General features: G+C 41.2%; 1 protein-coding gene and 2 long non-coding RNA genes across 4 annotated transcripts; 2 read left to right on the top strand and 1 right to left on the bottom strand.

Annotated features, from left to right (window-relative positions):
• Positions 1-4,953: 4,953 nt before the first annotated feature.
• On the top strand, positions 4,954-9,558 carry LOC140689421 (uncharacterized). Its single transcript, XR_012064352.1, has 2 exons — positions 4,954-5,554; positions 9,334-9,558. It is a non-coding gene; the product is annotated as an uncharacterized lncRNA (long non-coding RNA).
• Positions 9,559-44,941: 35,383 nt separating this feature from the next.
• LOC140689419 (uncharacterized) lies at positions 44,942-48,306 on the top strand. Its single transcript, XR_012064349.1, has 3 exons — positions 44,942-45,081; positions 45,315-45,670; positions 48,185-48,306. It is a non-coding gene; the product is annotated as an uncharacterized lncRNA (long non-coding RNA).
• A 10,826-nt stretch (positions 48,307-59,132) lies between these two features.
• YIPF5 (Yip1 domain family member 5) lies at positions 59,133-71,658 on the bottom strand. Of its 2 annotated transcripts, XM_072955729.1 has the most exons (7): positions 71,518-71,658; positions 71,279-71,404; positions 70,869-70,988; positions 64,561-64,733; positions 63,554-63,699; positions 61,369-61,550; positions 59,133-60,086 (listed from the first exon to the last, which is right to left on the bottom strand). In XM_072955729.1, the coding sequence occupies exons 3-7, from the start codon at positions 70,976-70,978 to the stop codon at positions 59,924-59,926; spliced, it is 774 nt and encodes a 257-aa protein (XP_072811830.1). In that variant the 5' UTR covers positions 70,979-70,988; positions 71,279-71,404; positions 71,518-71,658; the 3' UTR covers positions 59,133-59,923. The 2 variants fall into 2 exon arrangements, with proteins under 2 accessions (XP_072811830.1, XP_006204565.1); XM_006204503.4 differs by lacking the exon at positions 71,279-71,404.
• Positions 71,659-72,089: the final 431 nt, after the last annotated feature.

The following is a 72,089-nucleotide window of genomic DNA, read 5'->3' as shown; positions in this document are numbered from 1 at the left end:
TCGCAGCGCTACAGTTCTTGTGCTTATGTGTTTATTTCCTCGTTTATAACTCATCTTCCTCCGCTAGAATGGAAAGTCTCTCTGAGCTCAGACTGGTCATATCTCTGACATCTGACACATAATAGGTGCTTAATAATTATTTTTTAATAAAACTTCAGGTGTTAACTGGCCTATTATTAGAATAAAGGAGTTCAAAAAGGTGACCAGATACCATAGCAATAGGTAAACTTTAGTTGTATTTCTTTTCCCAATAGCAATTAGAAAACATAATAGATTTTTTAAACTGTCATTCACAATGGCAACATAACCTTATTAAGCTCCAATCAGTAAACCTAACAAGAAATACATAAGAATCTATTTCAAAAAAACTATAAGACCTTTTAAGAGGAAATCTAAGTAAGGAGACTAACATATTGTATTCTTGGATGGGATTGAAGAAATTAATTTCTCAAAATAAATTTACAAATTCATTCAGTCTCAATAATAATCTTAAAAGGATAGAAATTAAAACCTTAGTGAGTTGTTTCTAAAATTTATCTGGAGAAGAAAATAAGAATGTCTAAGAAAACTTTTTTAAAGCAAAGAATATTGAGGGAAGACTCACCTTTCCTGACATTTTTAAAAACTAGAATTCACTTAAAAATTAAAAGTGTTAAATTAGTATAGAAATAGCACGGGAATAGACAGAATCAATAGACCAGAATAGAAATCCATGTATATAAGAGAATTGAGATGAAAATAAATGTAATATTTCAAATCATGGGTAAGGAAATTCTGTTTAATAAATGGTGCTGGGAAAATAAGCTATTGATTTTTTAATAAAATAAAATTAAATCTCTACCAAGCATTATCCATAAACACAAATTATTTATGGATTCAAGAGCTGAGCATAAAATAAAAACTAGGGAACTATAAGTAAAATATATAGTGATATTATTAAAATTTAGAGGTTAGAAAGAGATAAAAATCCCAGAAACTACTGAATGGCCTGGTAATTTAAGTTCTCTTAATGAAAAATAAATCATAAGAAAAGTTTAAAAAGTGAAAAATCTTAAGAAATTATTTGCAAGATATATAATACACAAAGTATGAATATTCAGAATACATAAAGAATATAAATCAGTAAAGGACAGCACAGTAGAAAAACAGACGAAAATTATAACAGACAAGTCACAGAAGAACTACATCAAGCCAGTAAAAACATCAATAGATGCTGAATCTCACAAGAAATTATGGAAATGCAAATTTAAAACACTGATTTTTCTTTTTTTTTTTTTAAACCCATCACCATCCTGGCAAGAGATTTAAAAAAAGGGCTTGTGTAACTCAACACCAATGACATAAACAGTACAAAACGGGCAGAGGGACTAAATAGATATTTTCCCAAAGAAGACATACAAAGGTCCAACAGGTACATGAAAAGGTGCTTAACATTACTAATCACCAGGGAAATGCAAATCAAAACCACAATGCGCTGTCACCTCACACCTATTAGAAACACTATCCTGCAGAAGACAAGAGATAACAAGCATTGGTGACGATGTGGAGAAAAGGCGACCCTCCTGCACTGGCTGGTGGGAATGTAAATTGGTAGAGCTGTTATGCAGAAAAGTACGGAGGTACCTCAAAAAATTAAAACCAGAACTACCATGTGATCCAGTGATCCCACTTCTGGTAGTTCTAGCTGTAATTTATTGAGGAACTCCCATACTGTTTTCCACAGCTAGCGTAATTGCACATTCGCACTGAAAGAGGAGTTTCAGTTCTCAGTCCCAGCTGGGTGATGGGGGTCAGGTTAACCTCGGCTTATTCATATGTAGAAGGGGAAGAATAATCTGTCCCTTACATTTATTTTTGAGAATAAAATTAAAAGAAAAGAAAGTAAGATAAAATAATTGCAAGCTTGCTATGCAGCCTTGGCACATAGCGTGTTCTCCATAAATGGACAAATTATCGCGGATAATGATAGTCATGGTGTTGATGACGGTAGTGGTAACAATAATACCCACACCTCACACTTCTTTGGCCAAGGACTCTGCTAAGTCCTCTCCACATAGCATCTCTTTTTATCCTTGTAATCACCTGAGGTAGCATGTACTACAGTATAGAACATCTTCAGTTTATCAGTGAGATCAAGTTCAGTGACATCTGAGGTCATTATCAGCAATTAATAGACTCCAGGAGTGGAGCTGAAATTCGACTCCCAAGCGCCCACTCTTAAACATATTACTGGTTCTCCTTCCTTTGAACCAGGAGCCAGAGCCTCACTTAAGTACCCAGAGATGCAAACGACCCAGACACATTCTGAATATTGTCTCTTGAGGTGTGCTTCGTGGATTGCTTGCAGCAGATTTACCTTCAGAACTAGAACTTGAGAATGCAGCCCTGAATCGCTGTTCTTTCTTTAAAAAAACGTAATCCCCAGATGACTCTGATGTACTTTGACTTTTGAGAACCACAGATTAATCAGTCAAATGATATGGCAGGAATAGGGAATGTATGTGCCTTGGCCACATCTCATCCTCACATGCTTTTTCTTGCTATCAGCCTAACTATCCAATTTCAGGTGTTTTTATTTATTTGTTTGTTTATTTTTTCTTTCTTTCTCTTCCACTGCCAAGCATCAATCATGACTTTCTACCATCCTTCGCACCTATCCAGGACCCATTCCTCTGACGACCCGGGGTTCCTCTTGTCCCTGACCCCTCTATTCCACTGGAAATTCAGTCAGACTGAATTTCGTTTTCCCTTAGTCTAGGTCATTAAAGAAACCACAGAGGGGCCAGGTCCTCTGGATGAATTATATAACCCTGTAGGCACATTGGTTCTGAGGAGTATGCAGGCCGGCCCTGGGCCAAAGAAGAGGGCTGCGCGTCTCTGCCTCTGCCTTGCAGGCTCCCTCTCTCCCACCCTCCTCCCTCCCCTCCTCTTCCTCCTCCTGCTTCTTCTCTCAGTGAAAAGATGGAGAGTACATGTCTTACCTGCTTCCCTTCTCTGGCCATATCCTTCCAATCCCTGGCATCTCAGAGTTTCTAGGCCAGTATACATTCATTGCTAAAAGTTTTCTCATCCCGCTAGCTCAGGGGAAAGCAGAACCCTGAAAGTCCACCTCACAGCCTACACACATGGAGCTCAAACGCTTCCTCTGTGGGAGACACGTATGTTCTTCTGCGTGCTTTACTCGAGCTGGAGCAGTTCAGGATGGTCTATATGTTTGGAAGCGCCAATGAAACAGACCATCTAGAATTTACAGCAGTGTCCCTCTTCCATGGCTGAACTGGCCTGTCAGGGGCAACAGCAAGATTATTTTGGCAGCTGCCCCTGTCCCCAGAGAATTAGAACAAGAGGGAGAAGCTAAACCTGTCTGCGATGCACCCGGCTTAGACACAAAGGAAACGCAGGACAAAGCCCGCCCAGCGCCACTCTCTCAGGCTCGGTCACGCTCTGGCCCCAGCTTAGAGCTGTACTTGAGGGTTGTTGATTTCACTTACATTCTTCCTTTCCAAACATGCATAAAGCAGGGTCAGCAGGCAATGGGAGTCCTTCCCCCCTTTCCCCTCCAAAGTTTCCTGTCTGTGGGCGCCCCGCAGATTTGCAGCAGCAATGCACCAATAACTTACTTCTAACAAAAAAGCCAACAGCTTGCCTGATGGCAGTGCAGCTCGGATGGGAACTCCCCGACTAGTCAAGGAGGGAATGTGGATATTGTAAACATTTATTCATCAGGCAGTAGGCCTCTTTAATCCCCTGCCCTGCCAAACCTTCATGCTGGCCTCTGACCAACCGGCCAGGACTTCAAAAGGAGCGTGCTGGGGGAATCCTGGGGACATTGGAGGGTGCAGACTCTCGCCCTTGGCTGGACAGGCTGGCTGCCACGGTGGTGTGGAGAAGCTTGAGTTCATGCTTAAGGGGTTTGGAGTGAGCCCCTGGACCCCAAACCAGGCTGCAGTCCTCTTCCAGGGCAGATAGAAAGAAGGCACAACCTCCATGGGGGAGGCGGCTGGAGGGTAGGGTTGCCAGATTTAGCAAATAAAAATACAGAACACACAGTTAAATCTGAATTACAAATCAATGATTTTTTTTTAGTATGTGTCCCGTGCAACATTTGAGACATACTAAAATGGTTTATCAGAAATTCGTTTCACTGAGTGTCCTGTATTGTATCTGACCCACTCTCTTGGGGGGTCTTTGATGTATCGTGGGCCTCTTCTGGCTCATGTCTTTCAGGGATCAGTGTTCCTCCTTGCAGCCTGACCTGTAATGATAGATCCCTTCTCTCCCTCTCTTTCCTCCCGGGGGTATGCAGGTGCATAGATGCAGTGAACGCTTTCATGTCACTTTCTGGCAGTGAACCCTCAGCGTGAAGCCAGATTCTCCCAGTGGGCAGGTGCCTCTGTGGGAAAGGAAGAGGTAATTCTGAAGTTATGTTAACTCCTTGGAGCCCCCAGGATTCCATTCAGGAAGAGATCTCCTGAAGACAGGAACGCGAAGCAGCAAAGCTTCATCCAAGGGCCTCCTTTCAGCAACGTGGATGTCTCTGTGGACAAACTCTCCACTTAGCTCATCACTGAGCAACTGGGAATGGCTGTTTTGTTTTATGCACAAAGCAGATCAGCACTGATGGCCAAACCCGCCATTGGTGTTGCCGGATTGCCAGAAACAACACTCGTGTGCCTGACGGTGGTCTCACACGTTGGCCTGGGAATGGGGCTGAAAATACCCTGTTCTTCAGGCTCAGGCCTCTCATTTTAGGATGATTGTAAGTCGTGTTGCACAGAATCCTCCGTGAAGGCTGAGCAGCCTAGATCCTGAGCCCTTCCAGTCCCATGCCAGCCAGAGTGGTTTCATTCTTAACAGTTTAATAGCTAGGATTTTCCCTAATTCTGTGTTTGAGAGGAAGGTGCTGTTAGCAAAAAGCAAGTCTGAAAATAACTGATCTAGGATAAACTCTAATTCCTTGGGTAATACCTCTGCTTGAAAAGAGTGTCCACATTTCATCAATGCTTTTCTGAAAGGCTTCACATGGCACTCCAGGCATGCCATGCATTGGCACCATGGCCCTCGGTTCCCAGCATCCCTGTGCCTCCTTCCATTTATAACAGATAGTTCCCTAAATAGCCCACACTCCTTCACGCCTCTGCTTCTCTATTTTGAAAATCTCTTCTCATCTTCCCCAACCTGATTCAAGTTGGTCCCCCATGGAGAAGTCTCCAGCTTCCTCCTCCTTCTTCCAGAGTTGGAAATAGCTCTCCTTCGTCTGCCCTTCCAGACAGGTTTGTCTGCATCCATGCTTTGAACACATGCTTCATTCATTATTCGTCGAGGCAACTCTCACCCTCGATTTTAGCTCTTGGAGACTAGGAAACTGGTCTGGGTCCCTCCCCAAAGCCAGGGCAGGACCGCACGTGCAGCAGTCCTTGAGGGACCGTCTCCTCGCCTGGACTGCTCCTTTTCCCATCGTCCGCGCCAAAGTCCTCCTCACCTTCAGGACCAGGATGGAAAATGGCTTCCTCCTCGATGCCTTCCCCGACTCTGTGCCCTCACCAAACACGCTGTAAGTGCTTTTACTATATTATTGCATTCCACTTACAATCATTTATTTAGATGCACATCTTGCTCCCACAAAGACAGAGCTTGAGGGCAAAAACTGTCCTATTCATCTTTGTAAGAGAGCTCAGTGTCTCGTATTGAATTGGTACACAAACAATGAGTATTGAATGAATGAATGACAATTGAATCCAAGATCAAACGGACAAAGTTCGATCTACTGCTGTTTCTTATACATTAACAGTACAGTTAGGGAAGCTGTATCGTAGAGGAGATTAAGAACATGGGCTCTGGACTCTGATTGAGTTTGATCCCCAACTTCTCCACTTACTAGATAGGTAACTTACCAGAAGTGAATTCACCATTTGGTGCTCCACTTTTCTCCTGTGTAAAATGAGAGCAATTATTCCATTCTCTTCATAGGATGGTTATACGAGGCTCAGATTAAACAAGGTCAAGTCATTCTGACACTGTTAACTATCAGGGCAATGATGGTGATTACTATAGTTAATCCAATTAAGATGCATTACACTTCCATCATCGGCATGATGTTTTAGCAACATGCATCCATTTCCAGCCCTTCTACGATGTACACAGTTAGCACAGTACTGCTTGCCATTAAGTGTGTCAGGGTAAGAGCCCAGCTCCCCGCTGAAACACAAACAAGTGGCCAGCCCAATCCACAAGCACAAGATGAAAACATCCTTCCTCCCTGACTCCATCACAACCCCATCGCTGTGGACAGGTACCGACTGCCCCTCGGAGGCAGCCCTCCATGCCCTGAGTGGCCCCGGCCCTGTGGCAGATACTTCACGTCTGAGGCATCACGTCTGGTTAGAGGGGTTCTTATAGAGTCGCGCCTCACCTCCCACACCTCACACAGAGCCAGAGTTGTGAAGGCCCTGTCTCAGTAACCAGCCCTGGAATCAGCGACAGCGGGGGCTGCTGTAGCTCAGACCCATCTCTCTCCACTGGGGTGCCGTTTTGCCTTTTTATAGCGATAACTTTGTCTGATGGCTGAAGTGCCTTAGCTCTGTGGGTTCTTATACAGCGGGCCTCCTGTGTTCATAGGTTTCACACTCATAGAGTCATCCAACTAAGCAGATGGAAAATACTGGGGAAAAAATTACAGACGTGCAAAAAACAAAACTTGAATTTGCCATATGCCAGCCACTATTTACATAGCATTTACATGGTCTTAGGCGTAGTCTAGAGATGATTTAAGTCTACAAGAGGCTGTGTATAGATAATATGCAAATACTATGCCATCTTACGTAAGGGACTTGAGCGTCAATGGATATTTGGTATCCAAGGGAGTCCTGGAACCAATCCCCCACTGATACCAAGGGACAACGGTAATCACTTGAGCTTCTGTAGCTCTTGGACCCTTTAGGCATAAAGTTCTGCTCCTTAATAGCTTGGTTCCTGGCCAGTACTTGTGTCTATGAGGCATGGAAATGGGCCTGTGGAAGGAAATTCATCGCTCTGGCTGCCAACCGTTTTCTCTCCAAGGCACATTCAAGGGCTTGTGAGAGTGCAGTCTGGGCTGGGGTGGATGGAGGCAAGAGAAGACAGGAGAAACCACAGCCTTCCTGGCAAGTCCTGTTCATTTTTCCTGAAGTTTTTTTTTTTTTAAATCTCTATTAGGGATCATTTATGTTTTAAAGTCATTCCCCTTCAAATCCTTTTCTTCCAAGTAGGTTTTTGGTTGCCAGTAGAAGGTGGACAGTAATGGGCAGAGAGAGATTGACAGAGGAGCATCTGATAATGTAAAAATACATCACTTTTCAAATCAGCCAGAGTGAAATTTGAGGAAGACCCGGACTTGAGGTTGAGCTGGGTTAAAAGACACAAGTCGGGATAATTGTAGACCTACTTCCTCCAAGTTCTTAATAAGGGTTACAGCGAAAGACTCAGCAAATACATCAATAAAACAGGTGGAAGTCCTCATGACTTGGGGACTGGCCTCCATTGTTTGAATCATTGTTATGAAGGGAATGTAAAGACAGGTTACTACACCCTGCGCCAAATATCCACTGGACTGCAGGCTCCATGAGGAAAACGGGGACTTCACTAGTCTTTTTCATCTCATATTCTCAAGGCCTAACATAGTACCTGGCGTTTAATAGATGCTCATTAAAAATTTATGGAATGGAAGAATGATATTATTCTTTAAATGACTGGGTATAAGAGGAATTAAAAAATAAAATGTAAAGTTCTGTTTTTAATTGCTCCTCGGGTAGCAATTTCAGAAAGTCTACTTTTTCCTTCAATTGTCAAGTTCATGTGCTCCCAGATTTCACAATGCCTGGAGGTGAATTTGTTCATTCATTTATGTATTCAACAAATTACATCCAGCTAATAAGGGGGCCAAAAAAGATGAAACAGACAATGCTCTCAGGCACCTGACAATCTGGTGAATCACTGCAACCTGTACACGATCCGGGAGCTTTCAGAAAGCATTTGGTAAAGGTAACAGGTATTTTTATTTAGAAATATGTAACAGAGCCTCTTAGACCTGAACTTCATTCTCTCCAAAAGAAGAAAAAGCAAAATTTCTTCAAAGCATTTATAATCCAACAGAGAACCTTGGTTCTCAAAAATAAACCAGAAGCTCACGTGCTACAAAACAACTCAATTTCCTTTTCTATCGGCATTCCTCCTGCCCTCCCCCACACCACCACCACCAAATGGCAAAACTTCCCAGGGCCTTCTCTTCTTCAAATCTAGCATATTTCTAACTACTGTTTTTATCATAGGCAGAGGCAGCAAATTCCAACTCAGTGTGTCTGAGAAATAAATAACAAACTTTCCAAATGACTGACCAGTGATAGACACGGATAGCCTTTCTTATGAGAAACGTTACAAGTCCTACCTGGATGCTGCTGGGTGGACCTAGGACCCATCCTGCTTCCCCTGCCCCTTCTTCATCATAAGCCTCAGGAGTCCAGTGAGGAGGCAGGACTGCCTGTCCGCCCGTAGATAGATGCTGGTTAGCTCCAAAAACAGCTGCCTCCAAAAAAAAAAAAAAAAAAAAAGTGAGAACCAACTGGGTCTCTGACAAGAATGTCAGAGAAGCAGAAGCCTGACCAGGCACTGGCTCACTGGAGACGGCACTGTGTGGGCTCTGTCATTTCTGAGTGCCCCAAACCAATGGTTTTGACTTCGTCGACCATTCAGTACCATGTCTATCTCCCTTTCCGCTTTCTTTTCGGCAAAGTGAGAGGGGAGTTTTCTAAGTTACCTCTGAGGCCACCAGATAAAGCTCCAGATGACCATTTCCCTCAGAATATACCTGCATGTATTTTGCTGTCATTTAATGAAATTTTACAGAAATGCATTAAAACAAAGCTATTTAGAGAAATTTAGAAGTTTAGTTCTATAGCAACTCTGGTTGCTCTAACAGTACCACGATATCAAAGATTTGGGCTAGTAGTTCTAAGCAGTGCCCTTTAAAGGGTATTTTGGAAATTTCTAGGGGTGTCTCGGTTACACAATGTTGGAGGGCACTTTTTTCATTCGGGGAAGCTAGGGGTTCCAGACATCCTGCTGAGTTTGACAATTCAGCATAAGGGAGAACTGTCATGAAATTTGCAAGATTTTTCATCTTCTAAAAGGACCATCTTGTAGCTGAGAAACTTATTTACAGTTACCTTAATATAGAATCTTTGTTTTTACATAAATCTAAATTTTTTTTTTATTTTTTGGTACAGTTTTAATATGAAGCAATTTTCTCGCAATGCAAATTGAGGGAAGGGCTTTTATTTTCTTTTTCACTTTCTCTAGAACATTACCAAGAGCTATTCACCATTTCAGAAAAATCACAGCCTTCAGCAACCGCTTATGGTATTTGAGCGACCAACATAACTTCCCTGTCGCATAAGGAATGACTCAACATACAGAGGCAAGCATACGACTGCTTCCTGCTGTCTTCACGTGAAGATTGGACCAAGCATTTTGCATATTAAGATACATAGTGTTTCATAGTAAAGTACATTTATTTATTTCTTCCTTATATTGTAGATGACATTTTAATTTGTTGCGATTGTTAATATTATGTGTATAAATAAGTTATACTATCTATGAATCTCAGTTCAGGATAGAAAAGGAACAGAACCACAAAGTACTTACTACAAATACATGTGTTAGGTAATATGTTATATTCTTACTCCTTTTAAAAATCTGCTGAAAGTAGAATGTAACACACAAAGCAAACACTTGGAATCCTCACCACCACCACCACCACCCCCCCCCCCCACCGACCCAAGTACCACAGCAAATTCTGCAGTCCTCCTACAGCCACCAATATGCAAGCAGCACCAAATACCGCCCTCTGCTACAAACGCAAAAAAGACAGAATTCTTTATCTAAACGAGCATTTCAGTGAATTCCAACATTTGTACTGAATTAAGCTATTAGACTCTATTAGACTGTATCTCTGGTTAATTCTATATACTGTAAGAGAAGGAATTTTTTTTCCATATAAAAAGGATTTTACATTTTTTTAATAAAAATTGCATGTGCTGTCATAAAATGCAGCTGGAGTTTATTTGCATAATATCAGGTTTCTCAAAGTTTAGCGCAGTAATTAGATACTGCTGTCATGATGAGAGTTTGGAGCTGGGCCGGGCGGGTTTCTGCAAAGCTGTTGCCATCTCAAACTTCACCCACTCCTTTGGAAGCTCCCCATATTTCATTTGGTGCCAGCATAAAAAAAAAAAAAAACTATGGAAAAATATCATCATCATCCAGACTCAGAGAAAAGAGATTTGCACTGGTATGTTGAAATAATACAGATATTCATCTGTTTGGGAGAGTTGAGCTGTTTTGCCTGGAGACCCGTTTCTTCTTCCCCCTCCCACCAATTTACTTAGTGATGCTGAGACGACCCCTCAATTTTCTGAGTTTAAAATTAGTACCTTTTGGAGATGATCTTATCATCTTCACGTACAGAAAACTCTTATGACTGGAGAGGTTTAATAGTGAAGTGCTGACCCGTGACGTTCCTCAGGCCAGTTAGACACCAGTACACAGAGGTCATCAAAGTTTTTCTTTTACTATGAAGGACCAGGTTGTAGGTCTTTTCAGCTTTACAGGCCACAGGACTTCTGTCTGCAATTGTTCAATTTTGCTGCTGTAGTGTAAATGCCACCATAACAATTCATCAATGAATGAGCAGGACTATATATCTAATATATTTTTTTTTCAAAAATAGGTGGCAGGCTGGGTTTGGTCTGTGGGCTGTAGTTTCTGACCATGACAACAGACGATAAGAATATCATTTATTAATTTATTTGTTTATTCCTTTGAAGAATATTTACCTATTTACCAAGGGTTACTATGTGTATCCGACACTGTTCAAGGTCCTCGAGACAGAGCAGCAAATCCGGCAGGTAAGGGCCCTGGGGTCTGAAACTTATTTTCTTGACAAAAGACAAACTGTAAATAAACAAACAAGTACTTTGGATAATCGTAGGTGCCTTGACTATATTAAAGCTGAATGTGTGATGGGGACTATCTGGGGCCCACAGGAAAACGTGCACGGCATTTGGGACATGAGCCCAAGGAGGTGACTTGGCAGACAGGCTGTGTGTCTGTGAACTGACGCCTTGTATAACATTAACTTTAACCCTCGTTACAACACCACAAGTTGTATTATTATACTTTTTGTTTTTAATAGAAAAGCAAAATTTTTTCAGAGGCTCTGAGAAGAGTCTCACATGCTCACACACTTGACACCAAAGATGCAGATATTTGGAAACATTTGTGTTTTCATAGATAGAAATCCTCACTTTCTGTAGAAATTGCCATCTTGTTGACACACTCCAAATGGTCCCTGGACCAAATGATTTGGATTGTTGTTTTAATTTTCAACTTTACTTGGTAAAAGGGAGCCTGACTTAACCAAAGGTTGGGGTCCTAGAGTCATCCCTGCTGCTAACTTGTCCTGCGAGCATGGACAAGTGACCTGATTCTCTGTGTGCTGGTGTCTAACTGGCCTGAGGAACGCCACAGGTCAGCACTTCACTATCAAACCTCTCCAGTCATAAGAGTTTTCTGTTCATGAAGCCTCTTCTCCGTCCCCCTCGGTGAGGACTCTCAGACAACAGGCACCAATGATGAGATGGAGTTCTGTTCAGGCATACCACAGGCTACTCCCATTTTCCAAACCCTAGAACCATTTAGAGAAGGCCCAATTTTAACTGAAAATCTAGCAAGGCCCAAATAAGTTTTAAAAAAAATCTATAAAATCCATAGTATTTTAAAACCAAGATAGGACAAGAACACCAATGCCTTTGGAAAATGTCACCAGTTCTAAAATAGCTCATGAGCAAAGACAAATCCTCTCTCTCGGTAAATGAGGCAGCTGCTGCGACCTGATCACACATTAGCTGGAAACACCGGGAAACAGCTGTCGCAAGGACACTGGTGACCAACGCATGGGTCGTCAACCTCACATGCTGCAGTTGTAGCTGCCTCTCCGGTGTTGCCCACTGTCAGGGTCTATAAGCGTTTTTGGGTTGCCTCCTTGGGTTCCCTGATTCTGACACGGGAGCCTGAGGTCTGCAGCTGATTCTGAGGCTCTCTTTCCACACTCATCCCCATCCTGTTGGCCTTTTCTTAAGTGATCTGTGTGGGCCGGCAGTGGGGACCACTCCAGCACAGAGCACAGCAGTCCCAGGTCTTGCCTCACTTCATTTTTAAGTGAAGCTTGCATCCCAGGGACCGGAGATGCGATTAACCAAAGGACTACAGCTGCAGCCTGAAAAGCTAGTTTTTATGGTTGTTCCAAACATGTGCATGGGAGTCGTTTGGAATTCATTCCTCTGACTTCAGTTCAAAAGCATCACCTAGTGGTCTTCAGCACATATGGATGGTGAGCGGGGATGAAGGTCTCATCTGTATCTACAAAGCACAAGTCAGACAGATCTACAGAGTCAGATTCTCCGCTCAGACTGCCTTCCTTGAGGTGGTTAACCATGTAATGACCAAACCCACATTTCATTGTGTTCTCTATAAACCAAACCTCACTCCACAGCAAAAAGTTCCAGGTATCTGGGTTTCTGTGACTCACTATAATTTTCCATCAGGCTATCAGTAATTGCACATTCAACCAGATTGACTGGCAGGCAACAGAGGTCACACATTTTGTGGGAGAGACCACAGGGCGTGCTGGAGACTGTGACAAAGTGGAAAGCTCAGGTTGCGTACAGGAGGCAGCTTCTACTTTGTTCTACCAGATTGTTGCCATGTGGTGATGTAAGCCCCGTGCTGTAAGATCTGCTCACTCTTCAAAGGAAGCCCACAATCTGGATTTTGATGTGAATTCCCTCAGTTTTGAATGGTTCACAATTAATTTGATTTTGGTTTAAACTCATGAGCCAGACACATCTGTGGGTTTGAACGTGGCTAGTGGCATACGGACCACAAGTTTCTAACCTCTGGAATTGATGAAACTCCTTTCTACAACAACCTGTGATTTTGAAGATTTTGCCACACCTTAAAAATGCTGCCAAATTTAAAATTCCACCCCTGCCACGCACCCTTCTTTTTAAATATGTTATTTAATGAGAGCAGGCATTTAGGGAAGTGCATATATCATAAGAGCACAGGTTCACAAACTAAAAAACACTCAGTTCTGGAAATAGAACATTCTGGAAATAGGCAATCTCAAAGCCCCCTTCCAATTGCTACCTACCCCCACAAGATTAATCTCTATTGTATATACCTTTTTTCTGAGTCAAATTAATGACTTAAACGAATACTGGCCGTGCATGAACTAGTTACAGTAATGCAAACCGTGGACTGCTAAAAGGCAAAGTATATGTAATCGCCATGCTAGGAACCTTGTTCTGATATTTCAAAGTATCGGCAGAGTTTAATATAACAGCCTCAACAAAGTTTGCCATTCACCTTGCCCCTACAAGCAAAGGCAAGGGGGAAACTGTGAATTCATAGCGTTTTTGTTACCTTATCCAGGTCATTTGAGCCAAATCCTTCCCTAAACACACGCGTAGTTAAAATCCAAATCCACGTGGAGTTCCCCAGTCTCTCTGAATGGAGTATTGAGACGCTATCACCATTTCTTTTCATGAAATCGGCACATGAAATACAGGACTTTGCTTCGACGCATGTATTTATCTCACCAAGTTTACGACAGACCGTCAACAAGCCCCGCTGTGCTTTGCCTTCTCAATATGTTTCTCTTTCCTCCCTTCAGCAGTCAGCCCGCAGTTTAAGTGTTCTGGGCCTCACATCCTTTGTTTTGAAAGCAACCTGAGTCTGGCATCAATTTTTTTCAAGTGAGAAATAAATAGTCTGTGAAGCATGTTATGGCATAGTTGGCACAAGATGCTAAAACAGAAAGACAGGGGTTTGTGGGCTTCGTGTCAAAGCACACGCCAGCACTTGGCGAAAGCAGTCCTGGTGAGCTTACCATCGATTGTGATCGCTTCCAGATTGATGCGACCGCTGTGCATCTGCGTCGGGGGCTGCCCGCTGCAATTCAGAGCTGCCCCTCACCCACGCCCGGCTGGGCTGCGGGGCAGAGAGGCCACCCCGTTACGCCCCGACCCCCGCCGCGCAGCGCCCCCGTCCCGCTGTCTGCACGGATCTCTCTGTGACTGCGTTACTGACCGTTTCACAAAATGCCCCTTCAAATCCCACTTCGTGAATAACCTAAGGAACGCAATTCAAGCAACACAGATGGCTTTTCACCCATCCTATGTAAAGTTTGTTTGCAATTTTCACCGCTTGACGAATAAGACCCATGCTTGAGGAGAGTGAGGAAATGGAAATTCTTAGGCAATGCTGGAGGCAGCCTAAACCCACACAGACGTTCTGGAAGGTAACACATACCCATCTGGTAGGCAGGATTTGGGTCTCCGTGGCTTTTCTCCTAACACGACGAAAGGGACTTTGCAAAGGAATTAAAGCTAGGCCTTAGCATAGGGAAATTATTCTGCGTTATCAGACTGGCCGGTCTGAAGATCAGAAGAGGAGGCAGAGAGGGGCGGGCAGTGCCAGCAGGCTTTGATGCCGCCGCTGGTTCTGAGATAGAGCAGGTTCCGAGCGAGGACTGGCGAGTGAGCTCTAGGAGCTATGGGAGGCCTCAGCCCACAGCCCTCAGAGACAGGGGGACCTCGTCCTGCAGCTGTAAGGACCTGAGTTCTGTCAACAGCACGAGGGGGCATGGAGACATTCTCCCCTCCAGTCTCGGAGAGGAACGTGGCCTGCCGACACCTGGTTCTGGCCTTTTGAGACTCAAAGCAGAGAAATCAGCCAAACCCACCGGATTTTTTCCTTACGTACAGAGCTCTGAAATAATAAGTGAGTAGTGTTTTAATTCACTAGATTTGTCTTACTTTGTTACGGCAGTGCGTTAGTCAGGTGCTCAGGAGAAACAGAACCAACAGGACACAGATATATTCAAGAGGAGATTTCCCACAGGACTTGGTTCACGTGTTATGAAGGTGGAGAAGGTCCACAATCTGCCACATGCAACCTGGAGACCCAAGAGACTTACCGGCGTAATCCAGGCAAGGTCTGGGACCCCGAGGACCGAGGGGCTTCTGGTGGCAGTTTCTGAGTCCAAGGCTGGAGAACCACCGATGTCCTAAGGCAGGAAAAGACAGATGCCCCAGCTGAAAGAAGAAGGACAGGTTCTGGTTCAAGATGGTGACAAAAGAACGACCAGGCCTCCCTTCCTCCCACAGACACAGCAATCTGCAGCTACAGCAAAGCAAACAGGAGAAGCAGGGGCACAGTCTTGCCATGAACCCCATCTTGGGCACAGCCACCCACAACTGGGAGGGAGTTTAAAACCCAGAGCTTCTCCCTGAGGAGCAAAACTCCACATCTGGCACCCCAACTTTTCAGATCTGTTCCTGAGAAACAATCCCCCCCCCAAATAGCTAGCTTTCAAAATCAATGGGGCACGTGGCCCCGAGACCACAAGGCTATGCCGATCTGAGAAACAGCTCTTAAAGGACTCATACTCGATTGAGGGCTCTGTGAAGAGGCAGCCTATGGAGAGGAGCCCAGACTTTATGTGCAAGAGGCTCATTTGCTAATCTTAAGATGTCGGCCTGAGGGGCAGGAATCTAATTCAGCACACATCTAGGTGGCCTGCTGGCTGGCAGGCACCACCTTCAAACTCCAGCCAAGAGAGGCATCTTTCCTTTCTTTTTTTTCTTTTCCCCTAATGTTAGCTTTTTTAATTTTTTTTTTCTTTTTTTCCTGTGGACACTGTCTGTATGTTCTCCTTCTGACTCATTCTAGCAGGCAGGTGCCATCTTTGAGCTCTAGCTGGCAGAGATCCATTTTTTCTTTCTTTTTCTGTTTTCTTTTTTTGTTTTTCTCTATATGGGTGCTTTGTCTTCTATATGTGTGGATGTATTGAAGTGTATGCGATACCATGTTGATATGATGTTCTGTCTGGGTTCTGGCTGAGGCCCCAAAGGCCAAGAATAAATCCCTGCATACTAAGTGCTCTGCAGGATTGGCAAAGGAGGTCACTGAAAATTAATACTGAAAATTTCATCCCCCAGGGTATGAAAGATATGAAGTGGAAAAGATACAGGGAACATGGCGCTTTGGGTCTCTTCTCTTGACTATTCGTGGAAGGAGAAGTGGGGGTGGGGAAGCTGACATTCATCTTACAGCCAGCGAAAGAGGGGGGCTTTAAGAGGACCACGCAGAGAACTTGTTACCTTCACTGGAGTTTGGAGGTACCACATGGGTTGGGGTGTGACACATTTTTTAGAAACTCATTGTTTCATTCATTCAACCAAAACTGACTGAGCTGACTAGCAAATACTATGCACTGTGCTGAGTGCTGGATTCTAGTCCTCATGTTTTTTTGTTAAGCCTTTAAATAATCTAATACATTGGAATAAAGGAACAAAAAGGCATTTTAAGTGGAGATTTATTGTTTGCCTTCCTGAAATCCATTTCTGCTTCTTTTGGATAAAGCCCCTAGTTTGAATTAGGAGATTTCCCCTGCTGCTACCTCCTGGGACACGCACTTGACTGCTCCTTCAACCCAAGCCAATCAGTGTCTCTTATTCCCATGATCATTGTGATTGATTCAGGAGTGAGCACATGTACCTGACAGACCAATGAGATGCAGTAAAATTTTGGCTGGAAATCTCTGAGTAGAGATAGTTTCACTTTTTCACTAGACATGGACTTGGGAGTAAGCAGTAACTGGAGCAGTTGCAGCCATTTTGCCACTATGAGGAACCTAAGAATTGAGTCATTGCTTGAACCCAGGATGAAGCCATCATGGCTTCATTACTTATGTATTACTTATGTTTATAAACTGATAATTATCCTTTTGCTTAAGTCATTGAATTCATGGGCTACCACTTGCAATAAAAAATGCCCTCATACTGACACCATCCTGTACTACTTCCTGTTTTCAAATCAAAAATGTTGAAAGCTTGAATTTAAATTCTCAAAATAGAATTTGAAATGTAAAGAGGAAAGATAATATGATCATCTAATAAATTTAATCCTGTACATACATTTGATTTCACATATGTTAAAAATGAGTTTATATCTTCAAATGTGCCTCAGCTAGAATTTTAAATCAAAACACCCTTAGGACAAGGAAAGTATGATAAGCCAATTAAGAATGGTGAGCATGCTTTCCATTCTCTTTGAAGAACCGTCTTGTTTAGTTTCCAGTTACACACCTAATCTGAGAATAGGGATCTAAGAGAAAATGCTTGAAGGGTAATAAGAAAAAAGTCAGCAATTATTCTGACACCTAAATATCTGTCAGATGCCTCTAATCGGATGAAGGAACTTTGATTTTAGCTACCAATTTCCTTTTTTGCATTGTCTTCAGAGTCTATGCCTTCAACATCACACTAGAACACATCTTGTCATATACTTAACATCTGGAATGAGGAAAGATTACCCAAAGGACTCTTGGCTGCCTTTCTTCTCCCCTGGAGGAGTTAGGTTGGCAGGCATCACCCATCTGTGTGACAGTTCACCAGCTCAACACATCTGAGAATAAATGAGTGAAGTCCCTTAATTTTTGCAGGCTAACCTCAGGGTTACATTACTTGATGCCAAAACATCCAGATTAAGATGAACATATTAAGTCAGCCATCCAGATATTCTCAAGTCTATAGATGTTAGACATCTTAAAAGCATAGCTTGTGATGGCATTAATTGGGCAATATAAAAATCCCCATTCCACTCGGTCATGAAGCTTTTATTGTCATCTACTTTTGTGTCAGCCTCATAGGATGGAAAGAGTCATGCCACTGTTCCTGGCCCTCATGAAGTTTACCATCTTACTGGCATACAAGATAATCAGCGAACTGCAAGAAAATATAATGAATGATGTATCAAATTTGTATACTTTCATTGCAAGGAATTTAAAAGTCAATTAGTAGTTGCTGGGGTCTGGGTTAGGTGTAGGGAGTCAAGGAAGAGGAATGACTACCAATACGGAGTTCCATTTTGGAGTGGTGAAAATGTCTACAGGTAGACTGTGGTGATGGTTGCACAACTCCGTGAGTTTTCAAAAAGCCCCTGAAGTGAACATTTAAAGTGGATACGTTTTATGATTTGTGAACTACCGTTCAGTAAAATTTTTAAAAAACGATGAGCTCTGTGTGTGTGTGTGTGTGTGAGACTAGTCATATCAGCATGTAGAGATAAGCACGACAGTACAGACTCTTCTCTAGGTATGATGCAAAGCATGCACTTTAATGTTCGTATTATTCTGTCATATGCATATCACCTAATTGATTTCACTATTCTTTCCTTAAAGGAGAAAACTTGTAAGTTAGGATAAAAGTCTGACTCATGTCTAAGACTTTAGAAAATTCATTGTAGGAAAAAAGAAAAACACAAGCATTCATCGACTTATTTTTAAAACTACTGTTGTCAAAAGAATTTCACGTTACCTTGTAAATGAAACTCTTTCGTGCTTCATGCTATATTTAGAGTGCTAGTTACCATAACAACAAGATGTAATTCATCATATAGAAACCCAACCCAAAGGGCATTCTGTATCAGAAATCTTTACATGATGTTACAAATATGAAAGGCAGTTCTAGAGATGATTAGGTCCAATCTTCTGCCTCTGAGAAAGATTGCCTTCAAACTTTCAAAAAGATGGACTACAAGCTTATTTTAGAAAAATAAAGTAAAATAAACAAGGCTTGAGGAATCAAAACCCTACTATTTCATTTCAAAATTTGGTTCAGGCTTCTGCAACCAAGGTGGAAATGACCTAACTTCTGGCATCCTCTGTGCAGTACAATCCTAAATTACCCCTTCCTTGATTTGATCTTCCCCTCCATAGGCCAACAGAGTGACCCCAATAGCCTTTCACAACTCCAGCCCTCATCAAACATGGCTGGGCTTGATTCCCCAACCCCAAAATATATTAGCAAGGTGCTTCTTTGGCTGCAAAGGGAGATTTTTCTTCTACAATATTTGCTTTTCTCCTTATAATTCATACCAGTGATATTTAACCTTTTGGCCCAGCCATTTCTTTGAGAATTTGATGAAACCCAGACCCTCTTTCCAGAAAAATGCGCATAATACATACGATTTTATTCGAATTTTAGGGGTTTCTTGGGTCCTCTGAAGCCTATCCATATTCTTTTAAGATAAAGATTCTGGGATTATAGACTAATAGATTTTCTCTTTCCATTTCACTCATTCATTCATTTACTCACTCATTCATTCAGTGAAATACGTATCTCATGATATGCCAAACACTTCCCTAAGTCCTTTGCAGTCATGTGAACTTCTGCTGCACCCAGGTGACTTTGTGGGGAACCCCAGGCTCGAGGGGAGTGAATCTCATTCTGTGCACTGGGAGAGATTCTCCTTGCTCTGCAGAAAGGTGAGTTACCTTGCTTGGTGCCCTTCTGTAACATCATTTTCCTCTGGATGGATAGTCCCATGGAGCTTGGTGAGAGCCTTTTCCCCTAGAAACACATGATTCCAGGTCAGAAGGTTTAAACTTGGCCCTGGCAGTACCACATTTCAGCCACATGGACTTGGGTGAGTCACCTTATCTAACTCTTTTTTATTTTTTTTTTAATTTTTTAGTTGGGGAGGGTAGTTAGGTACTTATTTTATTTATTTTTAGAGGAGGTGCTGGGGATTGAACCCAGGATCTTGTGCATGCTAAGCATGCGCTCTACCACTTGAGCTATACCCTCCCCCTCCCTGTCACTAACTCTTAATTTCCTCTCTGTGAGACAGAGCTAATAATGGCTGCCTCACATCACCTCTCTCTGGGAATGTGAGTAGAAAAGTAACAGAACAAGAAGATGGATACGAAAGCATTTTGTAAACTATAAAACAAATCATCATCATCGTTATTAAATGTCATTGTTATGCACTTGTTGCTGAAGATCAGACCCGTATCTTCACTTTTGGCTCTAGAGGGTGACAGGTGCAAGATACCACTCCTAATCTGAGCTCCAGTCTCCTCTTCTTTGAATTCAAATTGAAGTTGCTGAGACAGAGCAGGCAACACATTTCCAAAACTGCGGGACCTTTCATGAGGCAAATGTCAGCCTCTTATTTGCAGCTAGAGTACAGTAAATTGGAGTGAATTACATGCACACACCAACATTCCCCCCACAGAAACATAGATAACTTCTAGGCATTTTGAAAAGTGAAAGTACATTTTAATTGCTTTTCTCGAGAGTATCTTGAAAGACTTTTGCCAATGGAATTCGGATTCTTTAGGTGGCAAGTCCACACAAACCAACTCTACTTGCTTAAACTTCTAGATGAGGAATTTGGTTTCAAGATCCAGCAGGGTCTGGTGGATCCCGAGAGCTGGCCTGAATTGCCCGGAGGTCAGGAGCGGCTGAGGCTGTGAGCTAGAACCCTGAGAACTCCACCTCGCTATGTGGTGTGCTCACGTGGCTCCTGCCTCTTGCTCATCAGATCTCCTTCCTTAGAACCCTGGTCCCAAGGCAGGCAGAATGTGCTGTACCCAACTCCTGACTTGATGTGTCTGCACTCAGCATCCTGACACACTTAACCCAGCTGTCTATCTTGATCCCACATCCCCAAAGGGATCTGATGAGCCCCAGTTATATCAAGGGCCTGTTGGAATTTGAGAGGGTCCTATCACTGAACACCCACTTTCCAACCCACATTTTAAAACACTGGAGAAAAGAATAGGGAGATGGGGAAGTAACATATCGACTTTATCAATAAAGATGGTTTCAGCGTGTTGCAGCAATGGGGGCTTCCAAATGAGGACAGGTGCCTTTATCCAAGTGGCAGGGAACAGGGTACAACACATGCTCCCAATGGGCAGAGAGCACTCAGAAGCAGCAGGAGGGAGGGGCTGAGCCGAGCAAGCCAGGTCTTCCTCCTGAACTCACCAGTCAGGTGGCTGGCTCCTCCTCCCCCAGGGGAAGGGGTGGAAGAGGCTGGAAGTGTAGCAGAGGCAGAGTCCCCTCCACCTGGATGAAAGTCTCAGGCCTAGGGGAGAAATGCTCCCCCCTTTCCGGGCCAACCCTCATCTGATCACTCACAGCTGTGAGTACAGGGTAGCGTCATGGGGACAGACGTGGCTCCAGGTGGCTGCCCTTTATATAGGGGAACAATTAGGGGAATGACTGTGGCCTGGGTGTGAACATCACATGCATGCGAGAGTCATGCCTCCTGCCAGGTGAACGGAGAATCCCTCGAGGGTGGTGACTTGGCCTTGGGTCCACCACTGTCAGCAAAGCAGGAGGGAACTTGGCAGCCACTGAACTACTCTCCCCAGAAGGGGGACCCTTCTCTCTTCCCTCCGTAGTGTGGCGGGAGGGGTTTTCCGTGCCCTTCAACGTCTCTGTCCTTTCTACTCTTCAACCCTATGAGAAGGAGTTTTTTGCTTTGTTAGCCTAAGATGCCCTGGAAAAGACTCATGAGATGGTGGTTTCCCGATGGGGTCATGACCTGCAAATAGGCCTGCATCTCTTGGTCCTTGTAGACGTTAAGGACCCAAGTCAGGATGAGATTGGGGCCTTGCCTCCTCCTTCCTCCTAGGACTCGCCACCAGGAGGCCTCCCCCTCTGGGTGTGCGTAGGCCTTATCTCTGGACAATACATCTCCACATCGGGCCCATCACATGCCACTTGTAGCACTCTGCCTATGTTGTTGTGCAAACTGGACTGCAAAGGCTAGTCTTTCCACATCTGGCTCTTACTCACTGGGTTAGGACGAGGCTCCTCCCGGGTCCTACAAGGCCCGGAGTGACCCAGCCCTTGCCTCCCCTCCGGCCCATCCTGTGTTATTCTGCCCACTCAGATCTCTGTGCTCAGGTCTTCTCTCCAATCCCGAGATGCTCGGCCCCTGCCCGCCTCAGAGCCCTGTGCGTGCTCATCCCTGCATCTGGCCCACTCCTTCCCCTCCTCTTTCCTCATTTAACTGACTCCTAGCTCTCCTTTACCTCTCATCACCAGTGTTTATTCAACAGGAAAGCCCACCTTGATTCCCAGACCAGACCAGGTATGTGTCATCAGAACTCCCATTGCTCCTTCCACAGCGCTTACCAGCTTACCACTATATACATAGCTCTGTGATTATTTTGTGAATGTTCATCTCCTGACTAGAGAGGAGTCCATGAGGACAGGTTCTTAACTGCTTAGCTTACTACACTATCCTCAATGCCAGACCCTCAATTAACTTAGCGTGGTGTTTTAATGTTCTGGCTTTGGAGTGGCACTGCCTAAGTTCAAATCCCACCTCTACTATGTAACAGATGAGTAGCTATTCTCATCTGTAAAATGGGTACAATAAAATTTCATATCTCATAGGATATTGTGAGGAATAAGTTTGCTCACACACAAGCAAATTGCTTAGCACAGCATCTGACAAACAACATTAAGTCAATAAATATTAACAATAAACAAAGTGTAAAAAAATCCCAGATGAAATTTTTCAGAGAGAGACGATGGCCCATTTTGAATCCAAAGAAAGGAGCGACAACTTGCTCCACTGTGAGCCGAGATTATTTCTTCTGATCTGAATACAGCAAACTCTCAGTGTTTATCAAATTTCCAATAATGAGTTACAGTGCTTAGTCTCCTAGCAACCCCGCCCGCATCCGCACAGAGTGCACAAACAGTGCGCTCGCAGGAAGGTCTTCAGTGATGGGGGAAACGAGCCCACCCATGTCTGTACACATGATAGATTCTGGGGTCAGACCATAGTGTAGTTTTGTGTAGCAAGTGGCAAGTGGCAGCTATGATTCAGGTGCCTCTAAAAAGGAACTAGGCAAAGATGAGCTTGTAAGCCGGTAGTCACCGTTTTCCTAATGGAAAGGCAATTTCAAAACAATTTGTCACTCAAGATTCACTTTCTTATCATACATATTCCTCCAGCACACTTCTTCAGAAAGCAACGTGGATTCATTGAGAAATACAACGGGTTTATTGTCAGCCTGGGTTCTCATTCATTCAACTGGTTTGTCTTCTTCTTTGTGGTCCCACCTGGGCCATGGGAGAAACTAGAATTGCTGTCTTCTTGTTACCTGATAGACTCTCCAAACTTCTTTTCAATATATGTTTTTTTTTTCTTAACTAAGTGACAACCATGTGACTAGCCATGACAAGCTTCCTGTTCTAAAGGAATTTAACATAGAGTTAGCCTTGAGTTGGAATAATTTCTGGCACTTGTGGGACCTTGCAAGGCCACTGGAGAACCTAAGAAGTGGATGAATCTGTGTCTGAGTTGGAACTGGGATCACACACACAACTGAATGCTTCCTCTTCAATCTCCATTTCTGTTCTTTCTTCACAAACTTTGCTTTTCTTGCTGTCTGCAGGCTTTTTCACATACCAGAAGCATGTCTATTGCCATTCCCTAAGCTTTACGGCTAACAGCTTCACTTACCACCGGGAGAGAATGACTTTATCACCTAGAACTCGAGTCCAAAATGCCCAAAGACAGCTCTGATTGGCCAGTGCAGGTCACATGTCTCCCCTGGACCAATCAACTGTGACAGCTGAAATTGAACAGTGTGTAAGGATAGGGTATGGAAATGAGGGCAGACAAAACCATGTGTCTAGCCAATGTATACACATACCACCCTTCCTGCACGTTTCTGCCATGTCACCTCCACCCTCCATACAGTAGAGAGGAAACGCTGACAAAGCGAAGGGAGGAAAATCGGCTCCCGCATGGCTGCTATGAGGTACATCAAAGGCGTCTATATGAAGTGCCAGAGTTCTGAGCTGCTTTCCCCTGTGTAATTAAAGCCAGTTCATGGTAATACAGTCGCAACATTTGAAGAGCTCTGGCTGGTTCCTTCTTCTCCCCTCCCTTCTCTAAATCTCTGGAGGAAAAAGATATTGCTAACTGTAAGGAAATGAGGAAAAATTAAGTCTGCTGGAATCACAGACAGACAAGAGCTATATTTAAACAACTGCCGTCTTATTCCCCACAATCATTCCCTTTCAGGGTATTTTCCATTAAAAAAAAAAAGAGGGCTTTAGAGAAAAGTAAGGGCTTTAGGAAATGAATCTCAAATGATGGGATTTCAGCATCATCAATAGACAGGGTGGTAAAAGGCAGAACTCTCCCGCCACTCCTCAGATCCCAGCAGGACGGGAAACCTTAGGGGGTATAGCATCAGAACGAGAAGACCAGTGAGTATTTCACGGTAAATTTTTTTCTTTCTTTTTTTTTTTAATTGAGGTACCATCGGTTTATAATGTAACCAGGAAGAACAAATGTGACTCCACATTAGACCTGTTCTTTTAGCTCTAACCCTGCGCTCTGTTTCCTGTGCTTGGTCATGCTGGTTCTGCACCTTTTGTAGAAGAATGTCCCTGTAGTGTGAAGTATACAGGATAGCCCATCTTCGAGGCTCTGGTCTTAAAAGACCATTCTATTCATAGAGAGATTAAAAAAAAAATTGCAGAACAGAGAATAACTTTTGCCTCGTTGGAGGTTTGCAGGAATATCAGGGCCTGACCTAAGCGGACAGTTGCAAGAACAAGGGATTCTGACACCAAGAAGTTTGCAACCACCAACCACACCCCCTCCACTTTTTAGTATAAACGGAGCCTGAATTCTGACTTGGGGAAGATGGTTCTCTAGGACGTTAGTTCCCCATCTTCTCAGTCTGCTGGCTTTCCAAATAAAGTCGTTATTCCTTGCCCCAGTACCTCCTCTCCCAATTTATTGGCCTGTCATGCAGTGAACAGAATGAGTTTGGACTCAGTATCAATAACTTTATATAAATATCATGTGTACAAACTTATATAGTTGACCCTTGAACAACACAGGTTTGAACTGTGTGGGTCAAATTATATAAAATTTTTTTCCAGAAAATATACAGTACAATATGACACGATCCATGGCGGGTTGGCACCACTAACCCAGAGTTGTTCAAGGGTCAGCTGTATTTTGACTTCTGTATACACTACTTGTGCCCACTCCCCAAACTCTCATTTCCGTCTGTCACCATCCAGTTGGCCCCGTTTACCCATCTTGCCCTCTCCCCACCACAGCAACTATCTTTGAGGGGGCAGTACAAGGATTGTTACTCCATCTCCCAGTACAAAAATCTAACATGAAATACAAATTATAGCCCGCATTTTATACCCGAGTACATGTAAGTACTTCAGACTTTCGAGATGAAGGAAATTAATCAGGTTGACGTGTTTACTTTGCAGATGGGGGAGTCAATTTTTTTTTTTGAGTTTCTGTTTACTGTTGATTAAGAACTAGGCATTTTACAACTCTGTTAAGTGAGAGGTTAACTTCCAGAAAAATGAACAAGTACAATGATTTTCTCTTCCATCCGGTAGAAAAAAATATTATCCAGAAATGTATGGTTTTTATTATCCTAAAAGGCATCCGCAAGTTTTGTAACCAACTGAGCATCCTTATTCTCAGCCTCACTCATCATTTTCCGCCTTCTCTAGGATCCCAGTTTTTCCTGGCGTCCGTGGAACTTGCTTTGTCATTCTTGTTCTCTCATGGATACATTCAATGTATTCTTGTATTCTCTCCTGAGGACGTAAAACCTTGACAAGTGCTCACTGTTTGCATTAAAGTCATGTTTTAATATATTGACAATAATAACTTGGTTTCCTTCTGGGCTCCAATTTCCCAACCCTGGCTTCCTTTCCAAGTCCCTTGATAGCTTTTACAAAAGGTAGGTTCTGGGCCCCTCTCCAAAAATGCTGATTCTGTGAGATCTTGGGGAATGAGTATTTTCAAGTGTTCTTATGATTCTAATACATACCAAATCTGACTCGTGCCTTGATTAACACTAATAGTAATGAAACTAAAACTATTGAATTTGTTATGTGAGATCATAGTAACACCAACTATTGTGCATTTACTGATGATACAGCCCATTTACCACATTTACCAAATTCCTATCCAAACCCTAGAGATAAAGAAGTCCCCTGGAAAGCTACATTCATTTTCGAAGGCTACAGGACTAGGTACTTGGATACAAAAAGAATGCCTTATAAAGTAAAAACACCACTAGCTGACCTTCATCAAGCTCCTTCTCTTTGCCAAGGTCACTGCTATGGAATTTATACTTAGGTGCCCACCTCCTTGCCCCAGACTGAAATTCAGTGTTTTTGCATGATCCATCAATTAACTGATTCATCCAAACAGCATTTGTCAACCTTCTGCCATTTTCTAGTTACCGCCCTAGGGACACCAGGGAACATAAGCACCTTCTCTCTAAGAAATTTATTCTGCTTACAAGGCCAGAGAATTACTTTTTATTTAAAAATCAGCCCCTGGCCAGTTTGGGTATTTTTGTCTATACTCCCAACACTTGCCTAGGATTATGATCTCCTAAATTTGTGATCTTGGATGATAATGAATGTAGAGGGAACTGCTGAGAACTGGCTACCCCTAAATCTCCTGGAAACTGTGTTAAGAGGAATTATTTTAGGTGATACTAACTCTGCAGCCCCCCCCCCAACTTCTTCCTCTCAAATGGAGTCTGGTGGGGTTTTTGAAAGGTTCAGATTAAGTCTTTGGTCAATAAAGAAAGTGAAATGTTACAGGGGTCTGCAGATCCCACGAGTTCATGGGCAGAATCCAGGAGATCTTTGAACTTGGATGAGAAAAATTACATCTTTCTTTTCATTAACCTCTAACTAAAATGAATCTTTCTTAGTGAAACATTATGCTATACACCAGAAATTGACACAACACAGTTAACTTACTATACTTCAATTAAAAAAAATCTTTCTTTAATCATGCATGTAACAAAATAATAAGTAATGAGCCACAGTAGTATAAGTAATCTGTGACTTTGTCATCAGTACAAATCAGATACTTTCATATATTACTTGTAGGTATCTGTTAATATTGTTTATACTTATCACCACTTTGACATTATGTTTAATTGATTTGCTGCTAGATCTTGTCATTTAGTTGATGAGCAACAAATGGCATGATTCCTACATCATAAATTTGTTTTTTAGATATTTTGCTAACTTTATTTCCATATGATTAGTTCTTTGTAAGCCTATTATCTTTATGCATTTAAAAATATTATTCTAAGAAGAGAAGCCAAAGTTGTACCCCCACCCCGACACACACATTAAAAATCTCTATCACTTTCTTTGTGCACAGTCCCGTGATATAGGCGATGCAATGTAGAGAAATATGACACCTGACATCCAAGGAAGACAATACCCCAAAAATTATCATGATTATCTAAACTCATAACTGCCACCGAGTACAAACCCCAGTGTGCAAGAATTTTAACTATTTTTCCATAACGTAATTCTGTTATGAGCCTCTTTCCAGCAGGAGGCAGAAACCCAGTATCAGTCAATTCATGGTGTACCCCTGCTGCTTTCCTGGGGGAGGGGTAGTGTAGCGCCCAGGCTTCGGGGCAGGGTTATCTGCTCATGTTCTCCTCTGCTTTGACACCCTCAGCCCCACCGGATCTCAGTCCCTCAAGCCACAAGGAACTTCTGGATGGGGCTTGTTCCTGACCCAGGGCTCCTTTGATGTCCTGTCTATCTGATTGCTGAGCCCTGCCAGGGGCGCAGGAAACTTCCTCCCCTTTTCAAGCCATGCCTAGAAGCACTGTCCTTTTCCGTCCTAGTTCCTTCTTCCTGCAAGGGCCACATCGCTAATTCTACTCGGAGGTCTCATCCTTTCCCAGAGCAAAACCAGAATCAGGACACAGCCCCTCTCTTCCCTCTGATCTCCCAAACCTACCTGGGTGTTTATCATCCTACTGTCAAAATTTTATCCACCTGGGCATAGGTTGGTGGGGGTGGGAGCGAGGGGGAAGGGAGCTTAAAGGGCCATGTTTTCAGATATTTCCTTGATTCTAAGCTTCCTTACTTCACTCTCCTCCTCACCTACTCTTTTTTCTTTTCTTTTTTTCTTTCTTTCTTCCCCCCCCCCCCAATGTTTTCCACTATGGTCAAAGACTTTTTAAGTTTATTTCAAGGTTTGGTCAAATTTTCTCCCTTGGATGTTTCAAACAGCAATAACTCTCTCCCTCGACCCCTCAAAAATAAGAGTCTTAAACTTCCCCCACTGAATGTCTTTTCCTCAGATCTTACACTGTCAGTGAACAATTCCACCTCAGAAGCATCTCCCAAAGTTTAGAATATGTGGTCCCTCCTTAGGCCTCTTTCTCTTCAAAAGGCCAGTTGGGGTCACTGCTTAATACTGAATATTTTTCTTTTGAAGAGTTTCCAAACCCAGTTGGTTTTCTTTAAGATACTTTGTATTTATTAGCTGCAAATTTAATTCTAATTAAAACTTCCTAATGTGTTTCTTTTTTTTTTTTTCTCACCTACTCTTAATTCTAGTCTGGAAGGCTAGGAAGCTTTGCTCCTGCCTTCTCTGTGCCCAGTCCCCCCTCAGATCCTACACTGTGAAATGCAAAAGCATAGTTTAAAAAACTCAAAAGGCTTTGCTGTGGTCTCCTCCTCCCGGAGGCAATCTCTTAGCTTGGTGGCCCAAGTTAGGGAAGAATCAAGGAGTTCACGGGAAACGCTGGCAAAAACACAGCAGGAGGTTCAAATATTTTCCCACCACAGAAATATACAAACTGACATCTCAGATACATGAACGACACTTGAAAAACATTAACCCATCCATTCTCACTGCCGATGCGAAAGTCTCTTAGTGAGTAGAAGCTAAAAACACCGTGATAGACAGGGGTGCTGGGTGCTTAGAGAGGCTCCCCCACCAGCTGAAGGACTCACCTCTGTGCAGCGTGCTCTCGTGTGATGGGAGTCAAAATGGAGGTCCCACCTGTCATCGGGTACTAGGTGCTCTCTAAGCCCCAGGCCGTATGAGTTTGCCTCCCCTGTACAATACTTTGGGTAAACATCCATCTTAACTCGAGGAAACTTATACAGAGTAAGATGCTAAAGACTGAGCAGGGACTAGGAAGATTTTACTGCCAAGCAGAGTCTAGGCTCTGCAGGGATGAGGTTGGAGGGAGGGGAAAAGAAGTGGGTCTTCTACAGCAAAAGACAACAAACCTCCTCTGTTGGTGGAAGGAAGCCAAGTCCGTGTGGCGCCGACTGGTTTCTTCCACCTGGGCTGTGGGCCGGGGCCGCACTGGGCTGGCGGCCGAGGGGCAGCGTCTGTCTCAGGACCAGCACCCGGCCGCGTCTGCTGCAGACCTGCGGGGTGGGGTTAGCGTTATGGCTCCCAGCCAGGTAAGTGGCCAGGTCAAGGAGGCCGCAACCCTGGGGATTGAACCCGGGACCTCGTACATGCTAGCATTCGCTCTACCACTAAGCTATTACCCTCCCCCGGTAATCTTTTATTCTCACATGGCTGAGATTGCGGAGGGCAGAACCTACGTTTTCCTCACCTCCATGGCCCTGTACCCTGCACAGGGACCAGCCAGCAAACTGGACATGCTCAGCAGTAGCCGCTCCCCAGCGGTTTGCTGAGCGCCTCCTTTGTGTGAGGTTCTGGGCTTACACTTGAAATGCACGATTCTCTTTCATCCTCACATAGAACCTCTGAGGTCCAGAGAGCACCTCGGGTCACACACCTGGTAAGGGACAGGGCCAAGATTTGAGTCAGGAATGATTGACTTCCAAAGCCTGGCCCCTAACACCTACAACACTGCAGAAAAAGCCCAAGAAGCATTCTACGACTTCCGCGGGCATCAGGAGATGCTATAACCAGCAGAACCCTCTGGGGTCTTCCCTGGACAGACCCCCTCCCCAGCATCCCTGCTTTAGCTCTTGTCTGAAGTACCTAGATAATAGTATCTGATGCACATTTCCTGAGTTGTTTACAGATGCTAAAACCCCCACCAAATGGAAGGAATTAATTACTTGATGATCATGAGCACGTAGCCCCCAGACCTACTGGAGCCTGAGGATTGATGATGTTAACACCTGTGACACTGCCCTCTTGTTATTTGTCATCAACCAATCAGAGACTTATGCACGAGCTGATCAGGTACCCTGGGGTGCCCCTCCCTCACCTGGCCTTTGAAAACAGGAGAAGGTGGGGGGAGGGATAAATTAGGAATTTGGGATTAACAGATGCAAACTACTACATACAGAATCGATAAACAACAAGGTCCCACTGTATAGCACAGGGAGCTATATTCAATAGCTTGTAATAACCTATAATGAAAAAAGAATATGAAAAAGAATATATCTATATATGTATAACCAAATCACTATGCTGTACACCAGAAACTAACACAACGTTGTAAATCAAATTAAAAAAAAAAAAAGTAGACCCTCAATTTAAAAAAAAACCAATGCCTTCCTCAAACCCATCAGGGAATTCGGGCTTTTTGAGCATTAGCTGTCCTAAACTCCCTGTATGTACCTTACAATAAACGCTGCACTTTCCTTCAACACAACCTCGTGTCAGTAGGTTGGCTTTACTGTGCGCAGGTGAGCAGACCCACGTTTTGGTTCAGTAACAATGTTCTGGAGATGTCCAGGAGAGCTGTTCTCAGAGTTGGTGTGGACTGTAGGATTTGTGTTTCCATGGTTGCAGGGCCTGGCTGGATTTCTGAGCACAATAAAGCACAGAGGTGAGAGCCTGAGTTTTTTTGTCAGATGATAAATCCTGAGATAGTTTCATTTGTGTTCACCAGCCTCTTTTCCAGAGAGTCCAAAGAGAGTTCAATGTGATAGCCTATAATGAAAAAGAATATGAAAACGAATATATGTACGTATATGTATGACTGAGACATTACACTGTACACCAGAAACTGACACGCTGTGAACTGACTATACTTCATTTAAAAAAAAAAAGTCTGATAAAGAAAAAAAAATGCAGACTCACAGATGTAGAGAACAAACTAGTGGTTACTAGTGGGGAAAGGAAAAGGGGGAGGAGCAATGTGGGGTAGGGATTAGGAGGTACAAATTATGAGGTATAAAATAAGCTACAAGGATATATTATGCAACACGGGGGATATAGCCAATATTTTATAACCATAAATGGAGTATAGCCTTTAAAAATTGTGAATCACTATATTATACACCAGAAAATTATATACTATTGTACATCAACAATACTTCAATTAAACTTTTTTTAAATAATAAATTAAGCTGAATCACAAAAAAGAGAGAGAGCTCCATGTCCAGGAGCAAGAAAAGCCACACATACAGCAGCCCCAGCTAAACAGAACAGGAGCCCCAAGCTCATTCTGCACTTTCCTGAGGACGGTCCTAGATTCCCTCAGTCCTCCCTGTGAGGCGAGGGGATTGTGATTCTCACTGGAATTCTCCATCTCCAGACTGGCAACTAGTATGATTTTAAATCACACTTTTCAGGTTTCTGCTCCACAGAGTTTTCATTTTCGCAGTTCTGAGGCCGAGCCCAGGAGTCTATATTTTTAAAGCTCACGTCGTGATTCTAAGGCTTAGCCTGGTTTGTAAAACACTGGTCTGACATAGAAAACCAGCTTACGGTTACCAAGGGGGAAAGGGGAGGGTGGAGGGATAAACTGGGAGTTCGGGATTCACAGATACTAAATACTATATACAAAATAAACAAGTTTATACTGTATAGCACAGGGAACTATATTCAGTATCTTGTAGTAACTTATGGTGAAACAGAATATGAAAAGTATATATACATATGTTTGTATAACTAAATCACTAGGCTATATACTAGAAATTAACACATTATAAACTGACTATACTTCAATTAGAAAAACAAAATAAGGGAAGGGAAGGAGAGAAAAAGAAAGAGAAGACACTGGTCTGGGTGGCCTCCTTGGTTCCCTCCTCCTGACTGGATTACCCATTTCAGGGATCAAATCCCTGTGTATCATCAGATGGGTTGAGAATGCTATGGAATGTTGAAGAGGTATTTGATTGGGAATGGAGACTAGGAAAGGTATTTGGAGAATGTGACAATATTAATTTATCTGATGGGTAGTAAGAAAGGCAGTTACATTTCTAGTGGACATCCATTGCTTCACCCAGAATTCATTTCCCTTCTTCTGAAAATGATGCCTTGATATTCCTTGAAGAAACCCACTTCATTCCCAACTCTTCATCCATGTGTTTTGGATGGGGTTGAACTCGCCCTGCTCCTGATTTCAGAAGTAAGCAAGGGTTATGCTGGCTTGGCCAAACAGGGTAGGCACGGAACAGGCTAGGCAGAGAGACTCAGTCCAGCACTTTCGATGGCTTAGTTGCAAATCTGGGACACTATAACCTTGGAACTACTGGTAGCCCTCTTCTCTAACTGCAGGGAGGAAGTACAGTAGAGACAAATGAGGCTAAAACATGAGCCAGATATAAAGAAACCTCTAAAAACACATATAAAGTTTTAAATGATAATGAATTTTATCAAGATTGAGTATGTGTCAATGAATGACACCATGGACATATTGGACACATTTAAAAGAAGGGTGGCAGAATGTGAGAAGACATTTATAATGTCAGAGAGAGAGAGAGAAATATTTAGAATATGCAAGGAACTCCTAAAATTAATAAGAAAAAGATGGCAAATGGTAGTGAGATCCGAATAGGAAATTTACAGAAATGGAGAGCTAGGAGAAATTCAAATGAAAACAAAATTACATATAACTTCCTATCCATTAAGTTGGCAGAGATCAGCAAGCTGGATATTGCCAAGGGCTGGCAGGAATGAGGGCATGCGGTGACCCGCATGCATTTCTGGGGTGGGAGTACTGACCACTGCAACTTTTGGCAGAGAAATTTGTCCCAGTTTGGTACATTTAGTCTTACACAAACTCAGTGACTCAGAAATACTGTTCTAGTGTGTACATGCCAGTGGATTTCTCTCCCAGGCGCACAAAAGGACTTAGCTGAGGTTTGCTTAGAAATGTTGTCTGCAGCGGCAGGAAACGGGAGGTACCCATCACTGGGAGAAAGAAGGAGGGAAATGTGATAGTTCTGCACCGTAGACTGTCATGTGGCAGTCAGAAAAGAGACTAGAATGGTACATCAAGCAAAGTGAGAAAAGGAGAAAACAGAATAAGATAAATAATCAAGTACTATTAGTCCAAATTAAAAAATACCTGCACACAAAACAACATACTCAAATTAAAGTATACATATAAATATGTTAATTAATTGAATAAAATATTCAATATATTTAAATGGATGCCCAAAGTGGATGTTAAATAAAAGAGCAAACAAGAGAATATTGGATAATTTTGACAGGTGAAATGAAGGGAAAACCCACGGACAAACTCAAGCGCTGGAAGAAAGAATAACACAAGGGACCTCCTTCGCATCAGGTGTCTCAGGGAAGACTCGGAGGTAGTGACTGTGACCTCGGAATGGCATTTGGGTGGCTAGTTCTGGAAGAGCATCTGGACAGAAGAAAAGCTCCAAGGTAGGAAAGAGTTGGATGTTCAAGGCACTGAAGGAAGCCAAGAAGAACAAGTCCTTTCTCTCAAGAGCTTCTGAGTTGGGCACAGTTTGTGTGACGGTGGGCAACAGACCCAGAACAGCCAGAGCACAAGCTGGGAGGGGCCGAGAGTTTCTGAGCAGCCGCAGGCAGCAGGCTATTCCCTGAGTAACACTTAATACCGTGTAATTAGCCTCAGCTGTAAAATCCATTCTCTGAGGTTCGTACAGTCATCGTGAGGAGGAAGAGAAACACTTTCCACGTAACCCTCCTTTCAGTTTTGCAATAACCAGAGTGCACTTGGCAGAAAGAGGTCTGCAATTTTAATGGGAGGCCCCATGTGGAATTTATATGGTAAATTCCTGAGGCCCTGCTTTAAATCCTTCACAAATCAGTGGTGTGAACAGATGGCGGCTGGGTGGGTAAGTGGGTAAGAGAGCAAACCTCGGGATCTGATAAGCCTTGTCTTCTTCCTGGTGCAGCCTCAGTCTGGTGCCCGCCACTTGACGGACACTCAATCATATCTGTGGGATGGATAGATGAGTATTACACTTCCTTTAAAAACAAAGTTTTGAGTGAGAAGAGCATGATGCAATATGGCTGGTTACACCTCTGCTGTCTCTCTCTCATGCAGACACACACACACATCCCCCTGCAGAAGCCAAAGCCATAGAGAACAGCAAAGTAAACAGAGGAAATATACCAAAAATTGACAGTGATTTTATATATATATATAAAATATGGTATGTATATATACTAAGTGGTGGGTCTGTGGGTGAATTTAAACTATATTTTCCTTTCTAATTTCTAATTTTCCATATTTTCTAATATATCATATGACATACTTTTTTTTCTAATGTATATTTCTGTGGTTTCTAATTTTTTGCATTTTCATATAATTCTCTTTAACATAAACTTTTTTAAATTTAAAGAAGTCCTTTACAAAGGGAAGAAAAGAATGCTGTGAAAAAAATGCCCTGATACTTCCTTTTAGGGGATGAACCAGATTCATATGCTTTTGATGGCTAATATCATATATATACATATATGATATCACATATATATCATATATATATATGAACACAATGGTTTTATATATTATATACATATTGCATATATACAAATATAATGGTAATATAATAGAGATATAATGATGATACAGAGAAACAGATACAGATATCTCCTCATATGCTGAAAAGGCCTGCTGTTAGATCTGCAGAGATAGACCAGGGGCACAGCGAAATTGCCACGCAGAAGTGAACAAGTTGTATGAGTCTGCACCTGCATCTGGAGAGAGAAGAGAAAAGAAAGGGGGTGGGGGCAGGGAGGGCCTAAAGCAAGTGGAGCAGGCAAAACCCAAGGAGAAAAATGACCTCCGAGAAGATTCCCATGATGGGGATTTCAGACATTATTGAGGAAAGCAGTGTTTGGGTGTCCATGTTAACTGCTGGTAACGAAGCATTTCCTGTGGGCCAGCCCACGTGCCTGGGGCTCGGGCTCTCATAGTGAGAAAGATAAGACCTCTGTTTCTGTGCCTTTTATGTTCTAGCTAGTGTGCATAAAGCACTTACTATGTGCCAAGCACTGTTCTCAGTCCTTTACGTATGTTAACTCCTTTAATCTTCACAAAATCTTCTGAGTTCCTTATTTTGCTGATGCAAAACTTTTTTGAAAACGTTGCGTAACTGGCCTAAGACCCCTTAGCCAGCAACTGCTGCCGTTGGGATTAGCGCCCACGCAGTCTGCCCCTGGGGTCTGTAAACAGAGGCAGCGCAGGTCAGAGTGAACGGTAGGAAAGGCACGCGCGGAGTGTTTGGGTGACTGACTGGGCAGAATCCACTTCCGACAGACCGGCACTAGAAAGTCCTTCTCAGGAGGTGATATTTAAGTTGAAACCTAAATGGTGAAAAGCAGGCACGCCTATGTTGAGAAGACTTTGCCTTCGTTATTCCCATACACAACGAGCTGGCCATACACAGCGTCCTTGATAGTAATGTTGCCGAAACTTGGCCTCCGTACCCCGATTCCTGAATTGAGGCTGCAGGACAGAGTTTTAGATGAAGCAGAAAAGGCAGCTTTACTCCTTTGCCAGGCAGCAGAGGTCACAGTGGGCCTCTAAGACTGTGAGCCTGTTGAGGAGAGAAGGTAGAGGGTTTTCTGTAAAAGTTCAAGGGTTCAAGGGATGGTGCTGATTTCCATAGAGATCACATACAGGGTCACACATTGTTCCAAACTTGTTCTTGCTTCTACAGATGCAATGGTCCCCTTGCGCTGGGTATGAGGTTTTCCTGCAGCGTTGGGAAACTCCTAATATTCTTGCGCCTAGAACAAAGGTCATTTAGGAAGGGGGCCTGTGGTAAAGTGCTCTAGTGAGAAACTTGCGCAGTTTCAAGTGAGGCTGGTATATGCTTCTACCATTTCTGGCAGGCTGAGTCCTGGGACATCTTGCTACAGTATTTGCACAGGCTGGGATGTGCACCTTCACCTCCAACAACAGGATACAAAGATGATCCCTGCACACAGCACCAAGAGGGGGTTGATCAGGCCACCTAATAACGCCCCTCCTCTCCAGCCTGACCCTGGTCAGCAGAAGCGCGACAAAGACTCTTTAAACTATCACACAGCTAAGCAGTTACAAACACCACTACAAACACTGGGTGGTCACTGATGACAATATTCCCCAGTGTTAATCCAGTCCTTCCATTTGGTGGTGGTTTTTAGCATCTAAAAAACACATGAGATACTATTACCTGGGTACTTCAGGGAGGAGCTACAGCAGAGGATATGGGGGAGAGGTCTGTCCTGGGAAGGCCCCATAGGGTCCTGCTCACTTATAGTAATGGGGCTTTGAGTTTGTGGCAAAAGGGTCCTCCATAAAAAGGGTGACCAAATTTGCTAGGGGATGGAGAGGACACTGACCAGGGCTAGACACGAGACATGCTCATTTTCCTCAAAAGCATCCCAGAGGAGAGGAGCTCCCAAACCAGGAGACCAGGGCTGGTATCTACAAGGACAAAATAGACCAGGGCAAACCAGGCAGGGGACTCTGGAGTTACATGGTAGATGGAGGCAGGAGCTGAGAGAAAAAGGGAAGTTCCAATTCCTTCCTCCTCATCCTCCTCCAAGTAGCTTTTGCATACTATTCTCAGGTCAGTTTCCTAAGAGGCATTATTACACATTGGCACAGTATAAAGCGGCACAGAATTAACCAGGTTTTGCCATGTTCCAAATCCATGCTCCCACTATACAGTGCACTTTTGGAAAGCAAGAAAATGGGCCTATTTTTAACAGAGAAGCATGAGTAGTAACATTGCCTGTTCATGAATGGTTGTTGCTCAGTGGAAAATTATTCTAGCAAATTTTGTTATTCAAAAGTAATCAGAACTAAATAGCTGGGGAGGTGAAGCTTTGGCTGTTCAAAAGAGACCCACGCCAAACTACTGCCTTGGACTTTCCGCCTGCGAAAAAAGTCTTTTGGTGGAATCGATGCGTCTGCAGATGCATCTCCCTTGCCACCATCCACCCTGCTTCTGAATGAGAACTTAAGCTTGGTGAGCAACACTTGGTGAAATCTTCTACTGGCCTCTGCTGCTAGGGAGAAGATGTTCGTAGAGACCTCTGTGCTACAGAGCCCCCAGCCTCCATGATGCCTCTCCCCTTCCCCTTCCTTATTCCCTGCCTTCGAACATTCACAGCTCCATGGTGGCCTGAATGAGATTATACCAGTGTAGCTATATGCTTTCAATTAAAATATTTTCTTTACTCTTTGCAATGATTCATTCATATTTGCTATCTCTTGCTGCATGACAAATCACCGTAAAACAGAGTGACTCAAAACAACGAGTGTTCATTATCTCAGAGTTCTTTGCACTTTGTGCCAGGACTTTGGGGGTGGCTCGGCTGAGTGGTTCTGGCTCAGGGTCTTTCATGACGTTGCAGTTGAGATGTTGGCAGGGCCTGCAGTCATCTAAAGGCTTGACTGTGGCTGGAGGACTCACATGCCACATGGCTCATGCACATGGCTGTTGGATAAAAGTCCCAGTTCTCCACTGACTGACAGGAGACCTCAGTTCTTCACCACACAGGCCTCTCCATAGGACTGCAGGCTGAGAGGAAGTACAGCAGAAGCTGAAATGCCTTTTAGGACCTGGCCTCAGAAGTCAGACGGCATCATTTCCACCATATCTTAGTGGTTACACAAGCCAGCCCTGTTCAGTGCAGGAAGGGACTACCAAGCGCGTGTTGAATCATGGAGATCACCTTGGAGGCCAACTCCCACACCAGTTGAAGAGTATGTTCTTCACGTCTGACTTGAAGATATGCAAGCACAGAGAAATGCAAACAGACCCGCCTGAAATGAAAATCAGACAGCATACTATGCATTTCTATGGAGTAGTATAATTAATTCACTCTTATTTATTTGTGGATGAATTATCCATTTCAAAAAATCATCAAGGTGATTATCAAGACTATCAGGATTATGATGATTAATAGTGCTTTTGTTTATAATGCCATTTAGTGTATTCTTAACACGTGTCAGACCTGGGGCTAGGGCTCTACCTACATTTAACTTCACAATAATCCTATGAAGTCAGTATTATTAGCCCTGTTTTGCAGATAAAGAAACAGACCTAGAAAGAGTCTCCAGCTGACCACTGATCTTAAACATCATGGAATGTAAACACTTCACAGAAGGAACCTGCAGCCTGGAGAGTTTAATAGGCTCTTCTGAAGTCCGCAGGGAATCAGTGCCTGTGTTGGGACCAAAGTTCTGGCCTCCGGACTCTGGATGAAGCTCTCTTTCAACTACACAGGGCAGCTTTCTTGTGATCTTTTCTCCGAAACAAAAGGTCAGAACTCCCACAAGACATTTAGCCCCGTCAGCCTGTTAAAATGGGCGGAACCATCAACTCTGTCTCATAGAGAGTTGTAAGGATTACATAAGCAAAGGGATGCAAAGTACCAAGTGCAAGGCTTGACATATACAAGGACTGGTCCTACGCGGCTGCTACCATCGTTGTCATTTGTCTTAGTCTGTTTGGGCAGCTATTACAAAATACTGTAGACTGGGTGGCTTAGAAACAACAGAAATTTATTTCTCACAGTTCTGGGGGTCGGAAGGCCAAAGTCAGGGTGCTAGCATCGTCACATTTGGACCCTCTTCAGGTTGCAGACTTCTTACTGTGTCTTCACGTGGTAAAAGGAGCTAGCGAGCTCTTATGAGGTCATTCATCCTTTTCATGAGGGCTACAGTTTCATGCCCTAAGCACCTCCCAAAGGCCCCATGTCCTAATACCATTGCATTGGGCATTAGGATTTCAGCACATGAATTGCAAGGGGACACATTCAGGCCACAGTTGTTGCCAAAACACAGCCTCCACGCCCTGCTTACCTAATTAAGACTTGAGGACAGAGTTTTGGATGAAGTAGAAAGGGTAGCTTTCTTTCTTTGCCAGGCAAAGGAGGTCACAGTGGGCTAATGCCACCAAAGCTGAAGCCTGTCGGGGAGAGAAGATGGGGGGTTTTATAGTAAGCATCCAAGGGGCAGCGCTGGTTTCCATAGAGATAGTAAATTGTTGCAAGGTTGTTCTTGTTTTTACAGATGCAAAGTTCTCCTTCTTTCTGCTGGGTATGAAGTTTACCTCTGGCCTTGAGACGCTTCTAATATTCTTATGCTTGAAACAAAGGATGCATAGGAAGTGGTCCGTGGAAAATAGCTCCATAAGAAAACTTGTGCAGTTTAAAGTCAGGTTGATAAATGCTTCTAGTGTTTTAGGCAGACTGGGGCCTGGGACTTCTCACTGCAGACTAAGGTTTGCACCTCAAACAACAGGATACAAAGAAATCACAGGAGGCTAAGAATAACTGCAGATATTTGCAGTTGGGCTGAGTTATGAACACCAAGATGCACAAACACCCAACTTCCATTTCTGAGATGTTGGGGGCAAGAGGAGGAGGATGGGCAGATCGCCCAAACTCCCCTCTCCCTCCTCCCAAGCCTAATCCTAGTCAGCAAAAGGACAAGGGGAAAAAACCCTTCAATTTATTATACAGGTAAGCAGCTACAAATACCATATGGTCACTGATGACAGTAGGGTCCTGCTTGGTTACATAGCAATGTAATTGATTTATGAGCAGGAAAGCTAAACCAAGCTGTCATGAAGCGCCTTGATGACAGGAATCATGCCTTAAACTCAGCCCTGTGCTGACATCACCCCCCCAACCAAATCAATCCATGAGCTGACACAACATATTTTATACTAATCAGCCTCTACTCCACCTCTGATCTTTTAACCAGTGACGTGTACATGCCCCTGGTTGTATTTAAGATGATTCTAGATGGCACACATTTTAATAGTTATGTACTTCGTAAGTACGAGAAAAACATGACTAAGATAAAATCACCGATTTGATGGATAATCTTGCTTAGGATGATGCCCAACAAGGTTGATTTAAAGAAGAATATGAAATGAATAACAGTAATGGCAACATGCAATTACAACAAGAATCATGAAGATGGGAAGCAAATCTGTTCTGGAGAGCACCGATTTAACATACCTTGAAGATTACAGGGGCTTGACAGTTCACAATAGCTTTGTTTATTATTATTTATTAGTCTTATTATTTTACCAGCATGTTCCCTTCGGAGATAGCTCAGCCTGTTTTCTTCTTTACACATATCACTCCATGCTCTTCTTGCTCTAACTCTGGCTTAGAAAGCTGTTTCTGTTCTCTTTACTTGGGTAACTCCTGTAAGAGGGAAGAACAAATCTGACTCCATATTAGATCTGTTCCTTTAGCTCTAACCCTGGGCTCTGTGCCCTGTGCTTAGTCATGCTGGTTCTGCACCTTTTGTAAAAGGATGCTTCCTAGAGCCTGAAGGATACAGGACAGCCTTTTCTCCAGGCTCTGACCTTGAAGGGTATAACACTTTTCCATACATATAGAGATAAAAATTTGCAACACAGAGAATAACAGTTGCCTTGTTGGAGGTTTACAGGAATATCATGACCTGACCCACATGGACAGCTGCAAGAACAAAGGAGCCCCACACCAAGTCTGCAACAACAAACCATATTCCCTCCCCTTTTTAGCATGAAAGGAGCCTGAATTCTGACGTGAGTAGGATGGTTCTCTAGGACATTAGTCCCCCATCTTCTCAGTCTGCTGGCTTTCCAAATAAAGGCATCATTCCTTGCCCCAGCACCTCATCTCCCAATTTATGGGCCTATCGTGCAGCAACCAGAACAAGTTTGGACTCAGTAACACTCCTGCTGATCCTTTAAGTTTTGGATGATGTGTGGTCGCAGCTGAGCAAAAGGACTCTCTGTTACCTTTCTTCCAGTCTCACAAAGCATCCTCTTTATCCCTCTACTCCTGTATTAGCACTTGATAAAGGATTGTGAGCCTCTCTCCTCTACTTTTCTGAGGCTCCTCAAGGGCAGGGATTATGCCTTTTTGATCTTTTCACCCCCAGCACTGAACACAGTGCTTGGCTTAAGGGAGGCACTCAATTAATGTTTACCTGAAATAAGCGATTACTACAGACTGCAAAATAAATTAAAACAACGTTACTCCTTGTTGGCCCCTTAAAAATGGCTGCCTGTTGCACAGAGGCAGTCCTGAAGACTTCTGCAGCTACTCTATTTTGCTCAAGAAGGCAATGACTATTAGATACTTCTTAGCTTGTCAAATGTGGGAAAGGCGAGAATAGCATGTGTTCAGGCTCTAGAATGTGCAGACTTTTTTTCATTGGCACTGGCGACCTGGTTTGAACTTGTAACTTTTAATTGGGCCAAAACCTTGGAAAAAAAATACCTCCTGTATGCAAATGATTCCATCTGTGATCCTGTTAAACATTCGTTAGTTCAGCAGAACCTTGCCAAACTGCCACATTAACTCTTCTTGGTGACAATTAACTCTTGATCCAGCAACTGAGGGATGGGGAAATAAACATGGACTATGGACTCATTTTAAATAAAGTGAGTATTAAATAAGACACAAACCTGCAAGTTCATTAAGGTCCTGAAGAACTTGCCAGGAACTGCTGTTCCCTCCAGTGTGATGAATCACTAGACTATGAACTTTCCATCAGGACAGAAAAAAAAAAAAAGCATAGAGAGAGAGTGAAGAGACGTGGGTTCTAGCCCTACTTTTGCTTTTAGGTAGGGCTCCGGGCGAGACAGCAAGCTTCCTTAGATTTTAGTTTCTTCCTCTATGAATTAGTGGTTTGGACTAGGCTCTCCAAGAGTCTTTCTAGGTGTTAGAAATTCCCTTTAATTCATTCATCCACCTAATAAATATTTATTGTCTACTATGTGCTAGGCATTATTTTGGGTCTTTGTAGGTAATAGTTAGCAAGACTAAGTCTGTTCTATCAGAACTTACAGTCTGGTGATGGAGGTAAGCGTTAAACAGATGATTATGCAAATAATTATTCAAGTGTGGTTACACTAAGTGTGACGAGGACGGGCAGGGGAGTGTGAGCGTATACACGTGGAAGGCTTTAGAATAGTCCCAGAGGCCAGGGAAGGCATCTCTGAGGAAGTGACATTTGATCGCTGGTATCTGAAGCATGAGTAGGAGTGGCCCAGGGGAAGAACAGGGGAAAGACTGATCCTAGTACAGGAAAGAAGCCACGTGCCTGAGGAGCTAAGAGTAACTGGTGAGGGGCTGAGAAGCCACAGGAGTGAGGCTAGAGCGGCCGGCTGCAGCCAGTCCAGGCAGAACACTGTAAGCCATGGAGAGCCTGGTCTCCTTCAGCGGTAAAGGGGAGCCATCCATGGGGGTGAGATAATCGGACGTAAAAGATTCACGGGAACTCTGATTAAGGGAACTTTCTTTCCTTTGTCCTTACCCCCACATTGTGCCAGGCCCTGGTTGGCAAGGTCCTGTCTTGGATCCTTCTGGGTTAACAATTGCAAAAGCGGTATTACCATCTGAAGATTCTCTAGGGTTCTTAACTAATTCCACATGGGCTCGTGGACCTCTCACACTTGCAAAAGCTTTTTTGCACATTATCGTGATATTTCAGCAAAGAACATGCTGCCAGAACCTTTTGCACACCCTCTCTAATGGGATTACCACGCCAGTGCTCCCGGGCAATATCACTGTTTATAAAAACAGCCATAGACAGTGTTTCGATGGAAGTCAGCACGTGGCCAGCTATTCGGCTATTTGGACTGCATAAGGCCCACTTTCCCTATTTCCCTCTCTTTCTTTGTAAATGATCTAACAGCTTCCACTTAGAATATGAGGTAAATTTAAGTCATGTGTTCCCTCTTCCAGGAGCACCAGCATTCTAGCGTTCACTCCTTTTGTAGAGCAAAAGGCTTTGTATTCTATTTTAAGACTCAGAAATCAGTCAGTAGATGGGGAAGAAATTGTGGATGTTCGAGGGGTGGAAAGGTTGGGTTGGGTTGAAAATCCTTTCAAGTGTGCTTGTGTGTCCTTCGACCATGTGTTCTACTAACCATGAAGGATGCTGGAGACACAGGAAAAAGGCAATAGCTATAATTATGGCTATATATAAATATTCAAGGAGTTTTTTTTTAATTCTACCCTAAACAAAAATATTACGTTGTTTTTTCTCTGTTGAAAAAATGCAGTCCTTTCACAGTGCACTGAGTAATGCTATGTACTGTTGGTATTCTTGATGACTGACCATAATTAGCCAAAGCATTTTTTGGACCTGAACTTTCCTCCAGGACTGATTCGAGGTTCACAGTCAACATGATTTGTCCTTACACTGTTACTTTTACCAGCTGCTGTACAGCCACCCAAACAGCTCACACAAAAGAGAATGGGAGAAAAACAGGTAATATGAAGCTTAGGCCCTTTATTTCATAGAAGAGCTGTGGAGTCACACAACTGAATTACTAACTGCGACTTGAGCAGGAAGTCCAGTGTTTCTGATGCTCTGATTTACCATGGAGGTCAGCCAGTGGGCTGTCAGTCAGGACGGTCTGCTGGGGATGTGATGGGGAAAAGCTGCATATTCAGATACTGCAGTGAGAGTGGAGGTAACAGAACCGCCAGCTACTGCAATGGTCTTTAAGAGTTACCAGTGTGAGGAAGGAATTGCAGTGTAGTTATAGCGTTAGGACATAGAGCTTAGATTCCGGCTTGACCACTTCATTGCTGCCTGGTTCTGCACCCCCTGTCTATGCTCAAGTTTCCTTACCTGTAAAATAGGGACAATAACCCGTAGGGCTGTGGGGAGTCCAGCCAGGACTGAGGGGAGGTAAATGAGGCACCTGCCTTGGGCAAAATGGAAGGGGGTGCCACAAAACTCAGTACTAGAGATAAATAATGTTTTAATATGATGTTTTCTTAAAAATTCAAATTTAACACCAAAAATGTACAAAGAGCAAAGTGGCAAAAGGGCCGTTTTTGTGACTGAATACTGTGACCTTTCTGTCTTTCCAAGGTTTTAACAACAGGTCGTGCAGTCACACACTCAGCCTTTTCCCTACAGCACTGTTTTGGCAGCCATTTCTGACTTTTAGTATCTTCTGTCATTTAGAGAGTCTGAGAATTTTCAAAATCATCCAATCTTGATGCTGACATACAATTTATTTATTGTATTTTGTTTGTTTTACTTCTTCCACTAGAATTTAATCTCTGAAGGCATGGACTTAAAAAAAACTTTTATATTGAAATTGTTGCAGATTTACAGAAAAGCTGGTCAAGTAGTACAGAAAATTCAGGTATACCCTTCACCCAGCCTCCCCTAATCTTAACATCTTACATAAAACCGAGAAATTAACATTAGCACAATACTACTAACTAAACTACAAGCTTTATTTAGATTTCCCTAGGTTTTTCATTAATGTCCTTTCTCTTTTTCAGGATCTGAATTGAATTTAGTCATCACGATGCTTAATCTTCCCCAATTTGTGACAGTGTCTCTGTCTTTCCTTGTTTTTTATGACCTTAATGGGTTTGAAGGATGCTGGTCGAATGTTTTGTAGAATATCCCTCAGTTTGGGCTTAGCTGATGTTTTATGTCCTCATGATTAACTGAAGTTACTAATTTGGGGGAAGAACACCAGAGATGATGAAAGGACTTTGTAAATTTTATTTCGATCATGGATGTTTCCTCAGCATCTAAAACAGTGCCTGCCATACAGAGACAACAAAATATTTGTCAATTTTTTGAGATGGAATTTATCTCCATCTACCTGCTGATGTGGCTAAATAATGTGTGTGTACATATTTATAGTCATACCCAGTTTTTCTAAAGAAAGTATTTATAAAATGCTGATGGCTTTTCAAGAAAATGCACTTCCCTGAGAAATCCACTTAGCTCCCAAGGCAAGGTAGGAGATCCTGATTTTAATTAACTCCAGCCCACTGACTGGTGCAAGCGACAGAAAACATGATTCAAGTAAGACCAAGCAAAGTGGAAATCTACTGACACTTCAGGTGTAGACAGAGCTTCAGGCATGTTTTGATTCAAGGACTCAAATGACATCATCGGGGCCCAATCTCTTTCTGTCTCTTAACTCTGCTTTCCTCCACACTAGCTTCATTCCCAGAGCTCGTGTGCTGGAAAGGTGGCTGCCTGCAGGTTCCGGCTTACGTAATTCCAGGTTCAAGATCTGCATCAAAGAAGAGAAAGCTTGATTCTCTATAGTCCCAGCAAAACTCCCCAGGCTGCATCTCTTTGGGTCACACCATGTGCTCATCCCTGAACCAATCAGTGTAAGTGGGGATGCGGCGGTCAGGCCAGGATAGAGTCGGACACCAGATACCCTTATGGTGGGGGAGGTGAAGGGAGGGGGGCAGTGCTCCCCAGGGGAAAACTGAGATCCAGGAGGAGGATGGGTGTTGGGCAAGCAGCTTGTTTGTCACTCCTGTGTGACTGTTAAACTCTCAAGGATGCCCCAGCCTCTCTACCTTCTGGACCCAGCAAGGTTCCCTGAATATACTAACAGGCACGAGTGAACGAATGCCGCAGATGAGGAGCCACCATGTGAAGGAATTTTCCATCCCTGCGGCCACCAGGACAGAGTGCCTGGGCGCCCTGCTCGTCTTCACAGTTAGGAAGCAGCCTGCAGCCTCACAGCCGGAGCCTGGCCTGCTGGAGGAAACAGCCCTCTTCTCGTCCCCAGCGGGGACAAGACAGCAGCCTTGGTGAGACTGCGCAGACCGGCTTCGTGCTCCCATTCTGTCTGGACACGGAGGAGTGGGCGAAAATTAAGACAGAAACAATTGGGGACGGCGTGGGGACAGGATTCTGTCTGAACCGTTTCGGTTCTTCACTTCCGCCAGCAAGTGGGCACTGCATCAGGTAGGTTACAGAGCCACCTAGTGGTCAGAGAGCATCCACACCAGCAGCGGAGACTCCAGCCGGGGTGTGCGGGAGCTTGATCCCGCAATCGTGGGCCTGGGGTGGGGGTGGGGGATGTTGTGCCCTGGTCACTGCAGGCTCGAGGTGCCCTCCCTGGCTTCCACCTTTTCTCCTACTTTGGGGGATGCCTGTGAGAGCTGAAATTTGAGATAAAATGAGTCAGCTATGCTGGCTGTTCTTTTTCACTTTTGTTATGGAGATGCTGGGAAAGATGTTGAAATGGCAAGGAGACTGAAAAGCTGAGTGAAGTATCAGTGCCATGGCTCTCCACACTCCTGGTGATCTGCGGGGGCAGAGGTCACACGAGGGACTTTCCATGTCTCTATATACTTTTGTACTGTTTGAATGGATTTATAATGTGTGCTGCTTCTGTAATAATTAAAAAAAGGTCCTATTTTTAAAATTTTATCTTTTAAAATGTTTATTTTATTTTTTGTTGGGGGTAGGTAATTAGGTTATTTATTTATTTATTTATTTATTTATTTATTTAATGGAGGTACTGGGGATTGAACCCAGGACCTCATGCTTGCTAGACACGTGCTCTACCACTAAGTTATACCCTCCCCCCAAAGATGAACTATTTTAAACATAAAGGAATGGATGTCACTTCATCAGGGAGGTCTTCCCTGTTGTTCTAAGATCAGAGTGTGGTCAACTTGCACTAATTTATCTATCTAGAAATCTCCCACACATGTTTTTCAGAAACCCAGTTGGCACTGTGGGCATTGACGGTGGCTTTGGCACTGAACGGTGCTAACTTGTTCAACTGGGAAGTTAATCCATGGGCCTCATTATCCCGGGCACCCCAGTCTTTCCCAGAGAGTCTTGCTTCTGGCAGGGTAAGACTCTCAGTTGCTGCCCTCATCCCCTGCAGTGTCTGGTGGAAGGAAGGCTGGCAGCTGAAGGTGAGATGGTATTCCCGTTTTGCCAGTGGACACGCAGCCATGATTCAAAATGCAGCTGGGTGGCCTACGATGCTCTACCAGAAGAGTCCTAAATGTTTTAGGCCATAATGAATGTAGCAGAGTCGCTGATAGTTAGAGCTATGATATTTAGAAAGATAGTATCAAATTGTATTTGGGAAGGTTAACCTGTGGCCTGGTGGACGGGAGAGGAAGAGACACTGGCTTCCAGGACACCAATTAGGAGACTGTTGTAATAATTCAGGGGAAATGGTTATGATTACTGACATGGCAATTTCTTTCCTAACATCAGATCCTCACTGTGCCTATCACAGTGCAAGGCACAGATAACTAAGAAACACTGGTTGAGTAAATGCCTGGGTAAACTTGGATGACTTAGGTACCCTGTAGAGAAAGCGGACACAGCCGAGGCATGAAAGACTACAGAAGACTCATGTAGTGCAGAGATGTGAGAAGAGGGGAGAGAGGAAATCAAAGGATGACTGCAATCTTGATCATTACTGGAACGGCTGTGAGAGAGAGAGGGAGAGGGAAGGGAGAGATGGATTGAGAGAGAGGGAAAGAATTGTGGATGGTGGAGAGGCAGCCTGTCAGAGCAGAGGGGAGAGATGGGGAGAAGACGAGTTCCATTCACGGTGCATCTGTTGAGTTTGAATTGACATTGGGACGTCTTAAAGAAATGTCCAGCAGGCAACTGATGATTGGGATTGGAGCACCGATGAGAGGTTAGTGTCTGGGATAAAGATTTGGCAATCTCTAACATGGGGGCAAGAAATGAATCTGTAAGAGCAAATGGACTGCCTGGGAGGGCAGGATGTAAAGACAGAGAATCAAGGGCTCAGAACTGAATTCTGAGGAATGTTCACTATTTCGAAGAGTGTTGGGAACACTGGAGAAACTTGCAGGTGCTCAGCTTCTCCAACTGCCAGTTGAATCCTTGTTTACTAAAGGCCTGGTGAAATGACTGACATTTTAAATGCAGGCTATATAGAGTCATTCAGAGTCTGATATGAAGTGGGAAATCCTTCTGAGATATACAGAGGGGGAAAAACACTCTTCTCCTCTCTCAACTGTTCTCTGTTTTAAAATTTTCAAAAGCAACAAAGATCAGGGTAGTTCTGTGAAAGATTTAAGCTGAAGTTTGCTCTCATTCTAGCTCATCTGAGTGTACTTCTCCTCTTCTATTTCTTGTCTCCACTATGTAAAGAGGTTGTTCAAACCTGTGTATCAAATTCTCACAAAGCAACCCAGTCACTAAGGGAAAAGCAGAAAGGAAGTACAGTGCATTTTTAACAACTTTTCTGGGAATCAATGGGAGGGGAAACCAAAGGATGCTGTCCAGATCAGTGACCCCTGAGCACTGGGAAAAGTTAATTGGCAAACCGCGCAAGAACATAATGGGAGGACCAAGAGCAGCTCAGGTAACCTTTTTAGGATGAAAGGACTATATCTTTGGCAGTGGCCATTTTTCACTTTTTTTGCTCCCCAGAGGCCCTCTTCTTGTACATTAACAATAACCATACTTTTCCAGATGGAATCAGACATCTTGCAGCAAGAGAGACAGGATGGCGGAGCAGCTGAGCAGTCTTTGCCTTGGATAATGCTGAGCACTGAACAGCTTGTTGGAGGACATGTTGAAATAAACCATGTGACCTTTACTGATGCTGAAGGAAACAGTTTCTCTGTTAAGGATGTGTGTATGTGTGTGTGCAGGCAAGTGCACATGCGTGTGTTACCCTGTGTGTGTGTGTGTTACCAGTAGCAATTTGGATAGGTAGATGGAAACACATGATTATTCCTTGGTGCTGCAAGAATGATGGCAACAATACATTTTAACTAAGCCGACAGTGCCTGAAAGCAGGACCCAGGTGTTTCCTTTCTGAAGGAAACTCCCAACAACACACTGAAATCCACTGTCAACAATGGAAACATATTGACAGAAAAGCCTAGTGATTCTCAAGTCGAATTCTTGAAGGCTTGTAACACTGTAGATTCAGCTCATTAAACTACTGAAAAGGGGCGAAATTAAAAAGCAATCATTTTAATTATTGTGTTTGTGTCAAGTTTGGCCAACTGCTACAGTAATATCACTTGGCTTGTTCTACTATAATTAATCCAGTAAGCGTACAAAGAAAACCAATTAGGACTATTTATAGCTCTGAAGCGAAGTGGAGATGAACTATTGCCCAAGTGCTATTACAGTAAATATGGGTTGTTGACATTCCTTCAAATTCTGCTTTAGGACTTTCAACCATTCACATTATTCTTCAACTATATAAACCTCCATGAAACAAAGAAAATTCCAATAGCAGATCTCACCAAACTTATTTTCAGACGTGCATATCAAGTTAAGTAACCGGGCACTTGTTTTACTTGAGCCAAATTGGGTAAATCACATTAAGGAAATGTTAACTAGTGTGCAAACACCAACTGCATTTTTTTTAAGTCTCTGTAATAAGGCACAAACATTATGTCGCTTCATGAGTCAGTCCCACAGAATGAAAAGTGAGGTCAAGATTCATATTGTTTAACTAGATTCCCCCGAGTCCGGATAATAGTGAATTATATGTAGATGAAAGGAAATACAGATCTGGCACAAAAGGGGAAAATCTGTATCAGAGATGACTTTTTTTTGAAGAAATAATCCCTCACTTACAAAGAACAAATAAAAATTGTATACAAGACCGCTGGTTCACTGTTTAGGCACAATACAAACAAATTAAGTCCCAAGTAATTACACTGACAATTATAAGAAAAAATTTGTCCAAAACTATGGCTACCAAAGGGGAAAGGAGTGGGAGGGATAAATTAGGAGTCTGGGACTAACAGATACACATCAATAATATATAAAATAGATTAACAACAAGGACCTACTGTATAGCACAGAGAACTACATTCAATTTCTTGTAATAAGCTATAATGGAAAAGAATCTGAAAAAATATGTATGATGTATGTATATGTATAAGTGAATCGCTTTGCTATATACCTGAAATTAACATTGTAAATCAACTAAACTTCAATAAAAAATAAAACTGAAAAGAAAAATGTCCAAGTCCCCTGCATAACTGTGGCTGAGGCTACTACTGCTCACGGTGAAATGTACTACCTACCCCCTGCTGCCTGCTGCCTGCTTGCCGTTTACAAGGCAGCGATCAAGTCCTCAGCATTCTTTTGCTCAGTAAACCCACAGAGCCTCATAAGCAGATGCTGCAGTTAACCCCGTCCGGCAGATAAGACAACCGAGGCTGAGAGAGGACATTTCCACAAGACTCTAGTGGGGAAGCTGGCTTCTGAGCTCTAATTGGTCAGATTGCAAAGCCTGAGCTCTTAACTGATACATTTTCTCGGGACAAATAGGTTTTCAAATGTGGCGAGTTTGAGCTGGACTTGCGGATACAGCTGAAGCAGCCTGCTCTCTGTCTTGGGGTGAGAGCCCAGATCACAGCTTCGGTAGATCTGACTTATAGGCTCTGGTTTTCCCCCACCCACAGGGCAACCAGCTCCAGAGCACACAGTTAGGTTTGTTTTCTGAAAAATAGCACCCTGCCTGCGCATAGTCTTTTGAACTCTGTAAAGCCATTTCACATAGATGGTCTCTTTTGATCCTCCAGTGAAGTGAGAGGAGAAACCATTTTTAGTGCCATTTTACAGGCAGTATAAAACTTAACTTTATCCAGTCCTATCTTGGGTGAGGGGCAGCACCAGAGGGCAAAGCTGGTTACTAGCCCTTCCCCTAAGCGCTTTCCCCTTCTGCTTGGCCCTCCTTGTGAGGGAAGGCATACCCAACTGTATACAAATTGTAACTGCCCTGCCCACAGGAATTCTCCAGAAGCTTGCTAAACAAAGTAACACCTAGTAGGAACAGAGCTTCGTGTTCTGATGTAATCTAGAATTCAGAACTAGAGGCAGACATGTGGAGCTCATGTCAGAACAAAGCCAGAAGTCACTAAGTCAGTAATCCAAACCTCAAAGAGGTAGCTCAGCTTCTGATTTGTTGCCAAAAAAAAAAAAAGAAAAAGCCTTTTGAGAGAGGCAAGGTTGCAAGACTTTAATTCAATTATCAGCTCAATGCTGTATGTATGATTTATTTTTTCTAGTTTGCCCTTAGGATCGAAAATAAACTATAAGGCAGTGGATCCTTTCAGAAGTCATCACGTTTTCAAGTTTTCTTCTTGCTGAGAATGACAAACCTCAGAGTATTAGTAACTTCTGCTGGGAAGACATGGGCTGCAACGAAAGTATACAAAGGGTATTTCAACTACACTTGAGAATGTTTTTACTTTTCAACCTAGAGGCAGGGCACATGGGTATTTATTATATTACACCTTTAAAATATTATTATATATTATATCCTATGGTAAGTGTAAAAACCAAATTATTAAAGAAAACAGACCCCAAAACTCCCTTCCCTTTGCAGCATTACCTTTTGAGAGCCAGGCTGTTTTTTCCTGTACGTCCCAAGTCGCTGAAATGGACGTAATTTCTTTCCTAAAGAGTAGCACAGCGTTTATTTTGTCCAAAACATTCTAGTTATTGAACTAAGGAAATGGCTACTGGATTTTTTCAGAGGAGTCATGTCATACCCCAGGAGGCCTGTGCTAATATAGATAAAAGTCCCTGGTACATTGGAGTGAATTAGCCTATTTTTATAAGCTTGAGAGGGACAGTGATGAACTTCAAAAAAAAAAAAAGGACTTAACTCTAATGTTAGAGTATCTAACTCTGGCCTATGGACCATGTGACTGATTAATAATATTTTTCAATGCAATTAGACTAGAAGGACAAAAACTTAAAAGCCAAAATTACATTAGGAGTTACTGGGGTGAAATCACACTTTCTTTCTAAGATATAGTTAAAACTTCTTCCAGTCAATTCAAAAGGTCTGGAAAAGAGCATCCAATCATTAATTCTCTCACTTAATGAAGTATTTGTGCCAGGTGACAAATGTGTGTGTGTGTATGCTTTTTTTTAAACAAAGAAAATATCATTTTATATACACACACACACACACACACACACACACACTTTCACGTAGCCTGATAAAATTAGTAGATATGCAACACTTTCATATACAGTGTATAGTCTTCTCAAACATGACAGATTTTATTACCACCTCAAAAGTTACATGCATACTTACATATTTTATATTTACATACATGTTATATACAACATATACAGTAATACATATTACATGCATGTTAAATTTGTATTTCAGAACTGGAATGTATTAAGGAATCTAAGACAACTTCATTTGAGAGAAAAGTAAAGCTCAAAAATGACTTAATCAAGGTCTCCAACTTCTTAGCAGGGCTAGAGCTCAGATACGTATTTTCCATTCTCAGTTCTCAATTCAAAATTGTGCAAAAAATGTGTCATTCTTAGACTCACAGAGAAGAGTCCAAGGGCACTCAAAATATCAGTTGTAAGGAAAAACATTCATGCAGAGTATTCAGCTTGTAAGGAGGAAGCCAAAAGCAGGGTTTTGCTCCCAGTAGGCACTTAATAGCTTGGAACTGCATTCAACGGGAAAAGCTCATTGAACTAGGGTGGGAAACAGCTCCTGAGTCCAGGAACCTCAAGGGACTATTGCTCCCCATATTCCTTGAAAAAATATATCCAATACATTTTCTCCATCACTAGGAGGTGAAATATTTGGTTCACCTACTTTCTTGTTCAAGAACTGAGAATAGGCAACATAAAACTTTGATATGCAAAATATACACTATAAATACATTTCATTTCTGTATCAGAGTCAATTACAGTTTGAACAGACATAAACAGAACACTAGGGTGAGACACTGAAAGGACAGAAACAAGGAGGTAAGTATAGAAGCCATACCCTAGGCATTTGTCTTTTAAATGGTGATAAACTACTTATTTTTCAAGCTTTTTAACTGTTCCAATTCATAGGTTCTGCTCTGGATCAGAATATTATAATTGCCAATGTGGAAGAAGTTATTTTTGGAGCAGTACTGGCAGCCAGAGCACACCCAGTCTGTGGGACAGGTGGAATGAAGCCCATTAGGGTGGTTGTGAATGGATACCCTCTTCCAGACCTTGGCCAGAGAAACACAGTCCCCTGCTCGAGTCTTAGAGGAGGGTGACATGACCCCATTTCCAATAAGGAGAGAACAAAAAGACCCAATCTCTCCTGCAGTGTAAGCAATTTAAACACTGCTGCAGTACTGAGTTTCATTACAAAATTCATTTAAAGAATCAACATACCTTTTTTTTGTACTTAACTGCTTTTTATGTCGCATTAATAGGCTTTATTTTGATACAGTAAAAATTTCCTATCAATGTCTATATGACATAGTGTAAATATTAAGGCAAATTCCTTAGCGTAACTTTGTACAATCTCTCCAACCTTTCCCCTGCTGATTTTCTTAAGGCCCCAGATTAGCCTTGACTTTCGTACTCTCAACTTCCACTCTGCTTCTAGCTGGGTCCTGGTTGAGACAGAGTTTCCATGGTTTGTTCATAAATGATTCTCTCTTATTTTTGTGATATGATAAAGTAAAAATCAGAAAATCAGTGTGACTCATGTCAAATATTAAAGTCTAACTTTGGTTCAAAGTAGATGATCAAAGGTAGCCATGTTTAAATACCATTCACATCACTGGGGATGCAGTTTAATCTTTTATTACCATAGAAATGACTGGATCTTTTATAGAAAAAGCCAAAACCATGTTATCTCACCAGGAAGATTGTGACCTAGACCAAAGTCAGAACAGAATATGGTCTGAAAAGATGGTAAAAATTGAGCCTATTTAAGCATGACCTTGTGGCATAGATATTCAAGGAGCATCTGAACTGGCATTTAAGCTAGGAGATATTGGTCAATATGAATGCTCAGGTAGTAATTAAAATGTACCACATTTAAACAGCACAGTGTTTTTTAAGAAAGTGCATTAAAAAAGCAAGCCTACTTACAGGCCATAGGACATTACAGGACATTAAAAATAGAATGCCAAAGCAAACAAATGCCCTCAAAGCAACCCCATCCCAAGGGGGAAAAAGAAGGAAACCATTCTAAATCATTTTATTAAGAAATTCAACTCAAAGTTCAATTAAAATTTATATAACTGATTTCTGCATATGTCTGATTTGGAGATGTTGTTTTAGGCCTTTTAACTGTAACTGTGGTAAAACTTAACTCTTGGAAATTTAAATAGAAACACATTGGGTAACAAGGCCTAATTTGAACAGCCCATCTTATACATTTGATCTTATCTCTAAGGATGAGTATTGATAAAATTAAAACACAACTGAGTTAAATGCTCAAGGATGTCCTGAAGTTTCTAAATTCTATGGGCATACAGACCCACTCAAGGAGAAATTTTAAATGGGCACATTTCGAACTTTTTTTTTTTAAAGCTATATAAGAACAGTGACCTAAAAATGACACTGCTGGAATAACTCTTCTAAATGGTCAAGAAAAGAAAAAAGGCAGCTCACTTTAAATGAAATCTCCATCCTAATGCAGGAATAATTTGAAGTGTGGGTGTGACATAATTCTTTAAGCAATATTCACAGTCCACTGCGTAAGAGTGGAATGAGAACCAAAGAGCAATGCCTTCTGTTAATATGGATGTGACATGTATGTTTCAACAAACCAGAGAAAACTATACTCGCAGGAAATAAAGCTATTAGAGAATAAAATTGACATTCTCAGAATTCAAACTGGGTTTAAATAATGGCCAACCTTAGCACTATTAAAAGCAAATGTGACACTCCAATAATAAAAGATGCCAATACCAATGCAGCACTATTTATAATTTTTAAAAGGAGGTACAAAGATCCCAACTGTTCAACAGTAGGGGACTGCTGAAGTAAATGTAGCTGCTCATATAATGATATCCAGCTATTAAAGAGTAAAGTAAATTTCAATGTTCAACACACATAATGATGCCCGTAACAGATTGTTAAGTTAAAAAAAAAAAAAAGATGGCTTTGAAAACACTATGCTAAGTGAAAGATGCCAGAAGCAAAAGGCCACATTTCATGCTTCTATTTATATAAAATGTCCAGAATAAGCAAATCCAGAGACAGAAAATAAACAGCGGTTGCCAGGGCATGGGAGGTGAGGAATTGAGAGGTATAGGAGTGATAGAAATTTTCTGAAATTAGATAGTGATGATGGCTGTATAACATTGTGAATATACTAAAACCACTGAATTGTACACTTAAAAACTGTTAAATTTTGTTACATGAATTTAAGTTTTTAAAAAAGGCACCTGCATGTGTATTCCTGTGTATAGAAGCCACTGGAGGAAAAGAAGGAGGGTAAGAGGGTGTCTGTGTGTATGGTCTGCTAACATGCACACCAATGTATATGAAGAGTGAGTTGTGTGGGGAGTGAAATTTGGGGGGAGGGCAATTTCACTTCATTTTGTTTTCCTCTGGGCAAAAGCACTATATTGTTTTTTCCTCTGTTTGAGATCTAAAAATACAGATGTTCTGGCAGGTTGCTCTACCTCTCATCCTCTCATGATTTAAAAAATAATTTGACACAGAATTTATATATCATAGAATCTACTCACTTTAAGCATACACTTTAATGATTTTAGTAAATATACAGTTGCATAACCATTATCACTCAAAAAGTTACATCCTGTTCAACTGCAGTCAGTCCCCACTTCCACCTCCAGGCAACTACTGATTTACCTCTAGAGATTTGTCTTTCCGAGAAATTCATAAAAGTTGAATCATACAGTATGTGGCCTTTCACATTTGATTTTTTTTTAACTTAGCATATTTTCAAGAGTCATCCATGTTGAAACATCTTATCAATAATCCATTCCTATTCATTGCTGTATAGAGGTCTTATTTTTTATTATAATGATGATGTGCAATCAGAAAAGGAATTAGACATTCCCATCTTGAAGATTACAACAAATAAAATAATAGGGCTTTTAGGATCATCGATTGCCTAATAAAAAGACTTTACCAAGTCCTACAATATTATCAAAGATCACAAAACTGCAAACTGTAAGCAAATGCGTCATTAAATTTTACAGACATTGGTTTGAACTATATTCACCTGGGGGAAAAAATCAAATATCCATATTGCTTTCTCTATTTTTACAAGAACCCAGATTAGGCCAAGTAGGTATAAATTTACAAGCATCTTAAATGTTTCTACTGAGTACTTCTTTGTTTTCTCATTTTTGAAATTCCTTTTGTGCTGCAAGTGTTGAAAAGTTATTTAAAATACCGTAATGCCTAAGTAATCACCCTACAAGCAAGCTATCAACAGATTTAGAGACAGTTTCAGGAAAAAAAAAAATTATATATGCAAGGTAAGCCTAATTAGTTAAGCTCACAAAAAAATGTAATATCCAATTTTTAGAACCCAATGTGCTCAAGAAAGCATTTGAGCTTTTAAATTAGGAGAACAGCTCTGCACTTAATTAGTCCTCATTTGAGTATGTAATCATTTGATTTGCACAACAGAGGACATTGTGTTCCATCAGCAGGTAATGTTCTTCATTAGACTAGGAACTTCGTGTACAAGGGCAGAAGAAATACTGCTATCTGTGATGCAAAAATCAGAACTACACACTGATTTTATTCTTCAGGTTTTATGGCCACCATTCTGAGATACACATTCATTAATAATAATATAAAACACTTTTGACTAAGTAATCTGCCAATCTCCAGAAATCAACAATTTAGTATGTTTCATTTTTCCTATGGCCCAGTTACAAAACGGATATATATTCATAAAGAAAGCAACTTACTGAAATGTAAGTAATAGTAATGTACTAAAATTCAAACTTCAATCATTTGGATGGTGGCAGAAGTATAGTTAATTAAAAAACAATCATTTCTTCATTGGTGGTGTAAAGTAGTATCAGCATAGATTGTGGAGAAAGTCATAAGGATACGCTTTATTTAAGATGTTTGAAACTAAACACTATATGCTTGACAAGCTAACGACAGATCATATTTATCTATTCATTAAAGCACCTGAAGCAATTTTTTCTTAAGGCATTTCTCATAAACTTTGATATCTTGTTATTGCCACTCCTTCCCCCAAATCCTAAATACATCCTAAAAAGAAAAGAGAAACTCATTAGCTACAACTCTCTTTGAAAAGGTACTTATGTTTTCGCCTGATACTAAATTTGATTCAAGTTGTTTTGAAACAAGCATATTACTAATGCAAATTTCTTGAGAAATAACCTTTCACTTCCCAATAAATTGGAATTTGTAAAAATTGAGATTACTTGGTAATCAGTAGTTGGAATGCGACATAACACTACAAAATGAATCAGTGGATACTTTGTGAGGACAGATTTCACTTGGGGCCACTATATGGGTAGGAAGCTCGCCTGAGCTATCATTTAAGGAAGGCCCACTGCTATTCTTTGGTAAGTATTCCTCATGCTATGATCTGTACCATGCTGTGTTTGTTGGAAAACTGGCACTACTTTATGAAAGGCTAAACACGGTGTTTTATATATATATACATATATATATATACACACACATATTTTTATATATATTTATATATATATACACACACACATATTTATATATATATATATAAATATATATAAAATATATTTTTTCCTCCTACAGGGCAAGTTAAACAAATTGTAGGAGTTATTACATTAAATATGCTCTAAATGACAATAGGCAGATCTCAAAATGCAGCCTTGATTTTTCATGATTCTTAATGATTGCATCAGAGACCTATGAGATTATAGAGATAATTATCCTTAGTTTGGGAGTATATCTGAGTTGAGCAATGCCTATCAAAGTTAAATACACATACTTGCAAAATGTCATATGTACAGTACTTAGATCCTACCCCAAATCATGTCATTGGAGACATTTTAATAAAATTCTCTTTCATTGGATGGCCAGTAACTAAGGACAGTTAGTATTTAAAGATGCACAGAATTTTTCATTATCTGCCTAGCTATATCTGGAGAAAGTTTGCCTAATCCTACAAGCCTTGTTATATAGCTCTTGAAAACACCCACTGGTAAACATGGTATGGTATTATAGCAAAGTCATAAAACACACATTTACAGTGTATGTAAAATCAACTAGCGGTCCTTGGCACACATGCTTGCATAAACAAGTAACACCCTGGCCTGAGTGAGTGGACCTGCACCCTCCACTCACAGTGAGTTTCAGTTCCTCAGTGACCGTCACTGGATAAGCTTTTACTTATGCTGAGAGTGTCTCCAGTACTTCAAGGTATATGTATGTTTTTAGTATAAAATGGGCCCTAAAGCAAGCCAGTTGCTCTACTTGATACTTAAGAAGCAAAAAACTATTCCAGTGCCAGAGGTAAAAGCTGCCACACGGTATTTTTGAGACATACTACATCAGTTTTTAAAGTATGCATAAATTTGGCTATATATACTGTATTTTTTATTTAAGAGAATTTTATAAGGGACATTTTGGCTACACGTGACTCTTCATGTAACCAGGCAAACTCCAGAATTCAACTCTTGCATCAAAGGCAACACAACTGCTTAGCTGTTTTGACAGAATAACAGTTAAATATAAAATCGTTTTTCACCTAATCATTTTGGACTTAAATAAAACACAACTAACAGCAAAAACCACTACAACATTGATTTAATTTGTTGAGGGTGGAGGCAAAAAGCAAGAAAACAGTTTTACCCATTGGGAAATTGCCTGAAGATTAATGGTCTTAAGCCTAACCAACAGTGGGAGAAATTTAATTCCCAAAGCTTCATCTACTCTGCTCATTAGGAATAATCAGATATTAACAGAAGGCATCCATTACATTTGCCTTAACAAGAATGGTGCACATTTATAAAGAGACTTGAAAACAGCAAAAAGGATACTATCCAAGAATTATAACAAAAATATTATTCTAGAAGAGTTTGGTAAGTTTAAAAGCTCAGCCAAAAACTAATTAGTAGTAAATGCATTTGTCCAGAACATTAATTTAGTGAAGAAAAATGTATTTGTGTGATCCCAGAGATTAGAAATCATCATGATCTTCTTTTAGAAGTATGTTTTATTATCTTAACCTTTTACAATTGAAAACTAGCTCTAAAAAAGAACCATTAGTATGTCAGTTTGGCATTTCTTTTTATTTAGTCTGAAAGTCTCCCCTTTAAGAAAGGCAACATTCTTCCTCCTATCAAGGCACCTTTCTCATAATTATAAGTGCGCTTAGTCCAAAGAGAGAGGCAGTTTCTCCAGAAAAAGCTGATCATCAGTATACAAGATACAGTATTTTCTTACAGATCCTCTGACATGAGAACATGACAATATTAACCAAATAAACTTAATGCAAGGAAATAATATTCTAACTCAAAGCAAATTGCTTCTTGTTTAATCTCATTTTTTCTTATTCTGTATCAGACAAACTCTATTCTTAAAGCTCAGAACAGATTGGGAATACAAGTCAAAACCAGACCCTAGTTAAAGAAAATGGGACGCCGAGAACAGTGGTTTAACAAAAGCAAACTCAACAACACAGTTTAAATTAACTGGGAAATTTTTAATTAGTAAGCATCAAATGCACTTTACATGGATAACTGCAATACTGAAACTGTGACAGTTTAAATATTTTTCTCGGGAAACGTGGAGATCCAACTCTGAGCATTAATGTGGCCAGTCGTGGTCACTACAGTGTAGTTAATGCTGAGACCTAAACAGGTGTTCACATTTCATGTCTACAATCAGGTAGACTGTGAACCACTTGTACTGCTGAATTTTAGCCAAAATTCCATGAGATAATTCAAAGAAATGTCAAATTTTCGAAGTGCAAACTCATGAAACTCTACACCGGGATCACTTTTTTGCTTCAATTGCATCTGGCTTGAGAATACAGTTTTTCTTTCCTAATTTCTTGGAAAAATATTTTTCCAGTAAGTCTTGTATCTTCATGTACTATGGGCTGTTTTTAAGAAAGACTATCAACTCTGTGGTTAGTTTCCCACAGTTGATAAAAATCTATCAAAAACATTATAATATATAATTAGAAAGGAAAAAAGTTGTTTTTCTAAGGCTGCAGGAACAGGATTTTTTGTATATCTTATTTGTATAAGCACAAACACTTAAACTTAGTCATACTGCAGGTAAATCCAATACAGTATTCAAAAGTTCTATAAAAATGAACAAAAGATGCACGTTTACTTCCACTGCTCCAATAGGCAAACGTTAGATCTGCATGAGAGTTGCACTGTAGCAGTTTGCTGGTCCAATTTAAGAGTTCAGTCCTTTTTTGTTATTTGGCCCAATGATGTCCACATCCCAGATAAATTCAGTTCAAAAAACAGAAATGAGGGCAAAGACTCCGTATAACAAAGCACAAGGGTATGCTACTAGAAGTTGCTGTCCTTCCATGGCTAGTGCAGAAATAAAAATTTTGGAAGCAGAGAAACTACACCATCCAATAATTCCAGCAGTGAGAATGATTCCTACCATTCCTCTGTAACAGGGGGAGGGGAGAGAAAAAGCAGGAGGTCAGTAGATGAGATTAGTTATGTAAGAATGCTACCATAATCAATTCTACAAAAAGCATTTAAAAACCCACATGGAGACATCTGCAGAAATAATCAATTTTTTTTTCAAATGCTGAAATGTACCTCACAGTGAATTCAACGATGCTGAATTATTTCATGTGATAAAAAGCTCATTTGTAACAATTTTGCTCCTTTTAGCACATAATTTCTCAACTTGGCAGTACTGATACTTGGGCTGGATGGGCTGTTCTGTCCATTGTTAAGTCATAAGATATCAGTAGCATCCTTGCCTTCCTCACTTTTGACAATCAAAATTGTCTCCAGACATTGACAAATGTCTCCTGGGAGCAAAACTGTGCCTGGTTGGAAAACACTGCCTTAGTAGAAAATAGTCTATAAAATTCAAATATATCAGTCTTAACAAATGAGAAGATGAAGCAGTTTCCACACTGAAAATCTGGAGCATTTTTATCCAAAGCAGGAACACTGTGAAGCCATCATCTTGAAAAATCTCCAGCATGAAAGAGTTGATAAATGCTCTTCTGAAACCTCTGTTTTCACTCTTTAAGTGCAACAAAGCTCAATCATTGGTCGTGTCCAGCACCAGCCACAGGGAGGACCCTGAACTGTTGAGACAGCTTCTGTCTACTGGCCAGCAGGAGCAACTTTATTAGCAGTAACTTACACCCTTCTTTTTTAACCTCCCATCAAATATTATTTAAAAATTACACATTTAGGGCTGTTTAAAAGTACAAGTGAAAACTACTAGTAGGCTAGTAACAGTCTCTTGCCATAAAAAGGTGTTCTGCTTTCAGTTAAAAGGCTGCCAAATAGAGAGTCTGTGTTTATTACTCGCTGACTTAGCATATGCCTGACATCTTTAAGAAATCAGATATAGCCTTAAAAATATCAGAGAGAAGTTAATTATCATTTCAACAACTTGACCTTTTCCATGCAATATTTAAGTTAACAATCTCCACTGGTCCAATCCGGTTACAGACACTGGTAAGTACACACAAAACTAGTGAAATTCTTTCTCATAGGTAAAAGCAGAAATGGTATAAAAGATTTTTTAATTTACTCTCATTTCCATTATTCATTACTGAAAAGTATGTAGCCCAGACTTCACTTACAAGAAGCACTATCTAGTATGTTTGCTGAATCAGTGATACATCTCAAACTGATGTGAGGTAAATCTTGTTACACAGAATTCGTCAATCAACCCCCAAAATAAAGACCAGTACTTACTGCAAAGAAAATATCACTGCAAAGCTGGAAAGTAGGATCATGGGGAGAAGACAATATCCAAGGACACTTGCCACACAACCAAAGGAAACACCAGTCATACTCATTAAGTTTAGTAAACAAAACATTCCTAGGCATCCAATTGCACTGATCCCATATACATAGCCAAACTGGATTTTGCCAGCCTACAGGGAAAGGAAAGATTACAGGTTAAAGAGCAAAAGTCATTTTTGGCCTCTTTCACCTAAAATGATACATGTAGAAGATATTCAGTCTGTGAGCAACAAAATCCACAGAGGTGTCTACTTCTTACGCAGAGAAGTAAAACAGTGAGCAAACTGAGTTTTACATCTTTCTTAAGAGATGTAAAGAATCCACCTCTCAGGGGAAGGGTACAGCCCAAGTGGCAGAGCACATGCTTAGCATGCACTGCGTCCTGGGTTCAACCTCCAGCACTGCCATTAAATAAATAAATAAACAAACAAAACAAACAAACAAACCTAATGATCTCCTCCAAAAAATAAATTTAATTTAATTTAAAAAAATAAAAATAAAGGATCCACCTCTCAATCAATACACAGATACTTGGTTTCTCCTTTTCTAGTTACCATCTGAGGTTGGCATAGAACTCAACAAATAATGACATAAAATCATGGTACGATCACCTAAAGCAGAAGATTTCTAAAAAGAAATCAGGCTGATTTTAGGCAAATAAACTACAGAGACAGGATGGAAAGTCATTCAGATGTCTGGACAATAGTATCACTTGAAAGCACCCAACTCCACCAAATCACCCTAAAGCAATTTATTCTCATTGACAGATGTGGCCATAATGTTCCTAACAGCAGAAATAATGTCATCATTTACTATAAATGGGTGTTACAGGAGTTAGGAGAAAGGAAGCAGGATAAGCAGGAAGCCACGGTCTTATGGGGAGGGAAGGAGAAAAGTGATGAACAACTAGGCATGAGATGAATAAATGGAAGATTTTTTTTTCTTTCATTATTTTCCCAAACTGTTGGTTGATTTATACAGCCCTTTGAAAAACAAACAAAACAAAACAGACAAAACTTTAAAAGTTCTGCTTCTGTAAAAGACATCACTGAACAGTCTTCGGACAGTCAAGGTTAGCTCAATTGGAGTTACAACACTCTTAGTCAAGCTACCTGAACAAACGCTGCATTCGGGTCACACTAGCACTAAAATCAGTCCACAAAAAGTTCCTGGTTTGTCAGATGTTTGACATATAAAAGTTAATTGCAAGAATGCCTCTATGATTACGTTAAATGGAAAAATCCTTGGGATTTTTGTTAGAATCAGTATTTATTTGCAAACACTTGATTGAAACTGTTGAAGTTTAAAAAGGCTCAGATGAGTTCACTGACAAATTCAATCATGTAGTAATAATAAAACCTTACACTTGTACAGGGCTTTAAACTTCTCAAAGTGCTCTCACATAACCTGCCTTGCTTACCCTCCAAAGCAATCTTCTTAGGTGGGAAGCACAGGATTATCCATCAGAGGGAGCTGAAGGATTAAATGACTTGCTAAAAGACACAGTAGGAGCACTGAATTTATGCCCAGCTTTTCTGACTAAAAATCCCATCTTCAACCTATTATATCACTTATCTGTTCTAATTCAGAGATATAGGATGAAATAAAACAAAACAAACATTAGCAATTATCTTTACAACTTTTCATTTTCAACATGCTTTAACATCCTTAGGGAGATAGGAAAGGGACTAAAACCCGTTGTCTTTTAATGTTTCAATTCATTATACGTTAAACCAGCACTGCTACAAAAAAACACACTACCCAAGGACTAGAGATTTAAAAAAAAGCAATAAATATATAAATATAATATAAATATAATATATAACTATAATATAAATAATTTAAATTTTGTCAGTTTCTGAAAAGGAATTTTGTTGAGACTAAAGCCACACATGTTATTTATTTATTAATATTGATTCCCTAATAATTGGACCACTTATTAGAACAAGAAATGATTTCTAAATATACAGTATTTATTATCAATGGAGAAGTGATGATTAGGTATAAATTCAAGCAACTCAATACTATTCAAGACACATCAAAGACTTGGTGTGTACGTAGAGTTTCTGTAATGGCTCTTGGTGGAACATTTAAAGACCGTTCTTTGCCTCACACTGAGAGCTAAAAATCTTACCAGTAACAATGTGGCTCCAAAGGCAAGGCAAAAAACCATTGGTCCTGCCAAATCAGTCTCGTTCATGATGCTGCCATCTGCTACTTTTAACGGGTGTAACACTGTGAGTGTTTTTTGCCAGATGTGGTCAAAATTGATACCTAATTCTACAGAAAAAGAAAACAAGGAAGTCAATGAGGATTTGTGAGATACACCTTTAGTTTACTAGAATCCATGTTAGAACAAGAGAAAAAGTGAAATAGCATCAAAAGAGGATCTAGCAAAATCAGATGAAATTATTTTGGTGAGCCCTCACTATCAGTCTTAGTACTGATTATGGTGCTTATTCCACAAATACCCAATCTCTGGTCTGGTGTTAGAAAAGGATACGGATATGATGAAAAAGACACTCCGAGCTGTGACTGCACAGCAAAGACTACAGTCAGGGGTAGCAGTACAGGGCTCTGTACCTGGGGCTTCAGGAACACCTGGAAGCCCCATGAAAACGTACACAAAACTACGTCTCTAGGCGTATGTGTGAATTTTGCTGAGGATAACATGCATAGCATTCACTAGACTTCCAAAGGGTATCAGATCCAAAAGAAAAAAGAAAAAATGTTTAGAACTACTACTTTTTGGGTTTTGGGATACAATTTGAAAAACACCATTATTTTTTATTGATATCACTAGTTCTGGCAGCTTACTTCTGTGTAGAATAATTAATACCATGCTATTTATTTCCTCTCATTTCTTCCACTGGTAGAATTTCATCAAGAATCTGAAGTAAAAGTTACTCTGCTCACATACTGACATACTTTATTATCACTTTACAAAGATCTATTAAAAATCTGGACCCCTTTGGCTCAATGTGGTTTCCTACATACTCTTCAAAATGAGTTACTTAGTAGAAAACCTTTTTCTTCAACATTATTCTTTTAAAGAAAAGGGTAACTTCTCCAAATTAAGATTCATTTTCACTGACCAGCTGGATACCACAGAGTACTATCAAGCGTTGCAACCAACCCTACCTTCTAATAAAGGTGGCTCGTCCTCAAAGTTGTTTCCATAGAATGGCTGAGATGTAGTCGGAGTATACGCCTGAGTTGGCTGGAAAATCTGCCCAGTGTATGGCTGCTGTGGCTGCATCATGTCTGGAGGGACAAATCGGCCTTGGTGCGAGTAGTCATAGCCAGCATACTGTCTGTAAATCAAAGTAAGTTACATTTCTCAGAGTCATGTCAACGCCCCAAACTGATATGACAGGCAGAAAATGTCAGTCACGCAATTCCCAGGATATCTACTTTGCCAGTTTTATAAATGTGGTTGAAATGGTTACTAAGATCAAGCTGATTATCTACAATAAGTTGTCTGTGTTTTATAGAGAATCTTCCCGGATGATGCCAACACTCACTTATACAGCACTTAAGCATTTTACAAACTGTTAAGCTTTTAAACATCAGGGAGTCAACTTATGAAGACAGAAAACATTTTTCTGTTTTTCCCCATTTAGTGAGCATACATAAAGACAGCTATGAAATAAGTCATGCCCAAGACTATGAATAAAAACTTAGGATGACAGACTTTGTACTGTTATGTGAAAGCTTTCTGAATATACCAAAACATTATTAGCACACGTTGCATTTGAACAGTACTTTTAATTTTTCAAAGTAGTTGTACACCTATTGTCTTACTTGCTATGTCCTATAGGAAATCCTGAACTTTAAAGGGAGACTATTTTAGTAATGAAAACAACAGGGAACGGAAGAATACTGGACCAGTATATTTTAAAGACCTGTTTCATTATGTTCTGGAAAAATATGACTTACCTATCAATGGGATTAATCTAATTACATAGTAAGAAATAAAGAAGTAAATTAATTATTTTAAAGTAAGATACTTTAAAAAGGAGAGCTGAAAAGCCTTAGAGATCCTTTAGCCTAATTATCTTCTAAAAATTTACAGACTCCTTTTGATAAATATAAAAATCTAACGACCTCATTACTATTATTTGAGGTTTTAAAATTAAATCTAATTTTTAAATTAACTGAACATCTTGATTAAAAGCAAATCAAAGGCCAAGTTTCAACTACAAGCAGCCCTTTGGAAATTCCTATGGGATTCTCATGGCTTGCCACACTAGTCCAGTATATGCTTAAAAAAATACTAAGTACTTACCTGGCTATAAAATATAAAATTCACTGCAGCATTATTTTAGAAGCAAAAAATAGAAAACAAAACAATATAAATAGCTATCAATAAATATACTGTGATATGAGCATAGATTACTGTGCACCTATTAAAAGGAATGAGGCAGTTTTGTAGGCACTGGTAAGAAATGGCAATCAAGACATATTCAATGGTGAAGAAAAAACTAGTATCAGAATAGCATAAACCATACGCACTCATTGTGACTGTGCTTTTTGGAATATATATCCATGTCTATGTGTATGTGTATTATATGTATACTTAATTATGTAAGCAAAGGGATCTGGAAACAGGAGAAGCAGAAGGCTTAATTTTCAGGTATAAACTTTTGTACCTGTAAAAATGCTGTACATTTTTTATTCATCGAAATTAACTCTAAACTGTTATATGCAATATATAGATATATAATAACCACTGAAAATTTCTAAGAACATAAATAATAATCTTTTGAATGATGTGAAGCAGTGTTATAAGTATTTAATGTGAATTATCTCATATCAGTCTCACTACAACTCTAGGAGGTTAATTTCATCATCCTCTCCATTATAAAGATGTGGAAACTGAAATTTGAGTTAAAATGATCTGTCATGGGGGTGCCACAATTCAAAACTAGACTTTTTGATTCACGGGGTCAACTCTTATAACAAACGTAATAAAAATCACCCTCAACTCCTCCCTGACAGAGACAGTCATACATCTTTTTCTGTATATGCATTTCCACAGTCATTTTGGTATGCAAATATCTTGATTTCTATTTATTTACATACACACACACACACACACACTCACTCACTCTATCCCCACAGGGCTGGGTGGTTGGACTAGGACAAGAATCACATTTTCTGATTTAGTACAATATGCTATTGTGTGGATCTGTTAGGATGTATCATTAATCCACCTTGGAGTTTATGAAACAGCTAGAAAAGCTCCATATAACCTGCATAAACAGACTGTACTTTATTCTCTCTAGAGACAGAGAGAGCGAGAATATGAATATGAATGTGTATGCAAAAGAAAAAACAAAAAGAATGACACACACTAGTGGTTCTCAAACTGTTCAGTCTTAGGACTTATTATACTCTTAAAATTAAGAGCTCCTAATTTATGTGGGTTTTATCTATCAATATTTATCATTTTAGAAATAAAAACAGAGAAATGTTTAAAAGACTTATTCACTCAAAGTAACAATAAATCTGTTATGTTAGCATAAACATTTTTTATGAAAAAGTTATTTTTAAAAATTACTGAGAAAAGTGATATTATATATTTCTGGCAATCTCATTTATGTCCGGTTTAATATAAGACTGCTAGAAATTCTTATATATGCTTCCACATTCTATCTGTTGTGATACGCTGTTTTAGTTGAAGTATTTGAAGAAAACCTAGTATTGCAGAAAATCTAGTATTTTCCATTGTAGATGGAAAATAGAGTATTTTAATCACCTTTACAGATTATCAAGAATATTCTTTCTGATACATCAAAACTCAAAGCAAAGTGCTAATTTTTTAAACTTAAGTTGCAAGGTAGAAACTGAAACAATATTAACGAACTTTCAGTATCTGTCATGTTAGGATAAACTCATGTCTTGTTCTTCAACTGGATCTTCTCTTTACTCATGTATGATTTTGTAACACCATGCATTCGCCATTTAGAAAATACTTGTATGAGTTATGCAGATGTTCCAAATATTGACACACCTAATATAAAAAATATATATAAATATTCTAAAAATCACATTTATTAAAATCACCACTGATCACAAAGCTGGTTAATTATTGAGAAGGTAAGAAGTTCACAGAGATGGATACAAGTTTTCCAAAATCCTCATTTTTGTCTGAAAACTCTGATTATTGGCCACACATACTGTCAATTATTTTCCCTGAAGTAACAGATCACTGCATTCATTTTTGAGAAAATTCTCAAGTCTGAATAATCACTGTTTGTCTGCCAGTTGTTCCTTCCAATAAAAATGGTATCTTCTGTGAAAAAGCAGCTGATACAGCTTGAGACTCAAATTGCATAGGGGCTTTTCCTAGAGGTAATCATTGTATTTCAGTATGAAGTAGAAGTGCTTTGAGACTGTTTCCCATTTTGTCATATAGCATATTCAAAAAATGTGTGTCATCAGGGTCAGGATTTAATAGAACAATTCCGACAGCTTCAAGAGCATCCTTAAGTGAACATGGTTCCCCCCATGCCCTAACAAGTGTGTGATGGAGAATACAATGATTACTAGAACAATTAATGCCACTGTATTGATTCATAGTTGGGTATCAGAAGTTTTACCAATCGTTGCTTTTGCAGCATCAGTGCAAATGCCAACACACCTAAAAAGGTATGTAATGCCTTAGTACTGTTACAAAAATAGTTTTGACTTTAAAGCCTCTCTGAAAGGTCTCAAGGACCCTCTGGGGTCCGAAGACCATACTTTACATAAATTTCATGTAAGGAAAAGAAATACTGCAAGCAAATAAGAGCTTCAAAGGTGGCACAATCATCTCTTCTTCACTATGCAAGGTGATTAAACACAATACTGTGGAATTTTACAATTTTCCTTTTCTGGCAGGATCAGCTCAGGAAAATCCCTGAATCACTCCTGCTGGTTTTAAACTAAAATACAGTATGGTAGACATGACCTTTAGAGACTAAATCAATCCTTTAACAGCAAGAAAAGCTGCACATGGAAACCAATACTCTCATAAGCGCTTAGTATCAACAACAAAGCCTCTTAATATAATGGGTTGTCTACTTAAGTTCACCAAGCTCCTTAGATATTCCAAAAAGATAGTTATCTGAAGATGGAAGAAAAAAAAAACAGCTTCCAATATTTTAAAAAATATGTAATTGGCATTACTATATATTTTAAAGGCATATCTAGAATATAATGTGGGACCTGCCCAATATGGCATTCATATAACTCCACAGATTGAGGTCAAAGGGCCTTTTACTTTTTGCTTTTTTTTTTTGTTATAAGAATGTATGAATGATACTTGTGAAGTATCCACAGAGGAAACTATGCAAAATGTTAAAGCTGACTTCACAGGGCAAATGCAGAACTATGGACTAATAATAACTCAAATCAAACTTGAAGACAGTCCAAGTCAGATGCTCTCTGAACCTAGATTTTCAACAATAGAGATACAAGTTACAAGGTGATCTTTGTTACCAAGTTGGCATAACAAATAAAATATTATTTGATAAGCTGAGATGGACATAAAAATGTCATAGGGTTGCAGAGCCAACTGAAGGTACATATAGAAGTAGAAGAGTTCAATTTGTTTTTATAAAGTTCAGAAACCCAGTTTTTACTGCTCACACTTAGGCTTGTTTTCCTATGCATCATCTATTAGCTCATACCCGTTAACTGGCATTACCGTTTATATGAGCACCTGGAATAAAATGCGTTCTTTACTAGTACTGAAGCAATGCTCACTGGTACTTGACTTGGTTGGGATGGAATAGTCATAATAGTTGGCAACAGAGTATCTAAACTACTTCTCAGTGGAAAACTGAAGTGAGATGATAAGTGGAAAGAAAGATAAGTCACACCTTTAGCAGATGGGAACATGGACAGAAAGAAGCACGGGAAAGAAAGGCAAAGATATTTGAACTCAGGAGGCTGCAATTTAAATGGAATAGTTCTGCTGAATCCAAACATCAGTATTATTTGGTTAAAAACAGGCCTGCATACACCGACAGGTTTTCCCAAGCCCAGCTGCAGCACGTAGGCCAATCTTAACATTCAGATGGCTCTCTCAAATACCCAAAAATACACATTTAGGTAAATAAAATGGAAATTTCTCAACATGATTTTTCCAATTCTGCCCAATTAATTGATCAAAAGAGAGAAATCCTCAATGGCATGTAATTGAGAATTTGACATTAAGAAAAAAAGTGATTCACAGGTAGGATTATTTATATGCTCACTCTCATTAACATGTTAAGTTTTGGGTGGGGGAAAAGCTTTAGAATATATCAAATTAAGCAGATTCAAGGGGTCTACAGGTTGTAAAAAGTATAGCCTATATGAGACAAACCACACTGCTCAGGTGAATTTAATTTTTACTTTTTTTAAATTCTTGGGCACTTTCATTCAGATTTATTATTTAAATATGTTCTAATCCTAATGTTTCTCTCTGACTGGATACACATCCCTTCCATGCCCTCATCCTGGGGTAGTCTTCCTGAGGTTTTTAATTCAGGGTCCACACACGCACATCAGATAACACATAAACTGTCTGGACATTATATGCACATTAATGTGGGTGTTTGACTGTATGCATATATTTCTCAGAAATGGGCCCACCCTTTTCATAAGGTTCTCAAAGGGGTTAAGTAACCCTAGTATAGGAGACTCCTTCACTAGACAGGAGGCTGATTAACTGTAAGGTCCTAAGAAACAAAGAATATGATGTCCTAGGAAAAAACTGGTAAAAAACCTTCACTTTTTTGCCACAAACACCAGGGACTATAAAAGTACAGGTTTTGGTTTTTGTTTTTTTTAACAGTTCAGGGCTGAAAAGTTTGAAGTCCCTCCGCTTCAGTCTGCAACTGGTAACTTGCATGTACTGACTGACCATAAAGTTTTGGTGTGAGGAGTAGTAAAAAATAATCAGCTGCTATATGATAACCACCTGATGATTCATAGTAGGGAGCTAACACTATTCAATAGTGTCACTCATCACTCACAGTTAACAGATAATAAGGTCTGAAAGATGGACTTACTTATTTAACTACTAAACAAGTCATCCAAAGGTTTTCATTTTTAATTAGTCCTGTGGAGTAAATAGCCTATCTTCTAAGTACTTAAAGCTCCTATCCATATCTTAAATGATATACAAACCCTGTCACTAGGAAAACATTCTTCAACAATCTACCTTTCCACTCAGGCACACCTGAAAATTATGCAGAATAATTTATTATGCAGAATTATGCAGAATAAATAGTGCAATCCCTTCCAACTCAAACGATGTCACAGAAGTCCCCAGAGGCAGATTATGGGGGCGGGAGGGAACCACAATCCTGATAAGGGACACGTTCACACATGCAGTCTTGGGCAGAACCAAACATCCTGGGTACATGCTTCCACTGCAGTGTTGCTTAAATAAACGGCCAAAGTTGAAAAGTTACTTGCTATAGGGTCCTCCACTTCCTCCATAATCATAGGACTGCTGTGACTGGTCATCGATGCTGTAACTTGTCTGGTAGAAATCCGTGTTTAAGTTGTCAAAGCCTGCCATGGCAAATGATCTGCAATAGAAAAGAAACGGCAAAGACTGCTTATGGCCAAGGTCCTCTTGAATTCGATCCTGATACTTTGCTGAAGCAGATATCCCCATAAGGCAGCAAATAATTCTTCTAGCGTTTTGGGAAGCAGTATTTGGAGGGTGGGTTGCGGGGTGAAGGAAATGTCCAGTCCCTAAGTCAAGGCCTGGGAAGACACCTCCATCTCAAGGAGCTGATACGCCCTGGGTGAGGGGCAGGGACGTGGGAGGAGTGGCTCCAAGCGGTCTAAAATATCAACAACGATGACTCCTCACCTCGGGATACGGCTTTACAGCTGACAACGCCACTGCCTCCTTGCACAACAAAGTCTGGGCCTGCCAGGAAGGCGCGGACTCCAGGGAGGCCGCGCCTGAGCTGCAGGGGCCGCGTCACAGCAAGGCCTGAAAGGGAGCGAGGGTCTGAGCGAAAGGACCGGGGCGCGGCGCCGAGCAACAAGCCGCGCGGCCGGGTGCGGGAAGAAGCCGAACAGCGCGCCACGGAACTAGACACTCACCAAACGCGGAGGCGGCGGCGGCGGCAGGAGGTCCAGCAGCCTCCAATAATCCCCCAAAGCAGCTTAGGACCCGGTACTGGGCCCGTTGCTACGTGTCAGAAGGCCAAAGAACTGCTTCCGGGGCACATCAGCTCGCGCAGGCGTGTTAGCAGGTTTTGCGCTCTGGTTGGACAACGAAGGAGGAGGTGGGGGGGAGGACGCTATAGGGAGCATGCGCGGTATCGACCAACTGGTCCTGCGGCGGGCCAATGGGAAGAGGGAAAAACTTCCGGCAGCCTCGTTAGCGGTGGAGGCAAAAAGCGCAGGCGCAGCAATTGTTAGTTACTGTTTGGGAGGGAGCTCAGCAGACAGAGTGCCTGGAGGAAAGCGTGCATCGCTGAGCCTCTCTGCTGTCTGTGAGCTACAAACCTCGATGTCTCTGGACTTACTGTGATTCAGGCGCTGTGCTATAGTCTATGTGTATTATTTAATCCTTACAATTTAAAGAGATGGTTACTCTGTCGTTCTTTTATAGGTGGGGCTGTTAAATGTTCGTTTTACAACATTGAGTGCAGGGTTGCGTGATAACTCTG

The sequence above is a fragment of the Vicugna pacos genome, chromosome 3, assembly GCF_048564905.1.
Source record: "Vicugna pacos chromosome 3, VicPac4, whole genome shotgun sequence".
In the NCBI taxonomy this organism is placed as follows: Eukaryota; Metazoa; Chordata; class Mammalia; order Artiodactyla; family Camelidae; genus Vicugna; species Vicugna pacos.
Note: the sequence above shows the minus strand (reverse complement) of the source record. Positions and strands in the feature narration are given on the sequence as shown.

What these genes read in the sequence shown, in the direction of transcription:
- YIPF5 (XM_072955729.1), bottom strand. Translation starts at nt 70,978, where the DNA reads ATGGCAGGCTTTGACAACTTAAACACGGATTTCTACCAGACAAGTTAC. An exon ending in AGTGGAGGACCCTATAGCAA is followed by an intron (nt 64,734 to 70,868) that starts GTAACTTTTCAA and finishes TTTGATTTACAG; the next exon opens with ACAGTATGCTGGCTATGACT. An exon ending in CGAGCCACCTTTATTAGAAG is followed by an intron (nt 63,700 to 64,560) that starts GTAGGGTTGGTT and finishes CTTTTTCTGTAG; the next exon opens with AATTAGGTATCAATTTTGAC.